This window comes from Musca autumnalis, unplaced genomic scaffold (assembly GCF_047663935.1).
Source record: "Musca autumnalis isolate F117 unplaced genomic scaffold, ASM4766393v1 scaffold_2, whole genome shotgun sequence".
In the NCBI taxonomy this organism is placed as follows: Eukaryota; Metazoa; Arthropoda; class Insecta; order Diptera; family Muscidae; genus Musca; species Musca autumnalis.
The window spans coordinates 181096385-181168473 of record NW_027411755.1 but is presented as its reverse complement, the minus strand read 5'-3'; the positions used below and the strand labels follow the sequence as shown (position 1 = coordinate 181168473).

At 37.4% G+C, this 72089-nt stretch overlaps 4 protein-coding genes across 6 annotated transcripts; all 4 read left to right on the top strand.

Annotated features, from left to right (window-relative positions):
• Positions 1-19822: 19822 nt before the first annotated feature.
• On the top strand, positions 19823-21574 carry LOC141393234 (chitinase-like protein Idgf1). Its single transcript, XM_073966202.1, has 3 exons — positions 19823-19982; positions 20046-20597; positions 20681-21574. Exons 1-3 carry the CDS (start codon positions 19856-19858, stop codon positions 21451-21453), a joined length of 1452 nt encoding a protein of 483 aa, XP_073822303.1. The 5' UTR covers positions 19823-19855; the 3' UTR covers positions 21454-21574.
• Positions 21575-25161: 3587 nt separating this feature from the next.
• LOC141394968 (chitinase-like protein Idgf1) lies at positions 25162-33920 on the top strand. 2 transcript variants are annotated; one of them, XM_073970203.1, is made up of 4 exons: positions 25162-25323; positions 25385-25878; positions 25942-26344; positions 33863-33920. In XM_073970203.1, exons 2-4 carry the CDS (start codon positions 25623-25625, stop codon positions 33912-33914), a joined length of 711 nt encoding a protein of 236 aa, XP_073826304.1. In that variant the 5' UTR covers positions 25162-25323; positions 25385-25622; the 3' UTR covers positions 33915-33920. The 2 variants fall into 2 exon arrangements, with proteins under 2 accessions (XP_073826304.1, XP_073826303.1); XM_073970202.1 differs by lacking the exon at positions 33863-33920 and having other exon boundaries at positions 25942-26770.
• Positions 33921-34067: 147 nt separating this feature from the next.
• LOC141394967 (chitinase-like protein Idgf1) lies at positions 34068-46206 on the top strand. 2 transcript variants are annotated; one of them, XM_073970201.1, is made up of 5 exons: positions 34068-34280; positions 34361-34912; positions 34996-35613; positions 44626-45177; positions 45269-46206. In XM_073970201.1, exons 1-5 carry the CDS (start codon positions 34166-34168, stop codon positions 45898-45900), a joined length of 2469 nt encoding a protein of 822 aa, XP_073826302.1. In that variant the 5' UTR covers positions 34068-34165; the 3' UTR covers positions 45901-46206. The 2 variants fall into 2 exon arrangements, with proteins under 2 accessions (XP_073826302.1, XP_073826301.1); XM_073970200.1 differs by lacking the exons at positions 44626-45177; positions 45269-46206 and having other exon boundaries at positions 34069-34280; positions 34378-34912; positions 34996-35777.
• A 193-nt stretch (positions 46207-46399) lies between these two features.
• Positions 46400-61371, top strand: LOC141394966 (chitinase-like protein Idgf1). Its single transcript, XM_073970199.1, has 4 exons — positions 46400-48417; positions 59208-59521; positions 59587-60138; positions 60410-61371. Exons 2-4 carry the CDS (start codon positions 59407-59409, stop codon positions 61066-61068), a joined length of 1326 nt encoding a protein of 441 aa, XP_073826300.1. The 5' UTR covers positions 46400-48417; positions 59208-59406; the 3' UTR covers positions 61069-61371.
• The last annotated feature ends 10718 nt before the right edge of the window (positions 61372-72089 follow it).

Here is a 72089-nt window from a genome sequence, read left to right as displayed (position 1 = left end):
CGTCTTCGCTGCTATTGGATACCAACAGATTTGAAAAATGTTCTTTCCATATCCTGAGTACACTATCTGTATCAGTTACCAAATTACCTTGCTGGTCTCTACAGGAGGATGTGCCTGTACCAAAGCCATCAGTTTGATGCTTGACTCTTTGGTAGAATTTTCTTACTTCATTCTGGCTCCTGCACATCTCGATTTTTTCACACTCCCGCTTTTCCATCTCTCTCTTTTTCCTGCGGAAAAGACGTTTCTCCTCTCTCCTCTCTCCTTTTCTCCCTGTATCTCTCTCGTGCGCTACGGATTGTAAAGTAGCCTTATATGCCGAATTTTTCTCTTCGGTGGCAGCACGACACTCCTCATCATACCACGGATTCCTTGGTGGAGGCCTCTGGTATCCAAGTATGGATTTTGCGGCTGTTTGCATGGAGTGGGCAATGCTTTGCCATTGCGCTGATATGTTATCGGGATGAGGAGTGCTTTGATTAAGCAATTGGGCTAGTTGAGTGGAATATGCTGTGGCTATCTGTTGTGATTGCAGCTTACCGATGTCTAACTTTCGTGTTGTGTCTGTTCGTACTTTGTTTGCTACGTTTAAGCAGGTGCGTACCTTTTCTGCAACAAGGTAGTGGTCCGAATTAATGTTTGCGCCTCGAAACGATCGTACATCCAACACGCTCGATGAATGTCTTCCATCTATCACAACATGATCAATTTGATTTCTTGTTTTCTGATCTGGAGACAGCCAGGTGCCCTTATGAATATCGAGATGATTAAATCTGGTTCTGCTAACTACCATGTTTTTTGCAGCTGCAAAGTCTATCAGCCTCATACCATTGTCAGATGTTTCACTGTGGAGACTGAATTTCCCGACTGTTGGGCCAAAGATATTCTCCTTTCCAATTTTGGCATTAAAATCGCCTAGAATGATTTTAATGTCATGGGCAGGGCAACGGTCATATGTTTCTTCTAAGCGCTCGTAAAATATATCTTTGGTCTGTTCGTCCTTTTCTTCAGTGGGAGCATGAGCGCAAATAAAGCTGATGTTGAAGAATTTAGCTTTTATTCGAATTGCAGCAAGTCTTTCATTCACTGGGGTGAAGCTGAATACCAGATGTTTTAGTCTCCGACTAACTACAAATCCACAACCAAACTCATGCTTTACGTCATGGCAGCTATAATACAGTGCGTCACCTTTAGGTGTTGTTGTGACGCCTTTCCCAATCCATCGTATTTCCTGTATGGCAGTAATATCGGTCTTGTACTTTTCAAGTACGTCTGCCAATGCGAAGTCTGCACCTTCTCTATAAAGAGTGCGAACATTCCAGGTGCAGATTCGCAGATCATGGTCCTTAAAACGTTTGCGGGGTTCGTCAACTTTAGAGGGGTTTGTTTTTCTTTTCTTTCGTTTTTTCATAGTAGGGGAGGGTTACTAACCCGACGCCCAAACCCAAGTTTTTAACGTTCTTATGGGTGAACGCGCGGCACATGTTAGCTCACTACCTTTAACGGGTGTTAAAGGCAGTTCCCCAGGTGACACCACGGGGAGGTCAGTGTCCACTTGAGATGAAAGAGGGACCAAGATAAATCCTGGGCTTTGCCATGTTAAAACCGGTCAGGACCGTTGCTTGGTATCTTCCATCCCCTACGTCACCCAGGGGATGGATGGGTCGTATTTGGTCTCTTTATTATTATAGGAATTCTGTGCCCTTAACAAAATCCCTTAACTGTTTAACATCATTTACCGTTAACTGATTAAGTCCTGGTATAGTGTCGGTCCCTAAAGACTGGGACCTGATATTTGCGAAAGCTGGGCATTGTCAAAAAAAGTGTTCCAACGTTTCGTCGTCCTCTCCGCATGCCCTGCATAAGCTGTTATCTGCGCATTTAATTTTATGCAGATGTGCTTGTAGGCCCAAGTTACCAGTAAGGATACCTGTTAGCCTACTAATGTCTCCCTTACCTAATAATAGTAAGTTTTTAGTTTTATCCTCGTTTGGGTCCCCCCCAGAGAATCTTAGTGGTTTTCCCTATCTCCTCTCTATTCCATAGGGATGTATAGGCCTGTTTTGCCCAATTTGCGCTGTCTTAGTTTATTGTTGCTAATTTCCTGCCATTTTTTGCCAGAGAATTTGCTCTTTCATTACCTTCAATCCCCGCATGGCCTGGTACCCATATAATGCGCACTGTTCCTTACTGGGAATAATTGTTTATCGTATTTATGCAGTCCAGTACAGTTTTCGATTTTACTGTCTTGGATGTTATTGAATTGATTGCCATTTTACTGTCCGTAAGGACGTTAACGGTAGTTGGTCTCGAGTTAGCACTAAGCCAGTTCAGACATTCTTTAAACGCCCTGACCTCCGCTTGAAGGACCGTATTGTGATCCGACAACCGAAGAGAGATTTCGATCTCCGGTACGTCAATTAAAAGTCCCAGTCCCGTTTTCCCCCCTTACGTCGAGCCGTCTGTATAACAGCAGTTTCCAGGAGGCTTTCCAGCTAGGGTCCCGCCGATCCACGAGTCTCTGTGAGGTATTAATGTTTCACACGAGGCAACTACAATTGTTTCAGGTATACGGTCCGAATTAACGTTATCCATTGACTTCCCCGTTGTTACCTGTAGAATTTGTTGATGGTATGTTACGTGGTCCTTTTCGATCCACTTGTCTGTCGCCTTCAGCCTTATGGCTGCGACTGCAGCTTCATACCTTATCTGAATTTCTATTGGGTGTACGTATAGAATAGTTGCTAGTGCCCTCGTTGGTGTTGTCCTCATAGCACCACTTACTCCTAGGCAGCACATTCTTTGGACTTTTTGTAAAATTTTTATATTACATTTTTTATCCCTCGCTGACCACCAGACTACTGACGCGTATGTTAGGATGGGTCTAACTACGCTTTTGTATAGCCAGTGTGTCATCTTTGGATTGATACCCCATTTAGAGATGGCCCTTCTACAGGTTGACCAAAATCTGTATGCTTTGTTGGCTCGTTCTCTTGTTTCCTATCCAGGATTACTCCCAGATATTCAACCTAATTGGAAATCTTAATAGTCTTGTTGAGGAAAACAGGTTCCTCGATGTGACCCAGTTTTATTTTCCTAGTGAAAAGACATATTTCTGTTTTTTCCGGGTTTACGTTTAGACCTCTTGGTCTAGCCCAGTTATATGCAAGTTTTAGAGCCGATTCAGCCCTTCTGCATAACAAATTAGGGTTCTTTCCCCTCCCCTTCTTTCAAATCCCTCTTTGGTTAAAGTCCTCAGTAGGCTATTTATGGTAGTAACCCACAGGAGAGGTGACAAAATCCCCCCTTGTGGCGTTCCCTGACAACTTTATCCCGTTTCGTTACGTCGTGTAGCCCGCAACTTATCCATCTATTCCTTAGCATATTGCTTACCCAGTTCCTAAGGGCCCGGTCCACATAAAAATTATCTAAGGATTGGATAAGGGTTTCAGTGCTGACGTTATTGAAAGCACCCTCGATGTCAATGCATACTACCAGTGTAGACATCTTCTTGTCGAAGGTGTTTTCGATGTGGTGTACTACCTTATGTAAAGCGGTTTCCACTGATCTGCCTTTAACGTATGCATGTTGTTTATATTTAAGCATATCGTTTGGGATTTTGCTCTTAATCATGGTATCGACTATACGTTCCATGGTTTTGCACGGCGCTCTTGAAACAATTTTAAATGGAAGGTGCTTACACCTCGGAAGTTTTTGCGGATTCTGAAACTACAATGTTTATAGATGAGAAAAATCAAAAAACAAAAAAATCGCCGGAGCGCTTTTTAAATAAATCGCGATTTAAGTTAACATTTTTAGGGGTTGTTTAGGTTTTCACGACTTTGCTTAGAAACCGCAAGTTCTATCAAAAGGGGACTGAAGAAAATGTTGTAGCTATTAAAATTCTCTACAAGATTGACCTTTATGGTATTCTCGGCGGTTTTACCGTTTTTGAGATATAGAAGTTCAAATTGGGACAATTCAAATTCAATTCAATTCTGTATCGTCCCCTTATAAAACAATGTCATGACTGCAAATTCACAACTTAAACTTATATATATAAAAACATGTTACAACTTAGGATAAGTTACTTAAGCCAGTCTTGTAGAGAACTTTCACAGCTTTAAGATTTTCTCAGGTCCTATATCGATAAGACTTACCGTATTCAAGCAAAATCGCGAAACCCTAACAAAAAACCTAAAAATGTAAACTGAGCTTCATTATCTCAAAAATGGTAAAGGCTGGGAACAAATGATAAACGTCAATCTAATAGAGAATTTTCACAGCTACAACATTTTCTTTAGCTCCATTTCGATTGGACTTGCGGTTTCCAAGCAAAATCGTGAAAACCAAAAAACCACCTAAAAATGTGAGTTTTGACCGCGATTTATTCAAAAATCCCTATAGCGATTTTTTCTTGTTTTTGGATTTTTCTCATCTATGAACACTGCTTTTTTAGAATTTGCAAAAACTTTCCCTGTATAAGCGGTTTTCATCAAAAGTTAGTTAAGGCGCACCCTTCATGACATTGTTTTGTAAGGGGGCGATACAGTCAGTGTATTGTCCCAATTTGAACTTCTATAACTCAAAAATTGTAAAAACTACGAAAATACCATAAAGGTCGTTCTTGTAGAGAATTTTCATAGCTACAACATTTTCTTTAGTCTCATTTTGATAGGACTTGCGGTTTGTAAACAAAATCGTGAAAACCTAAACAACCCTTAAAAATGTTAACTTAAATCACGATTTATTTAAAAAGCGCTCCGGCGATTTTTTTTGTTTTTGGATTTTTCTCATCTATGAACATTGTAGTTTCAGAATGCGCAAAAACTTCCAAGGTGTAAGCACCTTCCATTTAAAATTGTTTCAAAAGCACCGTGTTTGAGTAAGAAAGAAGTTAGACTTATCGGGCGATAAGACTTAGGAATTGCGTAGCTAGCCTTTCCAGGTTTGGGGATAAACACTACCCTCGCCTCCTGCCAGGCTTTAGGGGTATACGCAAATTTTAAGCATGTTTTGAAGATACTAGCTAATTTGGACGAAATATGTATAGTCCACCTCCTTTTTGAGTAAGCCCGGAAAGACCTGGTCTGGTCCCGCTGCTTTAAAAGGTTTGAAACTGTTGATGGCATCTTTAACCATTGTTTCATCAATGTTTGGTGCTTCATCCGTAGCATTTTCCCCATCTGCCGATATCCCTACATTTGCCGTAGTGCTCGGCGGGAAATACGTATTCATCAAAAGCCCCAACGTGTCCTCAATTGTTTCCATCTTATTTCCCATATCATTCACCATAATCTCGGTTTGTGTATGGGTTTTCGATAGAAACTTTTTAATTTAGGTACATCATTTAGCTGTTCACAAAAGAGTTTCTTAAAGTTTTGTGTGATAGTTATCCCAGAATACAGCTAATTTTTTACGTCGAGCTCTGTTGTAAAGCCTTCGGACCTATTTGCCTTTGCTACGAATTTCTCCTGTCATCCAGGGTTTTTCGTAGGCAGATTTCCTCTCTCGAAGGGGACAACTTTCTTCGAATGACTTTACTAAGACCTCCGCTATAATTTTGACATTTCTGTCTATATCTTCCGTTCTTGAGCATTCATAGCTATCGTGCCCTAGCCTTTAGTTTTCCAAATTTTATCCAGTGGTTTTGAATTTATTTCGGAAACTTATAGGTTTCTGCGGTGGCCGAGTTAGTTCAAATCTTATATACCGATGATATGAGAAGGGGTGCTCTTTCCAGACCCTCCAATTCTGCACATCGTTTATAAGATTTTCGGAACATATTGTTATATCTAATACCTCTTCCCTAATCTTGTTAACAAAGGTGGGTGTGTTCCCTGTGTTAAGTGTTATTAGATCGTTAGTATTCAAGTAATCTAAAAGGGCTTGGCCCCTTTTGTTAGTATTAGTACTTCCCCACGTGACGTGGTGTGAGTTAGCGTCGCTACCTACTAGTACTTCGTTACCTGTTTGTTTTGCTTACCTCACCAGCCGCTGCAGCTCCGACGTAGGTGGTATTGTCGGTGAATCATACGGCAGATATACTGACGCCAGGTATATGTTGCCATTCCCCTGCTTCAGTACAGTTGCGTACGATTTTGACAGTTCTGGGGAGAAAAGAAAACTTAAGTTTTTGTGGATATTATACAGGTTCTCGGGTGAGACCCTGTATTAGCATAAAAAAGTTGGTAATTTATATGGTTTAGTCCAGAGACCTTGTTCTGAATAGTCCATGGTTCCTGGATCAAACCGATGTGTACTTTACCTGTGTTAATTTGCTCCATCAGTGCCATGGTTGCCGTCTCGCTCCGATGGAGGTTTATCTGGATGACTCCGATCATTGGTCCTCCAGTAAACGGGATTCTTGGGAAGCGCTGATTTCAATGTCGGCTCCCTGTAAGTTGTTGCTTGGAGGTGAAGCCTCCTCGCTGCTATTTTTGGCTTCCTCATTTACGCCGATGCTCGCCTTTCCCGTTTTGAAGCGGACAGCGTTTGAAACGTAATAGGCCATACCCTTAGTCTTTGTCAGACTGGACATGGAGAGTTGGTCAATTCCGACCACAAGGAGAGTTCATGCTACTCCCTGTGGAAGACCTCCCATCTCTTCACATCCAATGTCCTGTTCTGACGACCAAAGACCTCGAGCATGCGTTCCGTCTCGAACATGCTGCCCCATCCTCAGACAAAAACGGATGCCTTAGTAAGTTGAAGAATTTGGTCTTTCCTCACCAGCTTGAGTTTGCCGCTTTCCCATGGAGGTCTTATACTACTGTCAATATCCTTGAGGGCGGCAACGTTTGCATGCTGGGCAAATTGGTAAACAATCATGTCCCTTTTGACCCCGCTGCTGACAATTGGAATTGGATTTTTTTAAATCGGTTAACAAATGGCTATGTTATAGCGGTTTAAGTCTGAAAACCCCCACAAAAAACTATAATTGAATTTCTCAAAATTTTCTAAAATATTTAAAATTTGTGTTTTGTTCAATATTTATTTTGAAAATTGTGAGACATTCAGTTATAGTTTTTTATGGGTTTTTTAAGATTTAAATCTCAATGGTTTGGCCGTTATACGCCAAAATGTCAAAAAACGTGGGTAAAAAACTTAAAGTCAAAATGGGGAGGCTTTCACCGTAGACCTAGGGTCTAGTGGACTTTTTTCTCAGTTCTATTTTAGTAATCAGAAACGCGAAAGACCAAATAAGGCTTTTTTCCTTCCATACAAATCGCCCCGGCCTACATATTGTGCAATCTTATAATTCTTCACTCATACGAGGGCTGCACGATAACTATCTGACCTAACAATGAAAACGCGAATATTTGCAATCAAAAATAGTTTTATTGTTTTCTTCAGTAGTCTCCAGTACGATTTATATACTTTTTCCTGCGCTCAAAACAATTGTTGAATCACTTTTTCCCATCCGATTGAGATACCTAAAAAACATGGGTTTTGAAAGTTTTTACAGTAATTATTGGCGACGAAAATCATTGACCACGCCTTGTTTTCTTGATTCAGTCAGTACTGTACGGCGGATAACCCATCAATTCCACGTTTTGCCCGGTCAAACAAGCGCTGGTTTGTATCGAAGCGTGAGAACTCGTCTTATCTTGTTCGTTTTTCGAATTTCTCAGGAGACTTCCGGCACACAAATTGTAGTGTTCTACGCAGAATTAACCTTCTTACATTTCCCAAACCGTATAGTCGTCACACGGTAGGTTTTGCCTAAGAAACAGACGCCCATTTGCTTCGAAGTGCTTCTTTCATGAACAACTTTCGTTGGATTTGGCTCACCTTCGAAGACATAAACGGTCGATTCCTGTTTTGTTTCGGACTCCTAAGCATAGATCCAAGATTCATCGTCTGTGACGATCTTATAAACGTCGTTTGAAGCAACGCGATCCATCACAATTTCTTTGAACAACTACACAAGTGCCTTTTTTGAGCGATTATCCAATTTTGCTGGAGCTAACGAGAAAAATCCATTTTTACGGCCAGGTGTTCATGTAATAGCAAATGTTAGTTGGTTAAAGGAATGTCCAAGGATGTCTCTATCTCACGATATATAACATGACGATCTTGTGTTATCCGTTCACGAACTGGTTATTTTTTTACTGGCACAACGGTCGATTTTTGACGACTCTCACGACCTTCGGTATTTGGCGAGTTTTGGCCACGATTGAATTCATTAAACCGATTTTTCATAGTGCTATAGGATGACACTTTATCGACATAATTTAACATAATTTTATTTGATCGATGCGCCCTTGCCGTGATTATCCACGTCGAAAGATGTGTAACCGAATTGACTGTTTTTGATTTATCGGAAACCTGATTGTGTTATCTGTCGAACAAACTTATGAAAATATCTCTATCCGTTCAATAGTTATAGAGATTTGGCCAGGAGAAAAACGATTTTGAACCACTGTGCGACGTAACCTTTCTTTTACGACAGCAATCAAAACGATAGTCGGGCTATCGATAGTATGCAACTCTAAATACTTTGTCATTGTTGTATTTGGATTCTATGGACATAATATAACTTTACGAGAGTCCTACCATTTATAATATTCATTCTGTCTGTCTCGTATCATATTTTTCTTCCATAAGTGGATTATTAATAATTTTTTAGCACCCATTAGGGAACCTCTGGCACACTATTGAATATAAACAAAAAATGTCATAAATTGTTAATATCTTATATTTGTTTTATCCGTATATTGGATTTTGCATGCGGTTTACAAAGGCCTTCATAATTATTATTTGCAAATGTGAACTCTTTCTTGTTGTTTCGGTCATTAATAATAATAAGTACTTTACATTTGTGATACACTGATTTTGTTTGCTTTTATTTAATAACTAGCGGACCCGGCGAACTTCGTCTCGCTATTAAGGAATAAAATTTCATACAAAAACTCAATTTTCGATTTTTCAAATTTTCCGACTTTTCCAGAGGGATTTTTCAAAATGTTCTTCCGTAAAGACCTTCTCCTCGAAAATGCGAATAACTGACAAAAATTTTTACAGAAATCGGCCTAGCCGTTCTCATTTTATGAATTACTATACATTTTTTACACCATTTTTATATATATAAGATGAGTTTCAGTGAAATGTAAAATAAATATGCGTATGTGTGTACGAGTATATATAAGAGCATGTCAAACGACAATCGAATTACATCTTATTATATAAGTGCGACATAATCCCGATTAATCAAAAAGTTTATATTTTCCGAAGTATGTAGATATGATTCATTGGTTTGAGATATAAATTGCTTATTTGTTACTTCCAAACCTCTAATTTCCAAAACCTTTTTGGTCGCAGAATTTGCAAAAACCAAAGATCAACTCGAACAAGTAACAAGTAAAAAGTCGTTAAGTTCGGCCGGGCCGAACTTTTTATACCCTCCACCATAAAATAGTCTTAATTAAAATGGAATAATAAGGGTCCTTTCACAATTTTAGGTGGAACAACTTTTCGACCATGGATAGACTCCTACTGCCTCCCACTATTGTATAAATTACACTGTGAGCACAAATGTTTTGGGGCAGAGATATTTCCTTTTGAAGATGAAAGCCCTTGGTGTGTGTATATTAAAAACCCCGAAGGACAGATGCGACGTGAGTCGAACTTCCGCGTTATTTAGACCCACACAAATGTTCAAAAATTGTCGCAAAACTTGTGCGCACGATAACTCTTGTAGGGAATAACCGATTTGGTCCATACTTTGCACATCGTGTAATTTCTACCAAACTTAGATGAGGTTCCAATATGGACTTAATCGGTCCACTCCGTCGGGTACCTCCCACACAAAATTTCGGAAAAGTTCAGTTTAGGACCTGGTCTCGAATCGCTTTGATTTTTGTTTACCCAAGTTGTATTTGCTGTCCTCTATACGACGCTGTAAGTTTCATTAGGGGCAAGTCCATACTTCCTGAGAAAATAGCCTGAATGTTACAAAAAAACCCTATAACACCGTATGTAGAGGTTGGAGCGCAAGATAACTCTCGAACGGATCTGCCGATTCGGTCCAAAATTTGGCTTTCGTAATATTTTGTCCAAACTTAGTTCAAGTTCAAAGATGGATTATATCGGCCCACTCCTTCCGGTACCTCCCCCACAAAAGTTCGAAAATGTTCGGAAAATTTGTGAGTACGATAACTCTTGAATGGAGTGACCGATTTGGTCCATACTTTGCACATTATGAAATTTCTACCAGACTTAGATGAGGTTCCAATATGTACTCAATCGGTAAACTCCTTCGAGTACCTCCCACACAAAATTTCGGAAAAGTTCAGTTTAGGACCTGCTCTCGAATCGCCTTGGTTTTTGTTGTAACATATTGTATTCACTGTCCCCTATACGAAGGTACAAGTTTCCTCAAGAGCAAGTCCATACTTCCTGAAAAGATAGCCTGAAAGTTGAAAAACAAACCCTATGACACCATGTTTATGGGTGGAAGCGCAAGATAATTCTCGAACGGAAATGCCGATTCCGGCCAAAATTTGGCCTTCGTAATATTGTTTCCAAACTTACTTTAAGTTCGTAGATAAGCCATATCGGTCCACTCCTTCAGGTACCTAACCCACAAAAGTTAAAAAATATTCGGAAAAATTGTGCGCACGATAACTCTTGATGGGAGTGACCGATTTGCTCCATACTTTACACATTCTCATAATATCTACCAGATATAGATCAGGTTCGAATATGGACTATATTTGGCCACTCCATCCCGTACCTCCCACACAAAATTTTGGATAAGTTCACTTTAAGACCTGGTATAGAATCACTTTGATTTTTGTTGAAGCAACTTACATTCGCTGCCTCAATTACGATGGTAAAAGTTGTTTCAGGGACAAGTCCATAATTCTTGAGAAAACAGCCCGAAGGGTGTAAAAACCCCCTATGGGCTTTGTTAGACCCCATGGACTTTGTCGGTCCATTCCTTTAAGTACGTTTTCCTCAAAAATTTTGAACTTTAATCCTAATCAACATTTTTGTCGGTTCATACGACAAAATTTTTGTCCCCCCCCAAATACATACGTTTTTTTGTGAAAAAAGTGTTTAAATTTGCACAGGCTGAGGGTATATCTCTGTCGGCAAAGCCGACTGATACTTTTTTACTTGTTGTAGATCACTTAAGCAACAGTGAACAAAGATATAACGCTAATTCCTGATGGCCCCAGGGTCTCTAACAAAAATTTCATCACGCCATAACGCGGAAGTTCGACCCACAGCGGATCTGTCCTTCGGGGTTCATTATATACTCACCAAGGCCTTTCTTCCCCAAGAGGAATTTTCCGTGCCCCAGACTTTCACCTCCATTTTGTTGCACAGTGTTATCTAATCTAATCTAAAAAATGTGATCAGTTAGGTGAAAGATACCACTAACGGGGCTATATCAAAGAGTCAACCGATCTTTAAATTTTGTTGGCGGAAAAGTTTTATAGCTGCAGGGAACTTCAAGAGTCAAATTGAGGGTAGTTTCATCAAAACAATGTAGACCCTCAAAAATAGACCTATGTTGACGAATTTTAGTGAAGAAATTTCATGACCTCTGAAAATTCCCGAAAATCGGGAGGTACAGTTATATGGGGGGATATAACAAAACATGGACCTATATTGACGATTATTTTTGAATAGACAAAATTGTAGCTAAAATTCTCAAAATAACGATAATTCCAGCTAGTTCGGTTAAAAATTGCAGCTAAAATTCTCAAAATACCGAAAATACCGTTATATGGGGGCTATACCAAAAAATGGACCTGTGTTGACGATGTTTCGTTGGAGATGTTTTATAACCACTGAGAACTTTAAATGTCAAATTACAGCTATTTCGGTAAAAAACTTTAGCTAAAATTCTCAAAACACCGAAAATCGGGAGGTACCGTTATATGGGGGCTATACCAACACATGGACCTATGTTGATGATGTTTAGTGGAGATGTTTCATGACCACTGAGAACCTAAAATGTCATATTGCAGATAGTTCGGTTACAAATTGTGGCTAAAATTCTCAAAATACCGAAAATCGGGAGGTATGGTTATAAGGGGGCCATACCGAAACTTGGACCTATGTTGACGATGTTTGGTGGATATGTTTCATGACCACTGAGAACATCAAATGTCATATTGCAGATAGTTCGGTTACAAATTGTGGCTAAAATTCTCAAAATACCGAAAATCGGGAGGTACCGATATATGGGGGCTATACCAAAACATGGACCTATGTTGACGATGTTTCGTGGAGATGTTTCATGACCACTGAGAACCTCAAATGTCCAATTGCAGATAGTTCGGTTAAAAATTGTGGCTAAAATTCTCAAAATACCGAAAATCGGGAGGTACCGTTATATGGGGAATATACCAAAACATGGACCTATGCCCATATCCTTATGGATATAAGTTTGTTGATCACTAGGAACCCTAAGTGCCAAATTGATGTTTAGTGGAGATGTTTCATGACCACTGAGAACCTAAAATGTCATATTGCAGATAGTTCGGTTACAAATTGTGGCTAAAATTCTCAACATACCGAAAATCGGGAGGTATGGTTATAAGGGGGCCATACCGAAACTTGGACCTATGTTGACGATGTTTGGTGGATATGTTTCATGACCACTGAGAACATCAAATGTCATATTGCAGATAGTTCGGTTACAAATTGTGGCTAAAATTCTCAAAATACCGAAAATCGGGAGGTACCGATATATGGGGGCTATACCAAAACATGGACCTATGTTGACGATGTTTCGTGGAGATGTTTCATGACCACTGAGAACCTCAAATGTCCAATTGCAGATAGTTCGGTTAAAAATTGTGGCTAAAATTCTCAAAATACCGAAAATCGGGAGGTACCGTTATATGGGGAATATACCAAAACATGGACCTATGCCCATATCCTTATGGATATAAGTTTGTTGATCACTAGGAACCCTAAGTGCCAAATTATAGCTAATTCGGTCTGCAAATGTGGCGAAAAACGTCAAAATACCTCAAATCCGGAGGTACCGTTATATGGGGGCTATTCCAAATAGTGGACCGATATAGCCCATCTTCGAACTTGCCTATGGAAAAAATACCCTCGGGTGCAAAATTTCAGCACTCTATCTCAATTATTGCGGACGCTAGAGTGATTACAACAGACGGACAGGCGGACGGACAAGGCTAGATCGTCTTAGAATTTTATCCTGATCAAGAATATATATACTTTATAGGGTCGCAAATGATTGCTTCGATGTGTTACAAACGGAATGACAAACTTAATATACCCTCGATACTATGGTGGAGGGTATAAAAAAGTATCAGTCAGCTTTGCCGACAGAGATAAACCCTCTGCTTGTGTGAATTGAAACGTCCATCTATTGACAATATCGATTCTTTTTGAAATTTGCCAAAAAAAAATATATGTTTTGAAGCTCAAATGTGTTGCGGAGGATGTACTTGAAGGAATGGACCGACATAGTCAATTTTGCAAGTGGATCTTATTTTAGGATTCATTTCTTTTGATAGATTTTGTGCCCACCAGTCGTTTCAGTTGGACACCGTATAACTTAGAGGCTTTGGGCCACAATGTCAGGAAGCATGGGCTTGCCCACGAAAAACATAAAATCGCTTAAACAGAACCACAAAGAATAATATCGGTATAATTTTCCAAAATGTTGAACTTTTGTGTGGGAAGGACCCTAAGCAGAAGGCCGATTTCTGAAGTAAAACTATAAAAATGGACAAAATGTTAGGAGATCCAAGGTTTGGTCGCTTGCTCCGTTCAGCAGATATAGCGCGTACTATTTTGGTGTGGGTAAGGAAATTGTTTGAAGGTGTGCACCGACAGAGTCAATCTTCAAACTTTAATTTAGTTTGGACTAAATATTACAAAGCCCAAACTTTGGACGGAATCGGCTGATCCGTTCGAGAGTTATCGTACACATAGTAACATAGGGGTTTTTACAGCTTTCGTACCATTTTTTCAGGAAGAGTCCATACTTCCCCTGAAAGAAATTTGCACCGTCGTCATGGGGGCAGCGAATACAAGTTGTTACAACAAAGATAAAAGCGATTCGAGAGCAGGCCTTCAACTAAATTTTTCGAAATTTTGTGTGAGAGGTAACTAAAGGAGTTGACATTTATAGTCCATATTCAAGCCCGATCGATGTCTTGTAGAAATATTACGATGTGCAAAGTATAGACTAAATATTACGAAGGCCAAATTTTAGACCGAATCGGCTGATCCGTTCGAGAGTTATCGTACGCATAGGTCCATTGGGATTTTTTACAGCTTTCTGGCTATTTTCTAAGGAAGCATGGACTTGCCCCTGATAAAACGTGTACCTTCGTAATGGGGGCAGCGAATACAAGTGGCCGCAACAAAAATCAAAACAATCCGAGAGCAGGTCCTAAACTGAACTTGGACCGTTAAAGTCCATATTGGAACCTCATCTATGCCTAGTAGAAAACTCACGATGTGCAAAGTATGGACCAAATAGGTTAATCCCTTCAAGAATTATCGTGCGCACAAATTTTGCAACATTTTCGAACTTTTGTGGGGAGGTACCTGAAGGAGTGGACCGATATGGCCCAAAACAAAGTTTGGAAAAATATTACGAAAGCCAAATGTTGGACCACATCGGCTCATCCGTTCGAGATTTATCGTGCGCACCAGCCAGCCTGACAGACAGACAGACGGACGGACATTGCTAAATCGACTCCACATTGTCTGAAACGGATTTCGTCCAAACATACCTGTGGTCTAAAATCATTATTTCGATGAGGCACATTTTGCCCGTATGTAAGTGTATAAAAGGAGTGGAAAAAGTTGTATTCTAGAGGAAAGAAATTGTAAGATGAAGTTTACTTTTACTATAAAGTGTAGAACGTGTAGAAAATAACCAAAACAACTCTCTCGAACGCTACGCGTTTTCTTTTTTTCTTCGGTAGCATTACGCCAGTCCTAACCATACCATGGGTTTCTTGATGGAGGTCTCTGGAATCCAAGCATGTATTTTGCGGCTGTTTGCATGGAGTGTGCAATACTTTGCGATTGCGCTGATATGTTATCGAGACGAGGAGTGCTTTGATTAAGCAATTGAGCCAGTTGAGTGGGATATGCTGTGGATATCTGTTCTGATTGCATCTAACCGATATCCAACTTCAGTGTTGTGTCTACTCGTACTTTATTTGCTGCATTTAATCGGGTACATACTGTTGCTGCAACAAGGTGGTGGCCCGAGTATACATATGCTCCTCGGAACTATCGCACATCCAACACGTTCAATGAATGCCTTCTATCTATCACAACGTGATCAATTTAATTTCGTGTTTTTTGGTCTGCCCTTATAAATGTCGAGATCCTTAAATGTGCTACTGCCAACTACCATATTTTTTGCCGCTGCGATGTATATCAGCTTCCTTCCATTGTCAGATGTTTCGCTATGTTCAAATTTCTCTGCTATTGGACCAAAGAAATTCACCTTTCCAATTTTGGCATTAAAATCGCCAAGAATGGGTTTAATGCCATGGGCAGGACTACAGTCTTTGGTCTGTTCGTCTACTACAAATTCGCAGTCAAACTCATGTTTTCTGTTATGACAGCTGTCACCTTTAGGTGTTGTCGTAACGGATTTTTCAATCCATCGTATTCCTTGTATTGCAGTAATATCGCCTTGTATTTTTAAAGTACATCTGCCAATGCGTAAACTGCACCTTTTATATAAAGAGATTGCAGATTTGCAGATCGTGTTCCTTAAAATGTTTGCGGAGTTCGTCAACTGTCCACTAGAGATGTAAGAGGGATCAGGATGAGTGCTGGACTTTGTCATGTTAACGCCAATCAGGGCCGTTGCATGGTATCTTTCATCGCCTACGTTACCCAACCCAAATACCTTTATACCGGACCTATATCAAAGTGTGTACCTATCTTGACAATTTTAACTCTAACTGAAAGGAACCACAAATGTCAAATTACGGGTAGTTCCGTCAAACAATGTACCGAAAATCGGGTGGTACCGTTATATGGGGTATACAAAAACATAAACCTACATATGTTGACGATTTTTAGTAAAGATGTTTCGTGACCACTGAAAACCTTAAATGTCAAATTACAGCTAGTTCCGTTAAAATTTTAGTTTAATTCCTCAAAATACAAAAAATCGGGAGGTACCGTTATATGGAGGTTATAACAAATCGTGGACCTACATATGTCGAAAATTTTGAGTGGAGAAGTGTAGGAGCCACAAAGAACATTAAATGTCAAAATACAGCTAGTTTGGTTCAACATTGTAGCTAAAATCCTCAAAATATCAAAAATCGGGATGTACCGTTATATGGGAGGTATACCAAAACATGGACCTAAGTTGACGACTTTTTGTGGAGAACTTTCCTGGCCACTGAGAACCTCAAATGTTAAATTTCAGCTAAAAAATGTTGCTATAATCCTCAAAGTACCAAAAAATCGGGAGGTGCCGTTATATGGGGCTATAGCAAAACAAGGACCTATGTTGACAATTTTTGGAGGAAAAGTGCAGGAGCCACAGAGAACCTCAAATTTCATATCATTTCATTTCGGTTGTTAAAAAAAACCCTTAAAATACCAGAAATCGGGAGGTACCGTTATTTGGGGGCTATACCAAAACATGGACCTATGTTGGTGATTTTTAGTGAAAAAGTTTCGTGACCACTGAGAACCTCAAATTTCGTATTACATTTATATGGGGCCTATACCAAAACATGGACCTATGTCGACAATTTTTAATGGGGAAATGTGGGAGCCACTATGAACCTTAAGTGTCAAGTTACAGCTATTTCGGATTAAAATTGTTGCTAAAATCCTCAAAGTACCAAAAATCGGGAGGTACTGTTATATTGGGGCTATACCAAAAAATGGACCTATGTCGACAATTTTTGGTGGAGAACTTTCGTGACCACTGAGAACCACAAATGTCAAATTACAGCTATTTCGGTCTAAAATTTTTGCTTTTATTTATCGTATAGATTCCTTAAACAATACAGAGCTAATTTTGATTTTATGTATCTCCAGGTTCAATGTTCAATTGTCTGTTGAAAGGGGCTGTACTTCCACAATATTTCCTGGAAAAGGTAGCACCGAGCAGTTATAAATTATGTGGTCGATCGACCAGGTTTGGGCACCGCACACATAGTCGGCGAGACCCCATCTATGTAGGTTTTCCATTGTGCGACCTGTAGAAGAGGGGAGGCGGTTTAAATTACACCCTGTTTTGCGTGGTAGATCAAATTCAGTTGTTCTGTTTTGTGGTTTGAAAAAGGACCGCTGCACCCCGAGGAGTTCCACTGCGATTGCCAAGCGGTCTGGGTATTGCAATTTTCGGTTTGCAGCTGTTCAGCTAGTAAGTAACAAAGGCGGTTTTCTGGATTTCAGCCTGGATTTATATGCTATTGATAGATCTATTTCCGGCGATTTTGTTATATTCCTGGAGAAGAGCATTTTTTTCTTTAGTTTAGAAGTGGAATTATTTGTCGGTGTTGATTTTAGTGTCCCTGTTATCAGCCTCATGGTGGAGTTTAGGTGGGTGTCAATTCGTTTTACGTGGTGACTGTTGAGCCACACAGGTGCTCCGTATACGACTGTTGAGTATACAAGAGACAAGGCAAATGTTCGAAGGCAATTGGCCGAGGCACCCCTGTGGTTCCTAGATTTGATTTTTTGGGCTGTTTTATCTAGGCGTTGTTTGAACGAAAGGGTTATACCCAGGTATTTTGGATTGAAGTTGTGGTAGAGAACAGACCCATTGAGGCGAACTGTTAGTTTTTTGCCTTTATCAGTATGCTTGAGGTGGAAGCAACACACACTGGGTTATAGTCTCCATGAGATTATTGACAGATCGTTCTCTAAAACCCTTTCCTAGTACGGGAACCACTATGCTTAATGAACTGTGGGTAAATGCAATCCACCCCTGCCGCTGTTCCATTTTTCATTTTTGACAATGCTTGGTCAATTACCGTTACGGAGAATGGGCGGGAGAAAGAGTTTTTTTGGGGTGGTGTGACTACGTAGGACCTTTAATTCCGAGTTGATTCTTCGAGGGAACGGTTTGTCAGCATCGGCCTTGGATAAATTTACTATATGGACAATTTTAGGACTTGTGGAAGATGGGAGTGTTTGCAGCCCCAATCTTGCGAAGAAGTTGCCACGCTTTGCGACTGGAGTGTTTGAAGCTCATAGTGGACATGGATTTTGCCCACTCAGATTTTCTCGCATCGTCTAGGCTTTTTATGAGCTCACCTGCTACCTCTAGGATTTGGCTTGTACGAAATTCTTCGAGAAGTCTTTCACTGTCCTCATTCCAGCATGGGATATAGTCTTTTCGGAAACTTCTTACGATGCATTATTGGTTGTGGCAATTATAAGTCCAGAGAATCGTTCGAAGTTGTTGGACTTACCTATAACGGGGCTATACCAAAACATGAACCTTGTGTATAATTATTGAATATAAGTTTTTTGGTTGAAATACCTGAAATCGAGCGATATGGTTGTATGTGGGCTATGGCAAAACGCGGATCAATGTAGCCCATCGTCGAACTTTTCTTGTCTGCAAACAAATAACTCATCTTCCCAAAATTTTAGCGAACTATGTCCATTTTTGTGGATGCTAGAGTTATTACAACAGAGGGACTGACATGCATAGACCGACACAGGATTTTAACCTGATCAAGAATACACACTCCCGCTCATCTGAATAGGTTTAAACATTTTTCTTTTTATACGTTAAGTTCTCTTCGGCTGTGTTAGGAATACAGGTCCATACTATATAGTTTTTGACGGCCCTATATTATGCCAACACTCTCAAGAAAAATTGCAACGATGTTGCCATATTTTCGGAAAATGTCCCTGTTATAATAAAAATGTACCAAAAAAGTGCTAAATTTGGTGGCTCATCTGAATAGGTTTGAATCAAATAAAATTAAAAAAGGTACTACCCATGCAAATTTTGCTCAGTTTTTGGCTTTAATTTAGTAAAATGGAACATTCTGGTAATTCCTACAAAAAGTTTGCCCCCTTTTTAGATACTTGGGCTCAAATCTCAACCTATTTTTGCTCAAGTTTCCTTATTTAACTATTCTGGCAGAATAAATTTGAGCATTATAATAATATTCCGAAATATGAACAACATCGGCTAATATTTTGGTATAGCCCCCATATAACGGTACCTCCTGATATTCGGTATTTTGAGGATTTAAACCACCCTTTCCTTCCAAATTAGTTGTAATTTGGTACTTAGGGTTTCTAGTGATCCCTAAAGCCTTCCACTAAAAATTGTGGACACAGGTCCACGATTAGGTTTAGGCCCCTTTTAAGGCATAGGAGGTTCTCGTTGGTTATACATCTTCTCCACCAAAAATTGTGAACATAGGTCTACATTTTGATATAGCCCCCATATAACTGTACCGACAGATTTAGGTTATTTGGGGGATTTTCAAGAGAGAGTATAAAAATGTACCTAGGATCTCAATCGAAACTTGTCGATGAAAGTATGAGGCTGACAAAATTATTACTTTTGTCACGAAAGCCTCAAATCTTTGGGCCAGACAAACGCCTTAATTTTTGGGGTCTATGGAAACTTCTTGAGAAGTCAATACTGCGTTCGGCTTCAAGAAAGTTTGCCATCATAGCCACAAAAGTATGTTAGCAATAATCTTAGTAAGAAATTATTTTTATTGCGTATACAGAATGATATCATCATATTATCTAAAAAAAGTCAGTTGATTGAGGTTCTGTGGTCAATGAAAGCGAAAGTCGTTCATATGAATTCAGCCTTTACATACAGCAAACGAAAGCCGTTTAGTTTTCATTTAATTCTTCGACGATAAACAACAACGAAATGGTGGAACTAAAACAACATATTTTATTCGCGCTACTTCTTTATTTACTCCAACTGACAAGGGGCCAAGAATCTAGTGTTAAAAATTTGGTTTGTTATTATGACATGGAAAGTTCACAACGTTATGGTAAGTAGGAGATCAACAAAATTATTTCAATCGCTTTAAAAACCCATTTACCATCTATAACAGGATATGCCAGTTTTACTTCTAAATATTTGAATCAGTCTGTGAAATACTGTAGTCATGTGGTTTATGCCTCGGCTCATATGGATGCAAAAACCTATGACATCTATTTACCTGTAAAAAATCAAATTGCTGATAGTTATAAACCCAGGAATTTGAAAAAGTTAAAACCCCAATTGAAGGTGTACCTAAGCATTGGTGGAGATAGAGATGACAAAGATAGCTATGGTCCCTTGAAATATTTGCATTTTTTGGAAAGTAGTGACTATTATCATCGAAGATTTATTACAAAAACAATGGAAATTTTGCACATGTATCAGTTTGATGGTTTGGATTTGGCTCTGCCATTGCCACGTAATACGCCACAAGATGAATCAAATCTGGGAGCATTTCTCAAGGACATCAATCCGATGGGCGGAGGAGAAGGACGCAAGGCGGAAACAGCAAATGTACAATATCGTCATGTTTATAGCAAATTTGTCACAGAACTCAAGAAGGAGTGTGACAAAAATAAGTTTGATCTAACCATGACTGTGCTACCCAATGTCAATTCAAGCGGTGAGTTAAAATGCAATGATTCATATCAACTAACCACTCTATTGCTAAGCATGTAATAATTTTTGTTGCTTCGATACTTGTAGATTATTACGATGTTGCAGAAATCCACAAACATTTCAAATTCATAAATCTCTTTGCCTTCGATTTTAATACACCCGAACGGAGTCCCTCAAAGGCAGATTATTCGGCACCGCTTTATTTTAACCCACACCAAAATCGCTTACCCTACGCCAATGCTGATTTTCAAATAAAATATTGGCTTCAACAAGGATGCCCAGCAAAGAAACTGAATTTGGGTATTGCCACTTATGGACGAGCATGGAAATTAACTACCAGATCGGGTTTATCTGGCAAACCTATAGTTGAAGATACCGACGGCCCAGGAGGTTATGGGAATAACAGTTTACTTAGTTGGCCATCAATTTGCCGACAATTATCCCATCAGCGTCGTAATGAACGTCCCTTAACGGAGAGAACCGATACCAGTTATGGTAATTATGCTTTTCGCCCGGCCAATGCTAGAAACGCTGGTGGCATTTGGATTAGTTATGATGGTCCGAAATTTGCTGCCACCAAGGTCAGCTATGCCAAGCAAAAGGACTTGGGCGGTGTGGTTATTTATGATTTGAGTAGAGATGATTTTAGAGGTTTGTGTCATAATATTGAATTTCCAATTTTAAAATCAATCCGAGAAAAATTAATTGAGTCACAACCAAAGCAAACAGCAGTCATCCGAAGTAGACCGAAAAGTGCGAAAACTCTTATAAGGCCGGCTGCTAGACAATCGAGAAATAACGATATATTGAAAGGCATAGTAAATACTGCTAACATTCTTAGCATATGGACACCACAATAAAATATGGAATATGCAAACAAATAGCATCAGTCCAGTATAGCAATATTAAAAACTAAATAACTTAAGAAGAATGTTTCTACCAAAATGCTTTCAATAAAATGAAAGTTTGTTTTCTCTTCAATCCACAGTGGTGGCACTTACAAGGGAAGGTGTGACAAAAATACTTCTAGATAACATATCGAACTGAAATTTTTATCAATGGGTCCTCATGGCCAAAAAACACTGCAAAAATATTGCAGTCCTACGTCCAAGATTTCGCGTGGTTTTCATGTAACGAATCATCTTGAATTTAAGTATTTTACTGTTACCAAGACATTGTTCAATCAAATTTGCTGTAATCCGGTACCAGGAGTTATTATTGCATAGTAAGGATCCCCACGAAAAATTTTCAGTATTGGTCCATGATTCAGTTTACTCCCCATATGATTTATATCGATTTATTTGGGCATATGTCAACCAAATATTCTAACCGAATAGGTTTTAATAATGAACTCAGATTTCAGAATACCATCTTATAAAGAAATTTTATATCGGTCCACTTTTGACTACAGCCTCCATATAGGGTTGCCATACTTTTTCGGTACTTTATAAATAATGTATTTTTAGTCCTTAGTGCAGGGAAAATCTCCACGTTTTGGCGTGGCCCAACATTAGGGTGTCACAAAAAAGAAAAATTATTTTGTTGAAGCGAACACGCCCAAAACTTTGTGTTTTTCTTTCACGAGTTTGCAATGCGGCTCTAAACTACCATGACAATAGAAATCTCTAACAGTACAAAAACATTATATTGAACATAAATATAAGAAAGGATAATAAAAATAATTTAAAAAATGCAAAAAATATAAACTCAGCAACTAAAACAGGGAGTTAAACTTTTGGCCATAACTGCCAAAACCGCAAATTTCCGCAAAAAGTCTATACAGTTTTTAAATCAACAGGCGCTAGGCTACAATTTGGCACAAGTGGCCATTTGTTCGAATTTGTTGAAAGTGACTAAAAGTTTAAGGAAATCCATACATCTGTATTAAATAATTTCATTTTTACCAATATTATAACCAAAATATTTGGCAACCCTTGCGAGTTAGAGGAATTTTCATAACTAGAAAAATGAAGCTTAGGCAATTTACTAAATGAGCCATCTTTAGTTAAATCGTTAAAAATAGTCCTTTGTTTCATAAATTCGCTTAGAATATAAGTATTTTTTTTTCTTATTTTTAAATACATATTTTTCTTCAAAATTAGTCATGTTCATGAAGCGTTTTCTCCTTAAGAACCGCGAAAAATGGAAAAAATAAGTTGAGTTTCGAAAAATTTGGAATGTTTTGAAGCTATTTGCATTTTTAAATTTTTGAAACGGCGACATGAATTTTTTGATTTTTGTCGTTGGGCGCATCCACTGTGCAATCGGGAGTCTAAAGAACACATGCGATTCACAACGGGACTTTTGGGCTATTAGTTTATGTTCGATGATGGGTTTCATCGGTCCACTCCTTCCGGTAGCTCCCACAAAAAAGTTCGAAAATGTTCGGAAAATTTATGTGCACCATAACTCTTGATGGGAGCAACCGATTTGGTCCATGCTTTGCACATCGTCAAATTTCTACCAGATTTAGATGAGGTTCTAATATGGACTCATTCGGTCTACTCCTTCGGGTACCTCCCACACAAATTTTTGAAGAAGTTCAGTTTAGGACCTGCTCTCGAATCGCTTTGATTTTTGTTGTAGCAACTTGTAATTACTGTCCCATATACGACGGTATAAATTTCATCAGGGGCAAGTCCATACTTCCTAAGAAAATGACCTGAAAGTTGCAAAAAAACCCTATGAAACCGTCTGTACGAGGGCAGTTCGGAAACTTCTTAGCCTAGCACAAAAAGCGCGGTATAAACAGAAAAAAGTTAAGTGTTTTGGAAACTTCCATCTCTGTTATAAACACATGTTAAATTTTGTTTCGATTTGGCAACTCCTTCATATAGAAACAGGTGTTCATAAAAGACACATCCGCAATTTTTTTACAATGGAAAAATTAGAAATGCGTGCTGTCATTAAATATTTACATAAAAAAGGTTTATCGGAACAAGAAATTCATAAGGATATGGTGAATGTTTTAGGTGAAAGTGCTCCTTCATATGCAACAGTAAAAAATTGGGTTGCTGAATTTAAACGTGGTCGTACAAGCATTGTAGATGAACCACGTAGTGGACGTCCAAAAACAGCAACAACAACAGAAATTTTAGCCAAAGTGCATGATATGGTATTAAATGATCGACGAATAAAAGTGCGTGAAATTGCTAATATCATGGGCATCTCAAATGATCGAGTCCATTTAATTTTGCATGAAGAACTTGAAATGAAAAAGCTTTCTGCAAGATGGGTGCCGCATTTGTTAACAGTCGATCAAAAACGCATAAGAATGAACATTTCTCAAGCTTGTTTGGATCGTTTTAAGCGAAAGAAATGGATTTTAAGCGTCGTTTCATAACTGTTGATGAGACATGGATCCACCACTATACTCCAGAGACAAAAGAACAATCCAAACAATGGACTGAAGCTGGAGGAAGTGCCCCAAAGAAGGCAAAAACAATTCAATCGGCTGGTAAGGTTATGGCAACGGTGTTTTGGGACTTCAAAGGTATTTTATTGATTGACTATCTGCAAAAGGGTAAAACAATAAATTCAGAGTACTATTGCAACCTTTTGGATCAATTAAATGTACAAATTCGAGAAAAACGTCCTGGCTTACAACACAAAAAAATAATTTTTCATCAAGACAACGCACCAGCGCACAAGAGTGTTTTAACAATGGCTAAAATCAACGAATTAAAGTACGAGTTGCTTGACCACCCACCTTATTCTCCTGATTTAGGTCCCAGTGACTTTTACTTGTTCCCAAATCTAAAAAAATTCTTTGCTGGCAAGCGTTTTACCTCAAATGAAGATGCAATTACAGTTGTAAACCACTATTTTGAAGACCATGAGGAAAACTATTTTAATCAAGGGATAGAATTACTAGAAAAGCGTTGGACTAAGTGTATTGAAGTAGCAATAAGTTGATATAAAATAGGAATACAAAATGTTGATTAAGGCAGTAAAACAATTTTCTAACTGCTTTTCGAGATATACTCCACGGAAAACCCTTGATATGTCATACATATTGTCCAATAGACATTTCATTTTATGTACTTCTAATCCGCACAATACTGAATTTGTAAATGTTTTGAATACAAATTGAGTTTAAAGCCTCAAGACCTTTATATTCATTACAGAATTCCAAAACACCCAGTGCCCCCCCCCACCTGCGTACGTCCCTGCGCGTGTCTTCTTATTTTTGCTCTTCCGTCACGCTGCGGTGTCAAAATATGGTTAATAATTTTCGTGTTGCATAGTGTTATTATAAAATGAAATTATGCGTAAACCATCAGTAAAGAAAATATGGGAAGATATAAAAATGATTCATCTAACAGCCGTTAGAATGCATCAATAGAACATTCTCGAAAAGCTAATAATACTATATTTGCCTTGCTGCCATAGCTACCACTATTAGTTATATTCTTAGTAAGAAATTATTTTCATTGCTGAGATTCATTTATCATCATTTTATCTCAAAATAAAAATCGCCTGATTGTGTGATTCTGCAGCAGTCAATGAAAGCGAAAGTAGTTCATCTGAATTCTCTTATTACATATTGCAAACGAAAGCAATTCAATATTCATTTATTTCTTCGACGATAAAAAACAACGAAATGTTGGAACTGCAGCAATTTATCTTACTCGGAATATTTCTATATTTATTCCAAGTAACATGGGGCCAAGGATTTAATGGCAAAAATTTGGTTTGTTATTTAGACATTGAAATTTCAAAACGAACTAGTAAGTAGGAGAAGTTGAACTAAATGTTTTCAAACATATTTACAACTAAGTTTTATTACAGAATATTTCAATTTCACTTCCAATCATTTGATTAAGACTTTTGATTACTGCAGTCATTTGGTCTATGCATCAGCTCACATAGATGCAAAAACCTATGACATTAACTTACCTGCACAACATAAAATTGCTGGCTTTTTTAAACCAAAAAATGTGAAAAATTTAAAACCCCAATTAAATTGAAATATTTGCAATTTTTGGACAGCAGTCCCTATCACCAAAGTAAATTTATTACACAAGCAATGGAAATTTTGAATTTATATCAGTTTGATGGTTTGGATTTGGCTCTGCCTTTGTCACGCAATAAGACAGAGGAAGAAACAAATTTGGAAGCATTTTTAAATGATATCATTCCAATGGGAAAAGGAGGAAAAGAGGCAAAAACAAATGTGCAATATAGCCATCTTTTTACCAAATTAGTCACCAAACTCAAGGAAGAGTGTGCCAGGAATAAGTTTGATTTAACCATGACTGTGCTACCCAATGTAAATGTAAGCGGTAAGTTTAAATTGAATGATTCACATTAGCCAATACTCAATTACTTTGCATGCAAACTTCTAGATTATTACGATGTTGCAGAAATCCACAAATATTTTAAATTCATAAATCTCTTCGCCTTCGATTTTAATACACCCGAAAGGGATCCCTCAAGGGCAGATTATTCGGCACCGCTTTATTTTAACCCAGAAGAAAAACGCTTGCCCTATGCTAATGCAGATTTTCAAGTAAAATATTGGCTTCAACAAGGATGTCCATCAAAGAAATTGAATTTGGGTATTGCCACTTATGGACGAGCATGGAAATTAACAACCAGCTCGGGTTTATCTGGCAAACCTATAGTTGAAAATACCGACGGCCCAGGAGGTTTTGGCAATAACAGTTTACTTAGTTGGCCATCAATTTGTCAACAATTATCACGTAACTGTCGTAATGGAAGTCCCTTAACGAAGAGAACAAATGATAGGTATGGTAATTATGCATTTTGCCCGGCCAATGCCACCAATGGCATTTGGATTAGTTATGATGGGCCTAAATTTGCCGCCACCAATGTCAGCTATGTCATGCATAAAGAATTGGGTGGTGTGGCCATCTATGATCTGAGTAGAGATGACTTTAAAGGTTCGTGTAGTAATAATGAGTTTCCAATTTTAAAATCAATCCGAGAAAAATTAATTGAGTCCCAACCAAAGCAAGAAATAGTCATCCGAGTTGATCCGCGAAGCTCGAAAGGTCTTATTAAACCTGTGACATTTAATAATCTAATTAATACATGGAAAAAGATATTGAACAATTATTGAACAATATTGATTTCCACATATTTCTTTCTGCTAAATGCAGAAAATTCTTTAAATAAAAATAACATTTTGATTTGGGAAGTAAGGTTGTTTTCTGTGTTATCGGGAGTTTAGGGAATATATGTATGCTGAAAAATGTCAGTGCTATTGGAGACAAGGCCTGTATGGATGTTGGATCTGTATCGAAGTTATTTAACGGACAAATCAAACTCAATCTACAGGAAAACAAGTAAAAAAGTATCAGTCGGCTTGGCCGATAGAGATATACCCTCAGAATGTGTGGATTGAAATACTTTTTTTTTCAAAAAAAAAAACTTATGTATTTAAGGGAGTTTTCAAAATTTTGTGCGTTCATACGACAAAAGTATGGATAGGATTACAGTGCAAAAATTTGCGGGGATAACGATAGATAGGGCTTTTTTATCACACTAGCCTACGAAAAACATAATATCGCTGTAAACAGGGCCACTAGTAAAACCTTCGGTAAAAATGTCCAAAGGATCATCGAACAGACCCTCAACCACACAAAAATAGTGAACATTTGTGTGGGTGGTACCACAAGGATTTGACAATAACCTAAGTTTCAACAATATTTAGAGATCCAAAGTTTGGATCAAATCGGTTGCTACGTCTATGAGAAATCTCGCGGACCATTTTAGCTAATATTTTCGAACTTTTGTGGAGGAGGTGCCGGAAAGTGTGGATCTATAAGCACCACATTCGAATTTCATCTAATATTCGAAGAAATATTATAATATTCAAAGTGTGGACGAACGCAGTATTCGGTTCGAGCTCTCCACCCCTACATATTGTGTCATAGGGGTTTTTACAACTTTCTGGCTGTTTTCTCAAGAAGTATGGACTTGCTCCTGAAAAAAATTTTTCTGCTGTAATTGAGGCAGGGAATGCAAGTTTCTAAAACAAAAATTAAAGCGTTTCGAGAGCAGGTCGCAGGTCTGAACTTTTTCGAAATTTTGTGTGAGAGGTACCCGAAGCAGTGGACCGATTGAGTCCATATTGGCACCTCATCTAAGTCTGGTAGAAAATTCACGATGTGCAAAGTATGGACCAAATGGGTTACTTGCTTTAGGAGTTAGCGTGCGCACAAATTTTCCGAACATTTTTGAACTTTGGTGGGGGATGTACCGGAAGGAGTAGACCGATATAACCCATCTTCGAACTTAAACTACGTTTGGACATAATATTACGAAAGCGAAATTTTGGACCGAATCGGTTGATTTGTTCGAGAGTTATCGTGCGCTCCAGCCAGACAGACGGACAGACATGACTAAATCAACTCCAAATTGTCTGAAACACATTTCTTCCAAACATACTTGGGGTCTAAAACCATTATTTCGAAGAGGCACATTTTGCCCGTATGAAAGTGTATATACCCTGGTTAGCATAAATGCTGAGGGTATAAAAAATCCTAATGACCCAAAAAAACAAGATGATATATGTTGAATATTTTCGATGGAGAAGTATTGTGACCGCTGGGAACCCCAAATGCGAAATAACAGGTAGTTGGGTCAAAAAATGTAGCTAAAATCCTCAAAGTACCTAAAATCGGGAGGTACTGTAATATGGAGGCTATACCGAAACATGGGCAAATGTTGACAATTTCTGGTGTAGAAGTTTTGTGAATGCAGGGAATCTTAAATATAGTTAGTAGATAGTTTGGTTACAAATTGTTGCTAAAATCATCAAATACGAAAATTCGGATGTACCGTTATTTGGTACCTATACCAAAACATGGACCCATCTTACAATCTTCGGTGGATAAGTTTTGTGACCACTAACAACCTCAATTGTCAAATGAAATTGTTAAACATTTTAGCTAAAATCCTAAAAATACCCGAAATCGGGTTATTCTGTTATATGGGGCCTTTAACAAAACATTTACCTATACATGTTGACAATTTTTTGTGAAGAAGGGTGGTGACCACTGGGAATATCAATTGTCACATTACAGCTTGGTTAGTAACAACTTGTAGCTAAAATCCTCAAAAGCCCTGAAATCTTGTGGTACCCTTATGTGGGGACTATTCCAAAACGTGGACCTATGTCCACAACAGACGATCATTACTAGATCGAATTTTACCCTGATCACTAGTGCGATTCTCTAACTACTTTTTTGAGTTACCGACAAAAATCGGTAACATTTAAACGCAAAATTATGAATGAAAATTTCAAATAAAAGTTGACAACACTGTTGCTATCGGTGGAACTTAACGACTACTATTGGTCGCTAACTTACCGAATTACCGAATTTACAAGCATTTTGATTTTACCGATATTTGTCGGTAACTCTAAAAATGGTCGCAAATGATTATTTCAATGGGTTACAAACGGAAAAACAAACTTAAGACACCCTCCATACTATGGTAGAGGGTATAAAAATTAATGTGTATATGTTCCGTATAGTATCAGAAACGGATAAACCTATTATGAAATCTTCAGAAAATGTACAGGGGTGGCCCAGCTGAAACTAGGCTACATATTTCATTAAGTTTCGAAGGAGGAGTGACTGATATAACCTATCTTCGAACTAAAACTAAGTTTGGACAAAATATAACGATCTGTTCGAGAGTTATCGTGCGCTTCAGCCAGCCAGACAGACTGACGGACATTGCTAAATCAATTCCAAATTGTCTGAAACGGATTTCGTCCACAAACACACTTGGATGAGGAAAGTATATACATATATACACGAAGGTATATATCCCCTCGTTCGCATAAATGCTGAGGGAGTGAAAACAAAATGATGCCTCATAAAAATGTACGTTACAAAATTTATGTAAAATAACTAAAATTCATCAGTTACCTTCGCAACAATATGATGATAAAATTAATGAGAAATTAAATGTTACGTCATTTTGTTATACAGTGTGACTCTAAAGCTTTTTTTTCGGTTATATATCTGCTTACAGTGACTCCAAAAATTGTCAACAATACCCATAAATAAAGTTTTTTAAATGATTGTTGTATCTTAGGTATCCCAGCAAACCCATCGTAACGAAATCGGAACCAAATTCGGAAGCTACGTCCGTTGTCTGTTCCGAAATCGTAACGATATCTTAACGAAAGTTGTATGAAGTGGTTGGCATAATTTAGGAACGAAATGTCGGAGCGAAATCGGATCGATTTCGTTCAGAATTCGGAACGAAATCTTTGGAAATTCAGAATACGAATTTTTTCCTCCGAAATTTTGTACAGATTTCTGAACGAGTTCGGTATCGAAGGCAAAAATGTTTCTCTGACGTCTCCTTTTTAAATGGTTTTATTTAGCTCACCCCGTTTGTTTTATTTATTATTTATTTTTGGGTCAAATGTAGTAATTCAAATTTCACCCTCTTCCTGTCAACCGATTAATCTGAAATTTTGTATACACTTTGGATTTTGGTGACAATACAATTATGTTTATTCATTATCATTATAAATTCAAGATGGCCGCCGCTACAAAATGGCGGATAACGTAGGTTTTATCAATCCCATCAATATGGGTATCAAATGAAAGGGCTCAACAAGCAGAATACAATATACTATAAAAACTTGAAATCCAAGATGGCGGCCGCGTAGGTTTTATCAATCCCATCAATATGGGTACCATATGAAAGTGCTCAAGCAGTAGAATACAATGTACTATATAAAATTAAAATCCAAGATGGCGGCCTCTACAAAATGGCGGATAACTTAGGTTTTATCAATCCCATCAACATGGGTATCAAATGAAAGGTCTCTACAAGTAGAATACAATTTACTATGCAAAATTGAAATCTAATATGGCCGCCGCTACCAAATGGCTGATAACAATTTTTATCAATCCCACCAATATGGGTATCAAATAAAAGGGCTTGACAAGAAAAATACAGTGCACTATGCAACCTCAATTAAGATTTAAATTTAGAAATTGAATCTGTAATTTAGGTATCTGATTAATCCAGCCTGAATCCACCACCCAAGTCAAGATTTTTTATCGTGTTGAGGACTTTGTGGCGTTAGGGTGGCTAAAAATGATACGTCGTTAGCCGTACAGCACCCAAGTTAAGGTGAAAGGTTAAAACGCGCCGAGAACTGTATGGTATTAGGGTGGATAAAAATGATATGTCGTTACCGTTTTTCCCTCAAGACTCAGGCGCTTCTTGTTGTACATAGCCTTGCCCCTTTATTGGACCTCTGGGGGGTCGACCGTTTAAATGTCCATTACTCGTGGGAACAAAATGGTAAAAAATATATAAACAAGTAAAAAAGTATCAGTCGGCTTTGCCGACAGAGATATACCCTCAGCCTGTGTACATTGAAACAATTTTTTTTTTCCAAAAAACGCATGTATTTAGGGAGTTTTAAAAATTTTGTGCGTTTGAACTGACAAAAATGTTGATTAGGATTTAATATCAAAAGTTTTGCGGAGGAGATACTAAAAAGAATGGATCTCCATCCACTACATATGGTACCATAGGGGTTTTTTAGACCTTCAGGGATGTTTGCTCAAGAAGTATGAACTTGCCCCTGAAACAACTTTTACCATCGCAATTGAGGCAGCAATGCAAGTTGCTTCAACAAAAATCAAAGTGATTCGAAAGCAGGTCTTAAAGTGAACATGTATCCGAAATTTTGAGTGGGAGGTACCGGATGGAGTGGACAAATATAGTCCATATTTGAACCTGATCTATATCTGGTAGACATATTAGGATGTGTAAAGTATGGACCAATTCGGCCACTCTCTTCAAGGGTTATCGTACGCACAATTTTTCCGAACATTTTTGAACTTTTGTGGGGGAGGTACCTGAAGGAGTGGACAGATATGGCTTATCTTCGAACTTAAACTATGTTTGGACAAAATATTACTAAGGCCAAACTTTGGACCGAATCGGCAGACCTGTTCGAGAGTTATTTTGCCCTCCAACCTCCTCACACGGTGTCATAGGCGTTTTTTGCAACTTTCAGGCTATTTTCTCAGGAAGTATGGACTTGCCCCTGATGAAACTTATACCGTCGTATGGAGGGCAGTGAATACAAGTTGCTAAAGCAAAAATCAAAGCGATTCGAGAGATGTTCCTAAATTGAACTTTTCCAAAATTTTGTGTGGGAGGTACCCGACGGAGTGGACCGATTGAGTCCATATTAAAACCTGATCTAAGTCTGGTACACGCTCCACGATGGGCAAAGTATGGACCAAATCGGTTACACCCTTCAAGAGTTATCGTGCGTACAAATTTTCCGAACATTTTCGAACTTTTGTGGGGGAGGTACCGGAAGGAGTGGACCGATATAGCTCATCTTCGAACTTAAACTAAGTTTGGGCAAAATATTACGAAAGCCAAAATTTGAACCGAATCGGTTCATCCCTTCGAGAGTTATCGTGCGCTCCAGCCAGCCAGACAGACAGACAGACAGACGGACGGACATTGCTCAATCGACTCCAAATTGTCTGAAACACATTTCGTCCAAACATACTTGGGGTCTAAAACCATTATTTCGATGAGGCACATTTTGCCCGTATGAAAGTGTATATACCCTTCATAGCCTAAAGGCTGAGGGTATAAATATACAAACACAAATAAAACAGAAACTGCAACACATCGTAAACGAAGGCTTCAAAAAGCGAAAGAAAAAGTATAAAGCAAAACGAGCTAAAGAAAGTGAAGGTGATAGAAATAGTCGATTACAGAAACGACGGGAACAATTAGCGTCAAAAACATCTGAGCAATATGAGGCCAGGTTAAAAAAGCAACGTCAGCGATATACACAAATGACGGCGTCAGAAACGCCTGAAGAATATGAAGCCAGGTTAACAAAGCAACGTGAGCGGTACACACAGATGATAGCGTCAGAAACGCCTGAAGAATATGAAGCCAGATTAACAAAACAACGGGAGCGATACACACAGATGTGTGTTGCCTTTAATACTATCATGGGCTTCTACAATACATAAAATGCAGGCCAGCACTGTGGATCACGCAGTCGTATACTTAGGTGCGAAACTGTTTGAAGAACCTTGCAATAATGAAGCACTAAATGAATTAAACAGAATCCGAAATAAAAACTAAAAACTAGAAAATAAAAATAGGTAAAAAAACTTTTTAAGTTAAACGGTTTTATGTTAAACATGCATTGCAATGTTTAAGATAAATGTACTAAAAACCAGAAAATACTAAAATAGATACAGTCGTGGGAATTATAAACATATGCATAGACTAAAATAAAACCGTGGGGCACGTCAATTGTCTACAATCGTTGATTAAAATGTTTGTTTTGTAATGTTAGAGCATAATTAGGCAGTTGTTCAACCGACAACGATGGACGTGTGATAAGTAGGGCTAGAATGTGGAAACAAGGTAGCAAGCTCGATTATAAGCGAGTTTTAGGGGTTTGGAATTGGTGAGCGAGTAGTACTTTGTCGATTAAAGACAAACTACGAGCAGTGAAACGATTCCTCGCCAGCAGGCAGTGTGAATGTCCAACGATAAACCAGTTGAAACATCTCTTTTATTTACATGGAGTGTATAACTATTGGAATTTCCATGAGCAAGAAAATAGTAAGTAATTTCCTCACCGTCTGCGGGCCAACTGCCTAACGACGAATTAAACGATTCTTCTATCGCACATTAAGTCGATAATTTGTAGACAATTGACTTGCCCCACGGTTTTATTTTAGTCTAGTCTATGCATATGTTTATAATTCCCACGACTGTATCTATTTTATTATTTTTTGGTTTTTAGTACATTTATCTTAAACATTGCAATGCATGTTTAACATAAAACCGTTTAACTTAAAAAGTTTTTTTTTACCTATTTTTATTTATTGATCAATTTTTTTGTTATGTTTTTATTGGAAGATTGTAATTTCAAACGTATGTAATGATTTTCACTATTGTTATCATTTTCTAGTCATAGTCGAACCATGTAAACGTTGTGTACGAAGATGTTGAGTCTATCAGCACTAGCTACAATTATTATATGTTACATTTATATTTAAAATATTTAAACATTGTATATGCGAATTTTATAACCAAACATTTTGTTTTTGACAACAAATTGAAATGTTGCTTGTTAGATATATACAAAAGGTGGTTGTTGTGCGAAAGGACATTTGTTTCCGACATATCGATCCGAATTCGTACCGAAATCGGAAGAAAAACATTAGCATATTCGAAGGAAAATTTACATCCGTCATTCTCTCCTAGGAATAAGCCATGGCGTAGAGGAAGAGCTAAGTACTTTCAGAAACGAAAATAAAATAAGTATCTCACTCCACTTCAATACAACTCCTGGTGGAGGGTATAAAAAGTTCGGTCCGGCTAAACTTAATGTCTTTCTTGTAAGTTATTGATTACGAAAGCAAGTGATAAGCCAGAATATAGATTTAACCACCAGCCGAGGTGTTATTTTCGACTAGATTGTGTAAATCTCAGATCAGTTAAAGTCAGTCACTATAAATAAACACATCACCATTACAAAACGGGAGCAACCTAGGAAGAATTATAGAAATGCAAATGTTTTTAACAGTTTTGACATTTCTCGCCTTAAGCCACGGCACATGGAGTGAGGCTTCTGAAAAAAGGATTCTTTGTTATTACAATGCACAAAGTTCGCAAAGGAGAGGTAAGGAAAACAAAAAACACATTTCTAAATACGATCATCATTTTTTTTTAATTTTTTTTGTGTTGTTTGTGTTTCCCCAGGTTATGCCACACTTGAGATCGAGACGCTGAAATTTGCCTTAAGAGACTGCAGTCATTTGATGTATGGTTTTGTTGGTCTAACGCGTCGTTCCTACGATATAACCAGTCTAAATGTAGATTTGGATATGGAGCATTTTCGTGAAATAACTAATATGAAAAAACGACATCCCTATTTAAAAGTCTTGCTTAGTTTGGGTGGTGATTATGATAACGATCAAGTTGATCCCCAGAAATATGTTCATTTCCTTGAAGGTGGCAGGCCGTTGTATGACAGTTTCATACAAAGTTCAATAGCAATGGTGAAAAATAACGGTTTTGATGGTCTGGATTTGGCATTTCAATTTCCACGCAATAAACCGCGTAAAGTCCATGGTATCTTGGGGACATATTGGAAGAAATTTAAGAAACTTTTCACTGGTGATTTTGTCGTTGATCCTAAAGCGGCAGTACACAAAGAACAATTTACCGAATTGGCCCAGAGCCTAAGCAGGGAATACAGCAATGCAAATTTATCATTGGGTTTGACAGTGTTGCCGAATGTTAATTCATCATGTAAGTAAAGTGGGAGCTATGCAATTTGCGGGATTTCAGGGCAATTGAATTATATGTCTTTTTTCTTTTCATCTTTCTTCCAGGGTACTTTGACATTCCGAAAATTCACAAGCACTTCGATTATATAAATCTATTTGCTTTCGACTTTCTTACACCTGAACGCAATCCGGATGAAGCTGATTATACAGCACCAATATATTTTAAAGATGGACAAAATCGTTTGCCACACTATAATGTCGATTTTCAAGTGAATTATTGGCTTGAAAATGGTTGCCCAGCCAACAAACTCAACTTGGGTGTTGCCACTTATGGTCGTGCATGGAAAATTGAAAGGGATTCAGGGTTGTCAGGAATGCCAGTTGTGGCATCAACACGGCGACCTGCTGATGCCGGTACTATGTCTCGTCAAGCAGGTCTATTGAGTTGGCCTGAAATATGTAAACAATGGAAAGAGACCAGTGATGATCCCCTTCAAAATGTTGAGGATGATGAACGTAAATATGGCAATTATGCATTCCGACCAGCCGATGAAAACAACGAATATGGTATTTGGATTAGCTATGATGGTCCAGATTTTGCTGAATATAAGGCCGATTATGCCCGACAAAAAGCTTTGGGTGGCATGGCTGTGTATGATTTGAGCTATGATGATTTTCGTGGTTTTTGTGTTGGTTACTTTCCAATATTGCGTTCTGTGTTAAGTATTTATCAATAAATAAGTGCGGTGTAATTGTTGTATTAGGAAGTAGACGACAGAATAGAGATTAACGAAGACATTGTGTTGACGCATTTAGTGTAAATTGAAAATGTATGTATGTATGTATGTAAATAAAATATTATTCATTATTATTTTTGTTGATAATTGTAATGAATGTCAATATCATTGTCTACGTTGATTAGTCCCAATTTACATTGGGCGAGTTTACTTGCAGCAATAGTCATTTTGTAGGAGAGAGAGGTGAGGCATATGGTAACCCTTTGCCTCTCAGCACCCTCTCTCACCTACAAACTGACAATTGCCGCAAGTAAACTCGCCTAATGTAAATTGGGACTTACATTTGAATGAGTTGATATTTAACGTCGTTTCCTTTATTAAATCGGTTATGTAATATATTCGTAGTTTCTTATAGCCCGTTTCCTCGGTACGTCGCACAGTGTTGCCGCTTCCATACAAAAGTGGACAAAAATAAAAGGAGTTGACCTACGTTGATGATTTTTTGCACAAGTACTTATAAGGGCATAGGAATGAAAATTTTCAACTCTGGTCCGTATCGGTTCAAATTTAGATATAGCCCCCATATATATCTCTCCCTGATTTTGCTATAAATCGGTCAATTTTAATTGAATAGCCTTCAAATTTTATTTGTGATATTTTTTTAGGCCCCTGAGTAGTTTCACCGATTTTCATAAAAATCGGTACAGTTTTCTCCGATTTTGCTATAAATCGGTCAATTTTTGGAAAATAGCCTTTAAATTTAACATGGGATGTTTTCTTAAGCCCTTTTTAAGTTTTAAGAAAGAAAAGTTTTAAAAATCGGGTTAGATTTGGATATAGCTCTCGTATACACTCTATTTCATGTAAATAGCACATTTCAAATTGCTTTTTGTTACTTCAGTATAGTCGGTATCCGTGGAATAACCTCGGGAAAGTTTATATATCTTGGCGGTATCTTTCAACAGAAAGTTTGGCTTCGATAAGGTACCGTTATAATTTTATGAAGTATCTTTCAACAGAAAGTTTGGCTTCGATAACGTACCGTTATAATTTTTTTTTAATTTTCTTTCAAAAATCCCAAAAGTTGTACGGTTTAAATTGTTTCATCGGAATCTCACATTTTTTAATAACTTCAGTAAAAATGTTAATTTTGAATGCTACTGTCACAATTCTTTAAAATTGGAATAAATAATAGCTTTTTCAAGTTTAAAACGGTAAAAATGGTTGAACTCCGACTTTAATACCGGGGAAATAAGACCTTATGAAAGCTGTGGACTTTAATTGTCTATAATACGTTAAAAATTTGGCATACATTTACAGTTTCTTCATAGTTTTATAAAAAAAAAAACTAAAGAAACACGAAGGTATGAAGAGAGATGGTGCAAAGTAAACTTGAAATTCAACTGAAAATTGGGTATTTTTGATCGAGAAACTTCAAACTCCTACGATTCCTATTACATAATACGAGGCAATGTTGGCACTAAGATAAGTTAATCATTAAAATATCATTTGATTGTTATTGCTCTGAGCCAACATACTATAAAGAAACAAGTGAGCAAAGGCTATAGTCGGGACGTGGCCGACCATGTGATGCCCTACACCACTGCCCCTGTGCATAAGCTTTTCACTGGTAAACATTTCTTTTAGGGAATATAATCCGACTACAACCAAAAATAATATGCCTCTTTCTCTCTGGGACCCCCATAAGCAACCAAAATTTCGTTACCATCCGATCAAAATAACGACCTGTAGCTTGATTGCAAAAAATGGAAGCATTGGATGCATTACCGACTATTGTGGTATCTCCCTTGTTTGACCACCTTCGCCAACCTGCTTTACACCAATGTAAAGGTAATATTTTCTTCTTCCATTGACAGGCTTTGCCGTTGGAATACAACTACTAGAAGCCAATATATTCACAAAGTATAAAACTTTGAATTTGTGTCCAAATGAGTTTTCCCCATTCCGACCCCTAAATATTATCCGGCTATCACCAAAGTCAATAGGCTTTTTCCTCTGTGGGGCCCCCATCTACCCCCAAAATTTCGTCACTATCCGATCAAAATTCCAACTTGTAGCGTTATTACAAAAAAATTTAAAAATTGGGTATATTACTGAATTTTGCAATATCTCGGTTTGCTCACTTACGCCAACATACTATGCATCAATATAAACGAGATCTTTTCTTCTTCCATTGAGGGGTATTCCTTTTAGAATACTCCAACCGGAAGCGGAGATATCCGCATAAGGAAAAAACCTTGACTTTTCTCCACATAAGCTTTTTGCTTATTCCGACTCCTGAATATTATCCGACCATCACCAAACTAAATAGGCTTCTTCCTATTTGGGACACGCATCAACTCCCAAATTCGTGACGATTCGATCAAAATAGCGACCTGTAGCGTGATTACAAACAAATTGGAAAATGGGATGCATTACCGACTACTGCGATATCTCTGTTGTTTGAGCAGCTACGACAACCTAATTTACATCGTTGTAATGGTGATATTTTCTACTTTCCTTGCAAGGTTTTACTTTAGATATACCTCCTAATGAAACAGAGATATTGACTTTGAAATAAAACGTTGACCTTTCTCCAAATAAGTGTTTGCCCATTCCGACCCCTGAATATTATCCGACCATCATAAAAATCAATAGGCTTGTTTTTCTTTGGGACCCCCATTAACCCCCAAAAATTTTTGACGATCCGATCAAAATTGCGACCTGTAGCGTGATTACAAAAAAATCGGAAAATGGGATGCATTATGGACTATTGCCATATCTCTGCTATGTGCCCATTCCGACCCCTGAAAATTATCAGACCATCATCAAAATCAATAGGCTTCTTTTTCTATGGGACCCCCATCAACTCCCAATAAATTCGTGACGATTCGATCAAAATAGCGACCTGTAGCGTGATTACAAACAAATCGGAAAATGGGATGCATTACCGACTATTGCGATATCTCTGTTGTTTGAGCAGCTACGACAGCCTACTTTACATCGTTGTAAAGGTGATATTTTCTACTTTCCTTGCTAGGTTTTGCTTTTGATATACCTTCTAAAGAAACAGAGATATTGGCTTTGAAATAAAATACTGACTTTTCTCCAAATAAGTGTTTGCCCTTTCCGACCCCTAAATATTATCCGACCATGACCAAAATTAATAGGCTTCTTCATCTGCGAGACCCCCATCAACCCTCAAATTTTCGTGACGATCTGATCAAATTTGCGACCTGTAGCGTGATTTCCAAAAAAATAGAAAAATGGGATGTATAACCGACTATTGCGATATCTCCGTTATTTGGTTACCTACGCCGACCTAGTTTGCATCATTGTAAAGATGGGATCTTCTATTTTCATAGCCAGGCTTTGCTTTTGGAAAGTTTTCAACCAAAGTTGTGATATTCGTCAATATAATTAAAATCGCAAAAATGAAAATTGGGGTCTTATTGCTAGTATTGTGATATCTTCGTTGTTTGATCACCCACGAGCACCTAATTTACATCATTAGAAAGGTGATATTTTCTACTTTCATTGTCAGGTTTTGCTTTTGGTATACCCCATAAAGAAGTTGAGATATTCGCTTTGAAAAACGTTGTCTTTTTATCCATTTTTTGCCCATTCCGATCCCTAAATATTGTCCCACCATCCCCAAAATCAATAGGCTTCTTCCCCTCCGGGACCCCCATCAACATCCAAAATTTCGTGACGATCCGATCAAAATTGCGACCTGTAGCGTGATTACAAGGTTTAGATGGACAGACGGACAGACACCACATAGTGGTGTAGGGTATAAAAACGAGATCCTTATCTTAATGCCAACATTGACCCGTATTATGTAATAGGAGTCGTAGGAATTTGAAGTTTCTCGATCAAAAATACCCAATTTTCAGTTGAATTTTAAGTTTATTTTCATTCCTTCGTGTTTCTGCAATAGGTCGATGTTTTAGTATAGACCCCATAAAATGGTACCACCCGATTTTCGGTTTTTTTGGGAATTTAATCTATATTTTGGACCGAACTAGCTATTATTTGCCATTTAAAGTTCTTAGTAGTCTCAACACTTCTCCACCGAAGATTGTCAACATAGGTCCCACTTTGATGTAGGGCTCATATAAAGGCGCCGCCCGATTGAAGACATTTTTATACCCTACACCACTATGTGGGGAGGGTATTATAAGTTGGTTTTGGCCAAAAAGTTTGTAACGCATCGAAATAATGGTCGTAGACCCATACCTATATATACCAAAATGAATGTCTCGACGAGCTGAGTCGATCTGGCTATGTGTGTCCGTCCGTCAGTCCGTCCGTCCGTCCGTCTGTCCGTCTGTCCATCTAAACCTTGTAATCACGCTACAGGTCGCAATTTTGATCGGATCGTCACGAAATTTTGGATATTGATGGGGGTCCCGGAGGGGAAGAAGCCTATTGATTTTGGTGGTGGTCGGATAATATTTAGGGGTCGGAAAGGGCAAAAAACTTAGGTGGATAAAAAGACAACGTTTTTTTCCAAAGCCAATATCTCAGCTTCTACATGGGGTATACCAAAAGCAAAACCTGACGATGAAAGCAGAAAATATCACCTTTCTAATGATGTAAAATAGGTGCTCGTACGTGATCAAACAACGAAGATATCGCAATAGTAGCAAATAAAACCCCAATTTTCATTTTTGCGATTTTAACTATACTGACAAATATCACAGCTTTGGTTGAAAATTTTCCAAAAGCAAAGCCTAACTATAAAAGTAGAAGATCCCGTCTTTACAATGAAGCAAACTAGGTCGCCGTGGTAACCAAATAACGGAGATATCGCAATAGTCGGTAATACATCCCATTTTTCTATTTTTTTGGAAATCACGCTACAGGTCGCAATTTTGATCGGATCGTCACGAAAATTTGAGGGTTAATGAGGGTCTCACAGATGAAGAAGCATATTGATTTTGGTGATGGTCGGATAATATTTAGGGGTTGGAATGGGCAAACACTTATTTGGAGAAAAGTCAACATTTTATTTCAAAGCCAATATCTCTGTTTCTTTAAGAGGTATATCAAAAGCAAAACCTGGAAAGGAAAGTAGAAAATATCACCTTTACAACGATGTAAAGTAGGTTGTCAAATAGCAATGTTATGGCAATAGTCGGTAATGCATCCCATTTTCCGATTTTTTTTTGTAATCACGCTACAGGTCGCAATTTTGATCGGATGGTCACGACATTTTGGGGTAAATGGGGGTCCCAAAAAGAAAGAAGCCTATTGATTTTGATGATGGTCGGATAATATTCAGGGGTCGGAATGGGCAAACACTTATTTGGAGAAAAGTCAACATTTTATTTCAAAGCCAATATCTCTGTTTCTTTAAGAGGTATATCAAATATAAATTAGGTTGTCATAGGTGGTCAAATAGCAGAGATATGGCAATAGTCGGTAATGCATCCCATTTCCCGATTTGTTTGTAATCACGCTACAGGTCGCAATTTTGATCTGATAGTGACGAATTTTTTGGGAGTTGATGCGGGTCCCACATAGGAAGAAGCCTATTGATTTTGGTGATAGTCGGATAATATTTAGGGGCCGGAATGGGGAAAACTCATTTGGAGACAAATTCAAAGTTTTATTCTTTGTGAATATATTGGCTTCTAGTAGGGGTATTCCAACGGCAAAGCCTGTCAATGGAAGAAGAAAATATTAACTACCTTTACGTTGGTGTAAAGCAGGTTGGCGAAGGTGGTCAAACAAGGGAGATACCACAATAGTCGGTAATGCATCCAATTCTTCCATTTTGTGCAATCAAGCTACAGGTCGTAATTTTGATTGGATGGTCACGAAATTTTGGTTGCTTATAGGGGTCCCAGAGACAAAGAGGCATATTATTTTTGGTGGTAGTCGGTTTATAGTCCATAAAAGAAATGTTTACCAGTGAAAAGCTTATGCACATGGGGTAGTGGTGTAGGGTATCACATGGTCGGCCCCGCCCCGACTATAGCCTTTGCTCACTTGTTATACCCTACACCACTATGTGGGGAGGGTATTATAAGTTGGTTTTGGCCAAAAAGTTTGTAACGCATCGAAATAATGGTCGTAGACCCATACTTATATATATCAAAATGAATGTCTCGACGAGCTGAGTCGATCTGGCTATGTGTGTCCGTCCGTCCGTCCGTCTGTCCGTCTGTCCATCTAAACCTTGTAATCACGCTACAGGTCGCAATTTTGATCGGATCGTCACGAAATTTTGGGTGTTGATGGGGGTCCCAGAGGGGAAGAAGCCTATTGATTTTGGTGATGGTCGGATAATATTTAGGGGTCGGAATGGGCAAAAAACTTATGTGGATAAAAAGACAACGTTTTTTTCCAAAGCGAGTATCTCAGCTTCTATATTGGGTATACCAAAAGCAAAACCTGACAATGAAAGTAAAAAAGATCAACTTTCTAATGATGTAAAGTAGGTTCTTGTAGGTGATCAAACAACGAAGATATCACAATAGTCGCAAATAAACCCCAAATTGTCATGTTTGCGATTTTAATTATAATGACCAATATCACAGCTTTGGCTGGGGACTTTCCAAAAGCAAAGCCTGACTATGAAAGTAGAAGATCCCATCTTTACAATGATGCATACTAGGTCGGCGTAGGTAACCAAATAACGGAGATATCGCAATAGTCGGTAATACGTCCCATTTTTCTATTTTTTGGAAATGACGCTACAGGTCGCAATATTGATCGGATCGTCACGAACATTTCAGGGTTAATGGGGGACTCACAGATGAATAAGCATATTGATTTTGGTGATGGTCGGATAATATTTAGGGGTCGGAATGGGCAAACACTTATTTGGAGAAAAGTCAACATTTTATTTCAAAGCCAATATCTCTGTTTCTTTAAGAGGTACATCAAAAGCAAAACCTGAAAAGGAAAGTAGAAAATATCACCTTTACAACGACGTAAATTAAGTTGTCATAGGTGGTCAAATAGCAGAGATATGGCAATAGTCGATAATGCATCTTATTTCCGATTTTTTTGTAATCACGCCACAGGTCGCAATTTTGATCGGATCGTCATGAAAGTTTAGGGGTTAATGGGGGTCCCACAGAGGAAGAAGCCTACTGATTTTAATGATGGTCGGATAATATTGAAGGGTCGGCATGGGCAAAAACTTATTTGGAGAAAAGGTCTACGTTTTATTTAAAAGCCAATATCTCTGTTTCTTTAAAAGGTGTATCAAAAGCAAGGCAAGGAAAGTAGAAAATATCACGTTTACAACGATGTAAAGTAGGTTGTCGTAGCTGCTCAAACAACAGAGATATCGCAATAGTCGGTAATGCATCCCATTTTCCGATTTGTTTGTAATCACGCCACAGGTCGCAATTTTGATTGGATCGTCATGAAAGTTTAGGGGTTAATGGGGGTCCCACATAGGAAGAAGCCTATTGATTTTGGTGATAGCCGGATAATATTTAGGGATCGGAATGGGGAAAAACTCATTTGGAGACAAATTCAAAGTTTTATTCTTTGTGAATATATTGGTTTCTAGTAGGGATATTCCAACGACAATGCCTGTCAATGGAAGAAGAATATATTACCTTTACATTGTTGTAAAGCAGTTTGGCGAAGGTGGTCAAACAAGGGAGATACCACAATAGTCGGTAATGCATCCAATTCTTAAATTTTTTTGCAATCAAGCTACAGGTCATAATTTTGATCGGATGGTAACGAAATTTTGGTTGCTTATGGGGGTCCCAGAGAGAAAGAGGCATATTATTTTTGGTTGTAGTCGGATTATATTCACTAAAAGAAATGTTTACCAGTGAAAAGCTTATGCACAGGGGTAGTGGTGTAGGGTATCACATGGTCGGCCACGTCCCGACTATAGCCTTTGCTCACTTGTTAAGTATATTTTTTGACCTAATTTACGCATTTTGGGTATCCGTGGTCATAATATATCTCCATCTAAAATCATGGACAAGAAAGAAAACTATGTATCCTATTTTAGTTCAGAATATTTTATGGTGGAGGGTATAAAAAGTCGGTCCGGTTGAACTAAAGGATTTTTTACTTGTTAGAACCCGATTAATGTTTTGCTGCTGATTTTATAATATGCTGAGTATCTGCTATACCGTATACTAAATTCCTAAGTTATCGTATACTTTACGTTGTGCTTGCAGGGTTTTTTGCGAATCAATTTGAAACTTTATGTGAGAGGTACCCGAAGCGGTGGGCCGATACAGGTCATATTCCAATCTGATCTATGTAAGGAAGAAAATTTTCGTTATGCAAGGTTCGAACTATATCAGGTTCTCCCTTTGAGGGCTACCGCGTACCATCTTAGCGGAAAATTTTAACTTTTGAGGAAGAAGTGAACCGAACTGACTCATATCTCAACATGAACAAAGTTTATGTAAAATATTACGAGGCAAAATATTGCCAAATCGGTTGATTGGTTCGAGAGTTATCGTGCGCACAAGCCAGACAGTTGGACAGATTTCGTCTAAACATACATGTGTATCAAGGTGTATGTACCCTCGTTAGTCTGAAGGCTGCGAGAATCCAAAGGGATTTTGCAGGAGTAGTGATGTAGGGGTATCATATGGCCGCCCCCTTCCCAACATCTTATCTTGCTTAATTGTTTTTTATATTTTTTATTTATTGATTGTAAAATACAATGATAAGCCAGAAAATAGAATCAATCACCATTCAAGGTATTATTTACGTTTAGATTGTGTAAATCTCAGATCAGTTAATGTCAGTCACTTTGATTAAACGCATCACCATTACACATCAAAAGCAATCTGGGAAGAATTATAGAAATGCAAATGTTTTTAACAGTTTTAACATTTCTCGCCTTAAGTCATGGCGCTTGGGGTGAGACATCTGAAAAAAGGATTCTTTGTTATTACAATGCACAAAGTTCGCTAAGGCCAGGTAAGGAAGGCAAAATAAATATTTTCTACAACATGATCGATTTTTTTTATTTTTTACGTTGCTTGTGTATCCCCAGGTTATGCCAGACTCGCCATTGAGAAGATTGAATTTGCCTTAAGATACTGCACCCATTTAATGTATGGTTATGTTGGTCTAACGCGTCAATCCTATGAAATAACTAGCCTAAATGTCGATTTGGATAGGGAGCATTTTCGCCAAATAACTGAAATGAAAAACCGCTACACCTATTTAAAAGTCTTCCTTAGTTTGGGTGGGGATTACGATACAGATCAAGTTGATCCCCAGAAATATGTTCATTTCCTAGAAGGTGGCAAGCCGTTGTATGATAGTTTTATACAAAGTTCAATAGCAATGGTGAAAAATAACGGTTTTGATGGTCTGGATTTGGCTTTTCAATTTCCCCGTAACAAACCACGTAAAGTCCATGGTATCTTGGGGACATATTGGAAGAAATTTAAGAAACTTTTCACTGGTGATTTTGTGGTTGATCCTGAAGCGGCAGTACATAAGGAACAATTTACCGAATTTGCCCAGATACTAAATAGGGAATATAAAAATGCAAACTTATCAGTGGGTTTGACAGTGTTGCCGAATGTAAATTCATCATGTAAGTAAAGTGGTGGAGCTAGGCAATTTGGGGTAGGGGTTTCAAGGATATTGAATTATATGTGGAGTTTTTCATTTCATCTTTCTTCCAGGGTACTTTGACATTCCCAAAATTCAACAACAATTCGAATATATCAACCTATTTGCTTTCGACTTTCTTACACCTGAACGCAATCCGGATGAAGCTGATTATACAGCACCAATATATTTTAAAGATGGACAAAATCGTTTGCCACACTATACTGTTGATTTTCAAGTGAATTATTGGCTTGAAAATGGTTGCCCAGCCAACAAACTCAACTTGGGTGTTGCCACTTATGGTCGTGCATGGAAAATGGATAGCGATTCAGGGCTGACAGGAATGCCAGTTGTGCAAGCAACACGGGGACCAGCTGATGCCGGTACTATGTCTCGTCAAGCAGGTCTATTAAGTTGGCCGGAAATATGTAATCTATGGAAAGAAACCGAAAAAGATCCTTTTCAAAATGTTGATGATGTTGAACGTAAATATGGCAATTATGCTTTTAGACCAGCCGGTGACAACAATGAATATGGTACATGGATTAGTTATGATGGTACACATTTTGCGTATTATAAAGCCGATTATGCCCGACAAAAAGGTTTGGGTGGCATGGCTGTGTATGATTTGAGCTATGATGATTTTCGTGGTTTTTGTGTTGGTTTCTTTCCAATATTGCGTTCTGTGTTAAGAATTCATCAATAAATAACTCTTGTGTAATTTTTGTATTAGGAAGGAGGAAACAGAACAGCGATTAACGGAGAAATTGTGTTGACGCATTTAGTGTAAATTGAAAATGTATGTAAATAAAATATTATTCATTATTTTTGTTGATAATTAATTGTCTACGTTGATTACAATTGAATGATTTTATATTTCACGTCATTTCAGTGATTAAATCGATTATGTAGCGTATATTTCCATAGTGTCTAATTTTTGAGTTTTTGTACAAAAACATTTTTTAATAAAAGTAATGAGTAATTTTCCCATTGTTGTCATCCATATGAAAAATTCGGGGTTTTAGTAAATTACTGTAACTTATCACGGTGCGCCTTAACTAATTTTAAATGGAAGATGCTTACACCTGGGAAGTTTTTGCAGATACTGAAACTACAATGCTCATAGATGAGAAATATCAAGAAACAAAAAAATCGCCGGAGGGATTTTCAAATAAATCGCGATTTAAGTTCACATTTTTAGGGGTTCTTCAGGTTTTCACGATTTTGCTTGGAAACCGCGAGTCCTATGTAAATGTACCTAAAGAAAATGTTGTAGCTGTGATAATTCTCCACAAAATAGACTTTATGATACTTTGGTAGGTTTCACTGCTTTTGAGTTATAGAAGTTCAAATTGAGACAATGCACTGAGTGTATCCCCTCCTTATAAAACAATGTCATTACTGCAATTTCCCAAATAAAAATTTTTTTTCACAGCTTCAACATTTTCTTTAGTCCCATTTTGATATGACTTGCGGTTTCCAAGCAAAATCTTGAAGACTTAATATAAAAACCTAACAATTTGAACTGAACCTCTATATCTCAAAAATTGTAAAACCTACGAAATAACCTAAAGGTCAGTCTTGTAGAGAATTTTCACAGGTACAACATTTTCTTTAGACCCATTTCGATACGACTTGCGGTTTCCAAGCAAAATCGTGAAAACCTAAAAAAAACCCTAAAACCATTGTAGTTTCAGAATCTGCAAAAACTTCCCAGGTGTAAGCACCTTCCATTTAAATTTGGTTAAGCCACACCGTGTTATTTAATTGCTATACCCTCAACATTTATGCTAACGAGTATATGGGCAAAACTTTTTAAAATTGAGTTTCCATTTAAAAAAATAAAAAAAAATTGTTCATTCTACATTAATGATTTTTGGTACATTTCCAAATATGTTTTTGTAACTAACCTGGATCGTTTCGCGATATGATCGTTTTAATTTGAATGTTAAGAAAAACTTCTAAAAAAAATCGCGGCTTGATATTGTTACGAAAATAACTGATAGATTTAAGAAATTTAGATGAATATCTGTTAAGTTAAGAATTTGAATTGTAACGTAAATTTTTAGTAAGCATTTTGTTCATTTAAATCAAGTTTACAACAACAATTACGCTATAGAATTCCAATCACTATCGTTTACGTTTTCAGTTCTCCCTCTCTTATTTATATCTGCAACAACATCTATTATTCCAATTATGAAGTTATCACTGAGTCCTCATTTACACTTTTACTTGCCTAAATTGTTTTTGTAATCTCACTCTCTTTTTCTGTTTATTTGTTTTACGTCATTACATTCTGACGTCACACATATGCCCTACTGCTCTCGCGTGTTTATTGCCGCTGCCCTACTGTTTACATTAAATTTGTCTGGTTGTATACGGGTATGTGTGTATGTGCATCCGGATCTCGATGGAACATAGTGGAACATCCCAGCAAACCAATCGTACCGACATCGTAACGAAATCGGAACAAAATTCGGACGATACATCCGAAATCTGATCCGAAATCGTAAAGACATCTTAACGAAAGTTGTATGAAGTGGTTGACATAATTTCGGAACGAAATGTCGGAGCGACATCGTATCGATTTCGATCCGATTTCGTAACGAAATCTGAAGAAAATCCTTGGGAAAATTCGGAAAGGAAATTTCTTTCCTACATTCGTTCCGAAATCGGAATGAAATCGGTACAAAATCTGAACTATTTCCGCTCCGAAAAATCGTTTAGAAATCGGAACGAAATCTGAACGACGTTGCTTCCGAAATTGTTCAGACTTGTCGGACATCAGACATTTGGTTTGCTGGGATTCTACATGAGGGATGCTAGAAACTTCTATGTATCGGCGAGCGGATATAAATACGCGAGTGCAGTTGCCGGCCTAGTTAGTTATGATCTGAACGCGATATTTAAACCGTAAGTGTAAGTAAAGAAGTAAAGTGGAAACCAACTAAAGTGAAGTCTTGTGTGAATAGCTGAAGTGAATAAAGTCAATAAAGTATTGTAGAATCGTAATCTAAAACGAACCCTGTTTTATTTGGTACAAATCGTATCGGGGAATAAAACAACGTCTACACGGGATTAAGTTCAAACCCTAATTCCGTAACAATAAAATAAGCTGTTATATGTCATTAACGTTAACTGAATTTGTACTCTTTGCGATGATGCAAAAATAATCCGGCAATGTCTACATGGATTCGCGAAAAATCACATTTATGGCAAAATTGTACGTATTTGCAACCATATTTTGTGAAATAGTAGCGCATATGCTTACAAAATATATATAAAAAAATTACGACAGCATCCAGAGACTGTGAGAAATAAAATTAAGCCTATGTTGTGAAGGTCGGAGCTATAATATTCATGTTATTTTTAAAAATACAAAGCAATTCTGATTTTGTTTTTTTTTTATTTTATAGGAAAAAGTTGATGAAACAAGTAAAAATTATCAGTCGGCTTTTCCGACAGAGATATACCCTCAGTAGGGTGGGGCGATTTGTGTGGAAGCAAAAAAACCTTAATGAGCCCTTCGCGTTTCTGATTCCTGGGATTGAACTGAGCAAAAAAGTCCACTGGACCATATATCTACCGCGAAAATCGAGCCTCCCGATTTTGACTTTAAGTTTTTTATTGACGTTTTTTGGATATTTTGGCATATAACAGCCAAACCATTGGGATTTTCGATCCAACACAAAGACAAACATTGTAGCCAAGACAGTAATTAAAAACTCTCTAATACATCGCAAAAGCATTGGAACGCTCCTTCAGGCAGTTTTGGCCTTAAGAATGTGCAAACTTTTCGGAAAATGTCGATAAATGACATTGTGCTACAAAATTTGACCCGAAAAATATTCAAGTGTTCTGATGCAAAATTATATCGTGTTGGGATCCATGGACAACGACAATGCCTTTATTTGGTTTGGGTCACTTCGTTTTATTTTTTTATAACGGTAAAAGTAGTGAAAATCTGGGTTTCTTACATTTTCAAATGTAAACGGGCATATCTTATTTTTTCCACAACGGATTTCTTTTGATCCTTCTTCCTTCTGTCTTTTGAAAAAGCTATTATTGTTTTAAATCGGTTAACAAATGGCTAAGTTATAGTGGTTTATGTCTGAAAAACCCCACAAAAAACCTATAAAGGAATTTCTCAGAATTTTCAAAAATATAATGTTTTTTGTTTTGTTCAATATTTATTTTGAAAATTATGAGAAATTCCTTTATAGTTTTTTTGTGGGGTTTTTCAGACATAAACCACTATAACTTAGCCGTTTGTTAACCGATTTAAAACAATAATAGCTTATTCAAAATACATTATTCACACCTTTAAAAGGAAGAAGGATTAAAAGAAATCCGTTGTGGAAAAAATAAGATATGCCCGTTTAAATTTGAAAATGTAAGAAACCCAGATTTTCACTACTTTTACCGTTATAAAAAAATAAAACGAAGTGACCCAAACGAAATAAAGGCATTGTCGTTGTCCATGGATCCCAACACGATATAATTTTGCATCAGAACACTTGTATATTTTTCGGATCAAATTTTGTAGCACAATGTCATTTATCGACATTTTCCGAAAAGTTTGCACATTCTTAAGGCCAAAACTGCCTGAAGGAGCGTTCCAATGCTTTTGCGATGTATTAGAGAGTTTTTAATTACTGTCTTGGCTACAATGTTTGTCTTTGTATTGGATCGAAAATCCCAATGGTTTGGCTGTTATATGCCAAAATATCCAAAAAACGTCAATAAAAAACTTAAAGTCAAAATCGGGAGGCTCGATTTTCATCGTAGACATATGGTACAGTAGACTTTTTTGCTCAGTTCAACCCCAGGAATCAGAAACGCGAAGGGCCCATTAAGGTTTTCAAATCGCCCCACCCTAACCCTCAGCCTGTGTGGATTGAAATACTTTTTCTCCCAAAAAAACTAATGTATTTAGGGGGGTTTTCAAAATTTTGGGCGTATGCACCGACAAAAGTATGGATAGGATTAAAGCTCAATAATTTGCCGGGATATCTATAGATAGGGCCTTTTTATCACACTAGCCTACGAAAAACATAATATCGATGTAAACAGGGCCACTAGGAAATCCTTCGGTAAAAAATGTTCAATGGATCCTCGAACCACAGAAAAATTGTGAACATTTGGGTGAGTGGTACCACAAGGATTGGACAGATATGGCCAAAATTTAAACATAAACTAAGTTTCGACAATATTTAGACCAAATCGAAGTAAACGGGGCCACTAGGAAACCCTTCGGTAAAAAATGTCCAATGGATCCTCGAACCACAAAAAAATTGTGAACATTTGTGTGAGTGGTACCACAAGGATTGGACAGATATGGCCCAAATTTGAACATAAACTAAGTTTCGACAATATTTAGAGATCCAAAATTTGGACCAAATCGGACCAAATACGTCTATGAGAAATCGCGCGTACCATTTTAGCGAATATTTTCGAACCTTTTTTTGACGAAATATTACAAAATCCAAAGTGTGGACGAACGCAGTATTCGGCTAGAGCCTTCCAGCTACAACATATGGTGCCATAAGGATTTTTTACAACTTTAGGGCTGTTTTCTCAACAAGTATGAATTTCCCCCTGAAAAAACTTTTACTGCCGTAATTGGGGCAGCGAATTCAAGTTGTTTCAACAAAAATCAAAGTGATTCGAGAGCAGGTCTTAAAGTGAATTTATGCAAAATTTTGTCTGGGAGGTACCCGAAGGAGTGGAAAAATATAGTCAATATTCGAACTTAATCTATATCTGGTAGATATTTTAGGATGTGTAAAGTATGGACCAAATCGGTCACTCCCATCAAGAGTTATCGTGCGCACAAATTTTCCGAACATTTTTGAATTTTTGTGGGGGAGGTACCTGAAGGAGTGAACCGAACTTCCGTTCTTCGAACTTAAACTAAGTTTGGACAAAATATTATGAAGGGCAAATCGCCAGATTCGTTCGAGAGTTATCTTGCGCTCCAACCACGACAAACGGTGTCATAGGGCTTTTTATGGGGGAAAGTGAATACAAGTTGCCACAATAAAAGTCAAAGCGATTTGTGAACAGGTCATAATCTGAACTTCTCGGAAATTTTGTGTGGGAGGTACCAGAAGGAGTGGACCGATTGAGTCCATATTAGAACCTCATCTAAGAAATTTCACGATGTGCAAAGTATGGACCAAATTGGTTACTTCCTTCAAGAGTTATCGTGCGCACAAATTTTCGGAACATTTCCGAACTTTTGTGGGGGAGGTACCGGAAGGAGTGGACCGATATAACCCATCTTCGAACTTAAACTAAGTTTGGATAAAATATTACGAAAGCCAAATTTTGGCTTTGGCCGATTCGGTCCAAAATTTGGCTTTCGTAATATTTTGCAAAAACTTAGTTTAAGTTCGAACATGGGTTATATCGGTCCACTTCTTCCGGCACCTCCCCTACAAAAGTTCGAAAATGTTCGGAAAATTTGTGGGTACGATAACCCTTGAAGGGAGTAACCTTTTTTTTCCAAACTTTGAACATCGTCAAATGTCTACTAGACTTAGATGAGGTTCTTATATGGAACCAATCGTTCCATTACTGCGGGTATCTCCCACACAAAATTTTGGAAAATGTTCATTTTGGGGCCTGCTCTCGAATCGCTTTGATTTTTATTGTAACAACTTGTATTCACTGCCCCTTTATGACGGTAGAAGGGGCAAGTCCATATTTCCTGAGAAAATAACCTGAAAAATGCAAAAAAAAACCCTATGACACCATGTGTATTAGTTGGAGCGCAAGATAACTCTCGAACGGATCTGCCGATTCGGTCCAATACTTGGCGTTCGTAATATTTTGTCCAAACTTAGTTTAAGTTCGAAAATAAGCCATATCGGTCCACTCCTTCAGGTACCTCGCCCACAAAAGTTCAAAAATGTTAGGAAAAATTGTGCGCCCGATAACGCTTGAAGATAGTGACCGATTCGGTCCATACTTTACACATCTTAATATATCTACCAGATATAGCTCAGGTTCGAATATATTTGTCCACATCTTTGGGTACTACCCACATAATTTTCGGATAAGTTAACTTTAAAACCAGCTCTCGAATCACTTTGATTTTTTGTTGAACAACTTGCATTCGCTGCCTCAATAACCACGCGAAAAGTTTTTTCAGGGGCAAGTCCATACTTCTTGAGAAAACAGCCCGAAAGGTGTAGAAACCCTCTATGTCAACATATGCAGCGACTGGAGAGCACAAAAACTCTCGAACTGATTAACCGATTTGGTCCAAAAAATGCTTAGAAAGTCTAAAAAATATCATTTTCATATAAAATCTTAAGTTTTCTCCAAAAAAAAATAAAAACCCGGCGTTAAGTGGGTTAATCCAACTTGGCTTTGAAATTGCGGAATCATTTTAAGAGTTATGTATGTTGGTATTTATGGACGGCCCCGCAAGTAATAATAAAAATCTTGGTTGCTGCTTATATCGTGAGATGAATCATACAAAACTAAGAATAATTTGCAAAGTATAACTGCAGTTGTCTCACATTGTGTGAGGCATTCCTAATTAAAAATGTTTGATGTCAAATCTGCAGATATGATTCACTTGATTTATTTTTAAACACAGAGTATAGTGAAATAAATTAGCAAAATAATGTTGATCTACAAGAAGAACATTTAAAATCGTAATGTTTAGATTTTCATTCATATACCAGAAGCAGAGGCCAAGAATTAACGATCATTGTAATTAAAAAAACGACGATTATAACATTGTACCTAGGTTGTACTATTTTTGAGATATATAAGTTTAAGTTGAGTAATTAATATGCTAGGGCACCATGTAATTTGCAATACTGCAAAAACTGGGAATAGGAAAATGTGGTTCTCACCAAACCCCATTATATATTAGGCAGTAGGCCCGTTATCTAGCAGACACGTTATTGAAATTTGCATCAGGGGGAAAGGTCAGTAGTTCTTTTTCCATATAGACTACTTTGCCGGTATAAAATATTTGTTTATTTTCCAAAAGTAATGGTCAATTTCCCCGCTAAATAATATGAGATCATCATCAAAAATTGTATGCATCTTCTTCTATCTAAACTCTTACCTCGTGCAAAATTTCGTGATTATTGAGCTATAATTGCGACCTCTAGCGTGTTTGTGATTATACTACAAACAAATAACTGGGTATACGACATCAATAGAAAGGTCAAGCGTTCCTCTTCCAAGATAGCTTACTTGACCGGAATGTCTCTTCCAGAAATAAAGATATAAACTGTATATTAACAATTTCCATAATTTTCACAAAAGTTGTGGTTGTGGTTCTTCCATGCCATATAATCTTACCTTATTAAAAATTTCGCGTTGATCCGACTATTATTTGCTCCATTTCTCCCGCTAAATATTTCACAATCATCACGAATAAAAATAGGGATCAATTCTGGTCTGAACCCGACCTCCATACATAATATCGTGATGATCGGTCTATAATTGCGGCCTAGAGTTTGATTACAGACGGACGGACACACATCTCAAAATCGCTCTATCCCGTCGAGATATGAAGATTGGTATACCACATTGGGGGTCTCCGACGAATATTTCGCGGTGTTACATGAATTTTTACTAAAACAAACTTATAATACCATTTCCACATAGTGGTGTAGGGTATAAAAATGCAATTCTGTATTTTTTTGGTAAAATAACAAATGTTTCACACTGGTATAAAGGAACAATGATATTGACAATTTTTAAAGAATTTAGAAAAGATAGTAATCATTCCATTCCAACTACCGAATAGGATTAAAAATTTTTGTAATTGATCATAGTTTTATACAAAAAATTTTAAAAAATCGAAGGGGTCAATCATTATTTTAAAATTGATTTTAAATATTAAAAGGCGAAAATTGCATCCAAGCCCACTGTGCAATTTTTTTTCTATTTTTTATCAAATAGCTGATAAAAAAAATAGAAAATACTAAAACATTTTTTTTTATTTGGACCAATATTAAAGAAGTTATGAGTATTTATTTACATTTAGTTTTTAAAGAAATCGACTTTTTCAAGGTGCTATATAACTGAAACAAAAGAAAAATTGAAAATATACTTAACTGGTTTTCTGACGAGCGGGTGACGTAGGGGATGAAAGATACCAAGGAACAGTCCTGACCGGCTTTAACATGGCAAATCCCAGGATTTCAATTAGCCCCTCTTTCATCTCAAGTGGACACTGACCTACCCATGGTGTCACCTGGGGAACTGCATTTAGCACCTGTTAAAGGTAGTGTAGTTTGGTAGTTTGGCGTCGGGCTAGTAATCCTCCCCTAAAAAAAGCAGCCTACTATAAAAAAACGAAAGAAAATAAAAACAAACCCCTCCACAATAAAAGCAAAATTCGGATAAAAGCAACATTCTTCAACATTAGCTTTCTCTGCGCTCATGCTCCAACCGAAGACAAGGACGAACAGACTAAAGATATATTCTACGAGCGCTTAGAAGAAACATATGACCGTTGTCCTGCCCATGACAATAAAATTATTCTAGGCGATTTTAATGCCAAAATTGGAAAGGAGATTATCTTTAGTGAAACGTCGAACAATGGAATGAGGCTGATAGACTTCGCAGCGGCAAAAAACGTGGTTGTTGGCAGTACCAGATTAAAGCATATCGATATTCATAAGGGCACCTCATAAGGGCACTTGTCTCCAGATCTAAGAACAAGAAATCAAATTGATCACGTTTTGATAGATGGAAGACATTCATCGAGCGTGTTGGATGTGCGATCGTTCCGAGAAGCCAACATAGACTCGGACCACCACCTTGTTGCAACAAATGTGCGTACCACATTAAACGTAGCAAATAAGGTACGAACAGACACAACTAAGAAATTGGACATCGTTAAGCTGCAATCACAACAGATAGCAACAGCATATTCCACTAAACTGGCCCAATTGCTTAATAAAAGCACTCCTCGTCCCGATAACATATCAGCACAATGGCAAATTATTGCCCGCGAAATATCAAACTGAAGGCTTTGGCACTGGCACATCTTCCCGTAGAGACCAGCAAGGTAATTTGACAACTGATACAGATAGTGTGCTAAGGTTTGTACCAATAGTACCGAAGACGACGAAGATAACACAGATCCAATCCCAGAAGATGGTATTGAATGTATACCACCCGGCCAAGATGAGGTAAAGACAGCAATAAACCGGCTGAAGAATAATAAGGCAGCAGGAGCCGATGGCTTACCAGCCACGCTGTTCAAAACCGAAGGCGACACTCTGATAAGGTGTATGCATCATCTAGTTTGCACCATTTGGTAGGAACCACGAGCTGTATCTACTATACGGCGACATCAGTGTAGATAAACGTATCGAGATGCAACGATTGCGTTGGGTAGGCCAGCTCATAAGAATGAGCGATGATGAACCCGCTAAAAAGGCGAATAAATACGGACCACATGGCTGTACACGCAGAACTGGCAGGCCAAGGAATCGATAGAGCAACAAAGTGGAAGAAGGCATGAAATGGCGCGGTACTCCAGAGAGCGAAGCAACAAATAAAGAGAATTGGAGGTCTTTTCTTAGTTCGGCGTATAGAACAAATGTTCTGTAATGGGCCACATAAGTAAGTTTTGCTGACGAGCAACATCGCCATAGCAAAAAAGGAAATAAAAAATCTAATTTTGAAAAAGTGTCCGATTTCACTCAGAAATTCCACATATATACTTTGTACGGTCGCAAGTGATCATTTCAATGCGTTACGAACGGAAAAACAAGCTTAACATTTCGGTGGGGTATTGGCGTCACAATCTTCAGTAGTACGAAAATCGGGAGGTACCGTTCTAAACGAGCTATATCGAAACGTGGACCTATACCGACGAATTTTAGTCGGAAATGGGGCAATATGAAAGTGTGGACCTGTACAGACAAATTTCTGGCAAACAGTTCTATATCACATTGAAGACTAAATACCAAATTTTTATCCATTTTGGTGGAATATTGAAGAAACAACCTTCAAAATACGAAAAATCGAGAGGTACCTTTCCATGGGGGCTATATGAAGGCGTGGACCTATACCGACAAATTTAAAGGGGAAGTTTGGGTACCCCCAACGAAGTCTAAATACTAAATTTCAGCCATTTCGGTGAAATATTGAGGCCACAACGTTCAAAATACCGAAAATCAGGAGGTACCGTTCTATGGGGGCTATATGAAGGCATGGACCGATACCGACAAAGTTCTAAGGGAAAGTTTTATACCACCAACGTCGACTAAGTACCAAATTTCAGCCATTTCGGTGTGATAATGAAGCTAAAACCTTTAAAATACCCAAAATCGGCAGGTACCGTTCTATGGGGACTATATGAAAGCATGGAACGATACCGACAAAATTCGGGGGGAAAGTTTTATACCCCTAAAGAAGACTACGTACCAAATTTCAGCCATTTTGGTAGGATAATGAAGCTGAAACCTTAAAAATACCGAACATCGGGAGTTACCGTTCTATGGGGGCTATATCAAAATGTGAACCGATATATCCCATTTTCAATACCAACCATCCTGCAAGTAATAAAAACTTCTATACCAAATACTGACTCACTATCTTTAAAATTACAAGCTGTATCTTGATTTCAACAGACAGACGGACGGACGGACAGACGGACATGGTTAAATCGACATAGAATTTTATGCTGATCAGTAATATAAATACTTTATAGGATCTCCGACGAATATTTCGATGTGTTACAGACGAAATGAAAAATTTACCCCTCCATATGGTGGAGGGTATAACAAGAAAAAATCGCTGTAGGGACTTTTAAATAAATCGCATTCAAAATTCATATTTTTATACCCTACACCATATAGAGGGTATAATTAAATTTGTCATTCCTTTTGTAATACATCGAAATATTCGTCGGAGACCCTATAAAGTATATATATTATTGATCAGCATAAAATTCTATGTCGATTTGACCATGTCCGTCCGTCTGTCTGTTGAAATCAAGATACAGCTCGCAATTTTAAGGATAGAGTATCAATATTTGGTATTTTTATTATTTTTATTACTTGCAGGATGGTTGGTATTGAAAATGGGATATATCGTTCCACGTTTTGATATAGCCCCCATAGAAAGGTACCTCCCGATTTTCGGTATTTTTAAGGTTTAACTTCATCATCCTACCAAAATGGCTGAAATTTGGTACGTAGTCTTCTTTAGGGCTATAAAACTTTCCCCCAGAATTTTGTCGGTATCGGTCCACACCTTCATATAGCCCCCATAGAACGGTACCTCCCGATTTTCGGTATTTTTAAAGTTTTAGCTTCATTAAAGTTTTAGCTTGGTACGTAGTCTTCTTTAGGGGTATAAAGCTTTCCCCCAGAATTTTGTCGGTATCGGTCCACATCTTCATATAGCCCCCATAGAACGGTACCTCCCGATTTTCGGTATTTTGAAGGTTTTAGCTTCATTATCATACTGAAATGGCTGAAATTTGGTACTTAGTCTACGTTGGTGATATAAAACTTTTCCCCAGAACTTTGTCGGTATCGGTCCATACCTTCATATAGCCCCCATAGAACGGTACCTCCCGATTTTCGGTATTTTCAAATTTTTAGCTTCATTATCCCACCGAAATGGCTGAAATTTGGTATTTAGTCTTCGTTGGGGCTACAAAACATTCCCCTAGAATTTCTGTATAGGTACACACCTTTATAAAGCCCCCATAGAACGGTACCTCAATATTCCCCCGGAATTTGTGAAATTTGTTAATTAGTCTTCGTTTGTGGTATACAATTTTTCCCCAGAATTTTGTATGTATAGGTCCACGCCTTCATATAGCCCCCATAGAGCGGTGCCTACGAATTTCCGGTACTTTGAAAGTTAGACCCATAGTTTTACTCTTCTTCATAAACGAAAGGAAACTAATTGTTCCACTTTACTTCCATACAACTCGTGATGGAGGGTATAACAAGTTCGGCCTGGCCGAACTTAACGACTTTTCACTTGTTAGGTGTTTTTTAGGTTTTCACGATTTTGCTTGGAAACCGCAAGTCCTATCGAAATGGAGCTAAAGAAAATGTTGTTGCTGAGAAAATTCTCTATAGGATTTAAGTTTATGATTTGTTCCCAGGCCGTATCATTTTTGAGATCAAGAAGCTCAGTGTTCATCTATAGGTTTTTTGTTAGGGTTTCGCGATTTTGCTTGAATACGGCAAGTCTTATCGATATGGGACCTGAGAAAATCTTAAAGCTGTGAAAATTGTCTAAAAGACTGGCTTAAGTAACTTATCCTAGGTTGTACCATTTTTTAGATATATAAGTTTAAGGTGGGAATTTGCAGTCATGACATTGTTTTATAAGGGGGATACAGAATTGAATTGAATTTGAATTGTCCTAATTAGAACTTCCATATCTCAAAAATAGCAGAAACTACGAGAGTAAAACACAGGTCAATCTTGTACAGAATTTTCATAGCTACAATATTGTCGTTAGTCTCACTTTAATAGGACTTGAGGTTTCTAAGCAAAATCGTGAAAACCTAAAAAACCCTTAAAACTGTCAACTTAAATCGCGATTTATTTAAAAAGCGTTCAGAATTCGCAAAAAATTTCCCAGGTGCAATCACCTTCCATTTAAATTTGCTTCAAAAGCACCGTGACCTTTCAAAACTCTAATGGATTCCATAAAATGTTCTTTATATTCGTTTAGTGCGTTTTAGATTTTTAGCTGCGATTGTTACTAAAAATATGTGCACTTTAAATCCACAATCATAGCCCTGATAATCGTCTGGAATAAATTTTGAAAATGAATATTTAATTGTACTCAAAACGATTTACTGTATTTTATACACAACCTATCCAACCAAACCCCTTTTTCCGATAATTTGCTGTTTAAGCATTCATGTGTTTTGAAATGACGTTTTCAAATATTCCGCTAATCAAAGCTTAAGCAAAAACACTTGAGTACCCGTTTGCTGTGTTGCGAAGAAATTACTCAAAAACTGATTATTTTTTTAATTTTGTTTTCCAGTTTTTTGTTTTGTTCAGTTATTGAGAAGCAAGTGATAAGCCATAAAATTGAGTCGACCAGCAAGGTTTTATTTACATTCACTGGTCGTCTTAATCTGGTGAGAGGCGTCAAAAGCGTTTCAGTCTAAACCAGTCACTGTGAAGAAACACATCACCATAACAAGCCAAGCCAAAGTTGTTGTCTAGAAAGTACTATAGAAATGAAATTGTTGTTGACAATTTTATCATTTCTGGCCATAAGCCATGGCGCATGGGGCCAGAAATCTCAAAAAAGGATTGTTTGCTATTACAATGCACAAAGTTCATTGAGATCAGGTAAGCAAATGAATAATAATAAAAAAATATTTTCATAAATATCATTGGTATTCTTTGCTTCCTAGGCCTTGCCAAATTCCCCACTGCCAGCCTGGAATATGCCTTGCAATTCTGTACCCACTTAATGTATGGCTATGCTGGCCTAACTCGTGAATCATTTGAAATTGCCAGCCTAAATGTCGATTTGGATATGTTCCATTTCCGTCAAATAACCCAAATGAAAAGAGTGTTTCCCGATTTGAAAATCTTTCTCAGTTTGGGTGGTGATTACGACATCGATGAGGTGGATCCCCAGAAATATGTACATTTTCTAGAAGGCGGCAAACCATTGTATGATAATTTCATACACAGTTCAGTGACAATGTTGAAAAATAACGGTTTTGATGGTTTGGATTTGGCATTTCAATTTCCTCGCAATAAACCGCGTAAAGTTCATGGCACTTTGGGAACATATTGGAAGAAATTTAAGAAACTTTTCACTGGCAACTTCATTGTTGATCCTGAGGCAGAGACACATAAAGCACAATTTACCGAGTTTGCACAGAGTCTAAAGTCGGCATACAGCCATGAAAATTTGTCACTGGCCTTGACAGTGTTGCCGAATGTTAATTCATCATGTAAGTAAACAATTTTTTGTAGGACAATATTTATAGTTGTAGACCGACCATCAGAGCTAATTTACTTGGTGTTTTAAAAATATTTTTTGAAGGATTTTATAATTAGGAGAACGAACTAAAAAATCTCCGATAGTCGAAAATATTAATAAAACTCCAAGTTAAGTGCTAAAAAGGATTTTGATCAAAGTTTTCGACTATGAGACGACTACCAGATCCTTACATTTTGTGAGAATCTAATTTAAAATTATTTCATTTTATTATTCCCTTACAGGGTACTTTGACATTCCCACGATCCACAATCAATTCGAATATATCAACCTGTTTGCCTTCGACTTCCTTACACCTGAACGCAATCCAGAAGAAGCCGACTTCACTGCGCCAATATTTTTAAAAGATGAACAGAATCGTTTACCCCACTACAATATTGATTTTCAAGTGAAATATTGGCTAGATAATGGTTGCCCAGCCAACAAGCTGAACTTGGGTGTAGCCACTTATGGACGAACATGGAAAATGACCACTGATTCTCAGTTATCTGGAATGCCAGTTGTACCCGAAACATTTGGACCAGCTGATGCTGGTGTTATGTCCAATAAAGCTGGTCTCTTAAGTTGGCCAGAAATATGTGGCCTATTGAATAAAGCCAGCACTGCTAATGGTTTTCGCGGCCCCAATGCTGCGCTTCAAAAAGTCGTCGATATTGAACGTAAATATGGCAATTATGCTTTTCGTCCAGCCGATGAAAACAATGAACATGGTATTTGGATTAGTTTTGATGATCCAGATTTTGCTGGGCATAAAGCAGATTATGCCCGTCAAAAAGGTCTGGGTGGCATTGCCCTGTATGATCTAAGCTATGATGATTTCCGTGGTTTGTGTACTGGTGCCAAATTCCCCATATTACGTTCTGTACAAAATGTTATTGATTAGATTAGCTATGATTAATATATTAATATGTATGTATTTAGCGGGAATGAAATTCATTTAGAGATTACAAATAAAAACTGTATCACAACGTGGTGTAAATTAAAAATGTAAATAGTATAGTATATATTAATATTTTTAATATTATTAATAATAATCAATGATATTGAACGTCTGTTAATTGTACTTCAGTGAGTTGATGATATTCAGGGTCATTTTCAAGATTAAATCGGTTACGTAGTGAAAAATCGGTAGTATATAATATAAGATTTATGTATGTATATTTGTAAATAAAATGTAAAAACATAATTCGATTGTTTTCATTTCACAACCGAGATAGAAAAGACGAAATGTATGCTTTGAAATTGTTTTATATACAGCATTGAACAGAGCCATGTAATTAATATTAAACATTTTTTTAACAAGAAGGTAAGAGTGAGTTTATATACAAGTGTTTATTGTAATGTTAATGTTGTATTTTGCTTTCTTTGACATGCTCCGTTGGGTGCCACCGTGGTGCAATGGTATGCACACCCGCCTTGCACGCTAAAGGTCGTGGGTTCGATTCCCCGGCCAGTCAACATCAAAACACTTTTCAACGGTGGCAAAATACCCCTTAGTAATGTTGGCGACATTTTCTGAGTATTTCAGCCCTGTACAACTTCTCTACACGAGGTGTCTTAGACACGCCGTTCGGACTCGGCGATAAACAGTAGGTCCCATATCATTGAGCTAATATGAATCGGGGTGCACTCATTGATATGAGAGAAGTCTCCCCTGTCCCGCCTGGGATGTTTGTGGAACAACTATAGACATGCTCCGTCGTAGAAGGAGTAGAATATTTTAACTGATTAACCACTCCAACCACTATACACGGTGTCATAGGGTTTTTTGTATCTTTCAGGCTATTTTCTCAGGAAGTATGGACTTGCCCTTAACGAAACTTACAGCGTCGTATAGAGGACAGCGAATACAACTTGCGTAAACAAAAATCAAAGCGATTCGAGACCAGGTCCTAAACTGAACTTTTCCGAAATTTTGTGTGGGAGGTACCCGAAGGAGTGGACCGATTGAGTTTATATTGGAACCTCATTTAAGATTGGTAGAAATTACACGATGTGCAAAGTATCGACCAAAACGGTTATTCCCTACAAGAGTTATCGTGCGCACAAGTTTTGCGACAATTTTTGAACATTTGTGGGGGAGGTACCTGAAGGAGTGGACCTATATGGCCCATCTTCGAACTTAAATCGAATCTGGACAAAATATTTCGATAACCAAAATTTGAACCGAATCGATTAATCCGTTCGAGAGTTATCGTGCCCACCAGCCTGCCAGACAGACAGACGGACGGACATTGCTAGATCTACTCAAAATTGTCTGAAACGGATATCGTACAAACATACTTGGGTTCTAAAACCATTATTTCGATGAGGCACATTTTTGGTCGTATCAAAGTGTAAATACCCTCTTTAGCCTAAAGGCTGAGGGTATAACAAGTAAATCGAAAATTTTAAAATCAAATTGGGCCCAAATGCAATCCAGTGTTTAACAGAAAAAATAAATTGGGGTGAATTTTCGAAAGTTTTTATGAAGAAAACTAACAAAAATTACGGTGTAATTTCATAAATTTTATTAAGAACAAACAAAAAAAACGTTGCCCGGACATAACTCCCAAAATTCGTTGGGATTAAAGGTAGAATTAGACGTGACATAACCATAAAGCCATAAGGCCATATCAATCAGCTGATTCAACCAAACCTATGGAAACCAATACAATCGATTAGTAGTAATATAGCATAATGCCATAGCCATAACCATAAGAAAGCAATTGGGTTTTGGTTTTCTATGGTTATGGCGTTATGGTTATGTCACATCTAATTCTACCTTTATGTCCGTGAAGCAAAGCAGACATTCATAACTACAAAACAAAAAAAACAAAGAAAACACGTTCGGAGAAATTTTACTAGACGACGCACAATGGTTCAGGAATCGATTTTCCTGGCCAAAAATCTAAATTTTGTTTTGTCAAAGATATTTAATTTGTATATGGGATGCGATAGTAAACTTATTGAAACTAAGGAAACTAAAAAATTAGGCACAAATATTGGAAGGTGTGGGCAATGCCCACAATGAAAACTCGTTAGATTTTCAATTTGAATGTTTCCATATGTTTCCATTCCACTAAATGCATAATTTCTCGCAGAAAGTAGAATTCTCGCAAACATGTTTGGGGTCGCTGGTAATTCATTGAGAAAAGAGAAGCTGTTTCAATCGTTTGCCTTTTGAAAACAGAAAATCACATGTTTATTGGGGCTTTATTCTTTTCAAGTTTAACAAAATACCACACATACATATTAACAAATATTCTACCGCCTCTATAAGCGGTGTTTTAGTGAGCGGCATGTCGTTCGGACGTGGAGGAGGTTACATGTCAATGCAAAATAGTTTTTTTTCTGATGAACATTACAACCCAGTTCAGTCAACTGGGTATTGCTCTTACTTTTCTTGTTCTACCATGATTTTATATACATATATTTTTTATTATATGGACACTATGCATATGATTTTTATTACTTTACCCGCAAATTCTTTGCGTGTGTAATCCAATTTATTGTTCAATTATTTCAGTTATTTTAAAAATTAAAATATTAATAAAAATATGCTGTTATTTTCAAAAAATGTACGGACGCTCCTCAATAAAAAAGACAGGATTGCAGAATTAAGGTTAAGTGAAAAATATGGTGGTAACATACATTTTTTGAAGTTTATGACGTTTACTACTTTTTATACGTTTTCTACGGGTAAATGACGTTTTCGACGTTTACAACTTTCTTACCGTCAAAAACGTAAAAAATCGTCATACAGACCATCTCTGGTGGGCATGGCGTGCCCCTAAAGACGAGCATTTTCCCTATTTTTGGGAAATACGTCATTTTTGCAAATTTATGGAGAAAGACGAAGCTATTTCTCTGAAACTATAACAGTTATTGTGTTCATTGTTTTTTTGTAAGGTAGATAGGATTGTGACCTTTAAAAATCGTTTTAGTGAATTACCGTAGCGTTTACACAACATGATCTATTTTATTTTTCCTCGTGTACTAAATTTTATAAAATTACAAATTTAGTGGACTAGAACTTTTGTGGAACAACATGGAACAAAGTTCCGTTTTCACAGAAAGATGCCTGAAAGTCTCCTCTTCCAGCCCATATATACTTTTGTACCCGTCCCGTTCCGTCCGTTTAACAGTTTTTTCAATTTATTGAAATTACATATGAATTACAGTTTTTTGACACAAATTACAACTTTTTTGAGTATATGAGTTTTTATACGAGTTATATAAGTTTTATTAAAACCCAAGGAGATTTTTTTTTAATTTTTGAAAAAATTTAAATTTTTGTTGTAAATTTTTTTTTTACAAATTTTTAAAAAAAATTTTTTGAAATTTTTTCGAATTTTTTTTTTAGTTTTTTGGTAATTATTTTGTTTATTTGTTGGTGTTTGACCATCTTTAATACATAGGAAGATATAACAACCACAAAAACACTCATATTTTGATGAAAAATAGTTGGAAAACTCAAAAGTTTAACTTTGACCTTGAATTTCTCTGCATCTACCAGACTGAATTTTACCGTTTATAATTCGTCTGAAAGCTGATTGTGTTATCTGTCTAACAAAAAATTATGAATATATCTCTATCCGTTCAAAAGTTACAGAATTTTGACCAGGAAAAAACGATTCTAAACCACTGTGCGACGGATGGTATTTCGTACATAGGGTATTTAAATTAATTAATTTGAAGAAAATTAAATCGGGAAATTTTTATGTGTTTGCATTTTTACAAAAACTCTGTATTTTTTTAAATAGCAAAAATATTTTTGTAGAAAATCGAGCGATTTTTTTTCCAAAATATTTTCGCCTGTGGCGCTTTTCGGTTTTACAAAAATAATTTGCAATTTTTTAGATAAACTTTGTATTTTATAAGATTGTGAAAATAATTTTTTAAAAAAATTCCACAATTTTGTCGAAAATAAAAGTTAGTTAAGGCGCACTGAGCATGATATTGTTTTATAAGGAGGCGATACAGCCAGTGCATTGTCTCAATTTGAACTTCTATATCTCAAAAACGGTAAAACCTACGAAAATATCATAAAGGTCAATCTTGTGGAGAATTTTCACAGCTACAACATTTTCTTTACGCCTGTTTACATAGGACTCGAGGAAAGATACAGCGTGTTTTATGTATTAAATACCACAAATCATATATTTCTGGACCTTATTCCGTCACACTTTTCAAATTTCACCAAAATTATAAAATATTGGGACTGGGCATATTTTTGGCTTCTGATTAAATTGCAATCGAAACATGTGACATTTGTAAAATTATGCAAAATGCATAAATTTGGCATATGCAAAAAACTAATATGTGCATATGCAAAATGTATGCCTTTTACATATTTTCTTATGCAACCAATATTTCAATAATAGGTACAAAAATGTTTGTGTGTACAATTTTTCTGTTCAAAATTATCTTAAGACAAGTCAATAATACAGCTACAACCTTCAAAATACCGAAAATTGGGAGGTCTTCATCATCGTTCTATGGGGGCTATATTAAGGCCTGAACCTAAACCGACAAATTTTAGGTGGAAAGTTTTTTTTGCCCCCAAGGAAGACTTAATACCAAATTTCAGCAATTTCGGAGGGATATTGAGGCCACAACCTTCAAAATACCGCAAATCGGGAGGTACCGTTCTATGGGGGCTATATGAAGACGTGGACATATACCGAGAAATTTCAGGTGGAAAGTTTTATACCTCCAAGGAAGACTTAATACCAAATGTCAACTATTTCGGAGGGATATTGAGGCCACAACCTTCAAAATACCGGAAAGCGGTAGGTACCGTTTTATGGGGGCTATATGCCAACGTGGTGCAATGGTATGCACACCCGCCTTGTACGCTGAAGGTCGTGGGTTCGATTCCCCGGCCAGGCAAACATCAAAATTTTCAACGTTGGCAAAATACCCCTCAGTAGTGTTGGCGACATTTTCTGAGTATTTCAGCCATGTTAAACTTCTCTACAAGTGGTGTCTTAGGACACGCCGTTCGGACTTGGCGATAAACTGTAGGTCCCATATCATTGAGCTAATATGAATCGGGGTGCACTCATTGATATGAGAGAAGTCTCCCTTGTCCCGTATGGGATGTTTGTGGAACAATTACTATTATATGAAGACATGGACCTATACCGAGAAATTTCAGGTTGAAGACTTAATACCAAATTTCAACCATTTCGGAGGAATATTGAGGCCACAACCTTCAAAATACCAGAAATCCGGAGTTACCGTTCTATGGGGTATATATGATGACGTGGACCTAAACCGACAAATTTCAGGTTTAAAGTTTTATACCACCAACGAACACTAAATACCAAATTTCAGTCATTTCGGTGCGATATTGAGGCCACAACCTTTAACCACAATACCGGAAATCGGGAGGTACCGTTCTATGGGGGCTATATGAAGGTGTGGACCTATGCGGAAAAATTTCAGATGTAAAGTTTCATACTCCTAACGAAGACTTAGTACGTAATTTCAGCTATTTCGGTGGGATATATAGACCACAAATACGTGTATATATTTTTGCATTTGCTCATTTTATGCAAATATGTCAAAATATGCACGATACGCAAAAATTTTTGGGGCTAATTCGTTTTACGTATTTTGTGATAAAACGAGTTTCTGTCTAATCAGATTTTCTCTACTACCTTCATCATTTGCATAGGATTCCGCTGTCTACAAATCAGAAATCGTGGACTGATTCTCGAAAAACATTATTTTGGTGTATACCAGGGTTTCGGAGTCGAGGTATTTTTGGCTCGACTCCAGGCGAGTATTTTTCACGACTCCGACTCCGGGTCGACTCCGAGAGTGAATTCCAATACCACTAAAAATTAATAATATGTGCACAATATTTTAACTTTTTCCTATATTTTGGCCTATATAGGCTAATGTTTCTCCGAATTTTACATCGAAAAATAGCAAAGTTAGAAAGTTTTTATCGGTTTTCCATTTTTTGCACGGGTATATTCTGGACGGAATTCTTCCGAGTGAGAAAATCTTTAAGCCTTCAAAATATGTGAAAATAATGGGCCAATACAAATCGTAAAGACTTCATGCAATAAAAACTATAAGCAATTCACGACCAAGTTTCAACATTTTAGTGTGCCCAGTTGTAAAGCTCAATAAAAGCCATTTTTCATGACTCTTTTCGAGAAAACTACGTAACTTTTTGGCAAAGTTTTTTCTTCATCTGAAACAGAAAAATATTACGAAGTTTTGAGGTCGTCTACGAAACCTTGTTTTTATTAAAGCATTTTGCGGTACTAACTCTATCTCGAAAACTAATAAACCGATTGTCATATATTTTTGTGACGGATTTCGAGAAAAACGCAGTTTATATGCTGGACACAAAACTAAATAAATTGTTCCCATCCAACGCTCATACTGAGGCAATATTGTTCCGATCGACTTTAAAATTTTACCACTTATTCTATGCTACTTATACTTTCTACTTTTTTCTGAAATTTATAAGTAGGGACCACTATTTCAAATATTTGAAATATGTTGTGAACACCACTCAGGACGTAGGCAGATGGATGTTTTCTGGAACTGACAAATTTGAAACGATGAGATTTCGTGCATGAAAATATTCTACAAAAATTTTGCTAGGAAAATTTTATGTAGGGTCGGTCCACTAGGACAAGAAATCGATATTGTCATGTTTTCATTGTCCTTTATCACTTTTACCAGATCCTTTCTCATGAAAACTCTATGATTATGTATTTCATTGAATTTCGTATATGCAATTGATGGTGTAGAAAACTCAGATACACATGAACTATATCTGTTCCTGGCGGACAGATCCGATTATTTGAATGTCTACATCTAAAGCCCTCATTGAGTATATAATGAATCCTAGAAAAATGATTGGCCGTTTATCAGACTTCTGAGTAACAGCGGGATGAAACTGTCGTTAACCAACAACGAATTTATGATGCCTAATTCAGACAAGACAAGAAGACAAGGATGACATATCATAAAAAACAAGATGAGAATACCAATAGACCTTTGTGGGAAGTCCAGTAAGACTTCTGACGAAAGAGGTTAAAGGTCCAATCATAATTCGATTGTCATAGAACTTTACTTTTTTGCAAAAATGTGACGAATCAATTGGATCAACAAAATGGGGATGAATATACAGCACTTTAGAGGATAGTAAATATCCGACTCCAGCAAAATTGCTTGACTCCGACTCCGAAACCCTGGTGTATACAAAACCACAAGAAGTACCTCCTTTAAACATTTCAAAAGGAAGTTCATACAACTCTTGAAATTAAAAACAAATGCAATGTTATGAGGGAGTTGCCCGAATGTGTTCTCTAATATAGATCTGCTTCAAACTTCATGCATGTTTGGAAGAAATTTTACGATATGCAACGAGCTCATTAGTCGAATTAATTAGTGTCGGTATGGCTTTTAGATCATTCGGGCCATTATATATGAATGTATATATTTGCCCCCGAAAATCATATATCTTTGTAAAATTGACTTGTCCTCTTCACCGCTTCTGAACAAGTGGATGGAGTATTGTTGATCTCTTCGGAATATTCCTCTGTTCTCTGACCACTGCACATAAAGAGGATGATCTCTCCACAGAACCTTCTGAAACTATAGAAGACTCCGAAGAGAATTCCCAGATCTTCCAGAACTGAAAGTTGGTGGTGCAGACAGGAGCGGGGCCGCCATCTTTTTATGTCAATGTAGGCAAAAAGCATTACAGGGACGAGCTGTGTTATGCTGTGACCGACACCAACAAAGATTCTGGAAGGCTGCACATAGACCACCAGGAAGCCATGGAGAATATAGTATACCACAAATTACTGGTCCATATTCTTCATGGCCGTGGACCAATAAAATAATCAACAGTAAGGTCAATGGACACCTCCTAATGTAACATTTGGAACTGAAAAGTGAAGCTTGCAGTTCTCGGGGAGATAGTCAACAGCATAAGAACTCCTTGGAAAGATGGATAAATGAAGGTGGTAAGAAAGGGCGAAATCACTCTCCTAATCAAATTTGCGGTATACGTCAAGGTGTATAGTTGCAAAGTTGAGACGAATCGCATGCTAGAGTTCGTATGAAAATAAGTGAAAAAGTGTCAGTCGGTTTTGCCGACAGAGTTGGCTTAGCCTGTGTGAGTTGAAACTTTCATCTATGAACGATATAGAATCGAATACCGGATACAAGGGGTTTGTACATATTTTGGCTCCTATTTGTCGTATGAACTTTCCAACAGAAATATTTCTGTGAATTAAAGCTCGCAAGTGATGCGGCGTAAGTACTTGATGGAATGAATTGACAAATTATTTCAGTTTTTTACCGTATAACTTAGGATGGTCTTGTCCACGAAAAACCTAATATCACTATAAACTGTAATTTTCAAAGGATCTTCGAACGGATTCTCAACTGCACTTAAGTGTTGAACTTTTGTGGGGGATGAGAACAAAATGTTAGGAAATCCAAGGTTTGGATCAAATCGATTGCTCCGTTCACCAGCAAAAAGTTTAGAACATTTGTAGAGGAAGTACCCGAAGTAGTAGACTGATATGGCTTATCTTCCAATTTATACTTAATTTGGTAAAAATATTACTAAGGCCATATTTTGAACCGAATCGGATGATCTGTTCGAGAGTTGCATCGTCGAGGTTTTTACACATTTCGGGCCCTTTTCTCAGGAAGAATGGACTTGTCCCTGAAAAAAGGTTGTACCGTTGTAATGGGAGCAGTCAGTACAAGTTGTTACAACAAACATCAACGGGATTCGAGAGCAGCTTTTAAACAGCACTTCCCCGAAATTTTGTGTGGGAGGAAGGAGTTGACATATATACTCTATTTTCGAACCTGATCTATGTCTCCTTAGAATATATAGATGTGCAAAGTAGGGAGCAAATCAGTTACTGCCTTCGAGAGTTATCGTACTCACCATATTGGCGAAAAGTATTGAACTTTAATGGAGAAGGTACCCGGTGGAGTGGACTGATATGACCCATCTTAAAACTTAAACTATTTTGGACCGAATCGGCTGATCTGTTCAATAACACTGTGCAACATTTTTAAGATGATCTTGTGCAAACAATTCGAACTGCGGATTTTTTGAAAGTACAGAACCAAACGACAAGAAGCCCTAGTTGGGTTTTGTTGTGTCAGATCCAGCTTGGATTTTATGGCCCCATCTAAACATGGTTAAATATTGAGTTTTTAAATAAATTCGGGGCTATATCTCTGAAACCAATGCAAATCTTCTTCTGATCGCTGAAGCAAATTTGTAGATAAGGACAAGAAAAAAATATTTAGAGACATAATGAACTCGAAAAACTATATTTATTGCCTCAAATTTCAGAATATATGCAAAAATTCCACAATTTTTATACATTTCGCACCGTATTTCCAAAACCGTTAATTTTTTCTGAATATTTTCTTTTGGAAAAATATTCCCTGGAATGTAGTACACAACTCTTCAGAACATGTCATTGTTGTAAAATACCTCTATGCCGTTGTTTTCATTGCATTTTTCAACGACGATTTAATAAAAATGTCAATAATGTAGTGAAATCCGAAATGCGAGAATAAACTGTTGGTGTGATCTGTGTTTGAAAAACGTGTTGTAAAAGATATGATGCAAAATACCGCTGAAACAAAATGATGTAAGCATTTTAGAGTTCCAGAATGTTTTAAAGAATTGTTGAGAACTTTATTTGGAAGATTTTTGCAAAAGATTACTTGGTTCAACTCCCAATAGTTTAGCTGGTACTGACCAGAATTTCAGCAATTATGTAAAATTTTCTATATTTTATAGTTTTTGATGCCCTAGATGGAGTTTTTCTTATGTGGTTTTTTAAAAAGATAAGTTCTACTAGTTTAGGGCTACAATATTGCTAAAGACAGCAAGGCCAAATTCCTATTCGATTCTGAGATAAAGGCCTGATAAATGCAAAAAAGTGTAGATTTAGCCCGGTTTAGATGAGGCCATAAAATCCGAACTGGATCTGACAGGACAAAACCCTACTAGGGTTTTTGTAGTCTAAATATGTACTTTCAAAAAATGCACACTAGAATTTGTTTGCATTTTCAGTGTTGTATAGTGTAATTATCGTGCACACATGGTGCCCTAGGAATTTTTACAGCTTTCTGGCCATTTTCCGAGGAAGTATGGACTTGCCCCTTAAAAAGCTTATAACGTCGTGAACTGGGCAGCGAATACAAGTTGTTACAACAAAAATCAAAGCAATTCGATAGCAGGCCTTAAACTTTACTTTTCCAAAACTGTGTTTGGGAGATACTCGAAGGATTGCATTAATATGACCCATCTTCGAACTTAAAGTAAGTTTGTAAACAATATTACGAAGGCCAAATTTTGGACCTAATCGGTTGATCCGTTCGAAAGCTCGTTCGCTCCAGCCACTAGGTATGATACAAGAAATATTTACATGCCTTGTATCGTCGTAATGGGGACATCGAATAGTTGTTGCAAAAAGAATCAATGTGATTCGAGAGCAGGTATTAAACTGCACTTTTCTGAAATTTTGGGTGAGAGGTACCCGAAAGAATGGACTGATGTAGTCCATATTGGAACATCATCTTTGTCTGGTATAACTTTTACCATGTGCAAAGTATGGACAATCTCGGTTACTGTCTTCGAGAGTTATCGCGGGCACTATTTTAGCGAAAAATGTTGAACATTTGTAGGGGAGGTAGCCGAAGGAGTGCACCGATATGACCTATTTTCGAACTTAAACTAAGTTGGGAAAAATTACTGCTAAAGCCAAATTTTGGATCGAATCGGTTAATCCCTTCGAGAGTTATCGTGCACTCCAGCCAGACAGGCAGACGGACGGACATAGCTAAATCACCTTCAAATTGTCGAAAACAGATTTCGTCCAAACATACTTGGGGTCTAAAACC

Coding starts and splice junctions, on each gene's coding strand:
- LOC141394967 (XM_073970201.1), top strand. CDS start 34,166: ATGCAAATGTTTTTAACAGTTTTGACATTTCTCGCCTTAAGCCACGGC. Junction 34,281..34,360: donor ACAAAGTTCGCAAAGGAGAG/GTAAGGAAAACA, acceptor GTGTTTCCCCAG/GTTATGCCACACTTGAGATC. Junction 35,614..44,625: donor AATATTGCGTTCTGTGTTAA/GTATTTATCAAT, acceptor GTGTATCCCCAG/GTTATGCCAGACTCGCCATT.
- LOC141394966 (XM_073970199.1), top strand. CDS start 59,407: ATGAAATTGTTGTTGACAATTTTATCATTTCTGGCCATAAGCCATGGC. Junction 59,522..59,586: donor ACAAAGTTCATTGAGATCAG/GTAAGCAAATGA, acceptor TTTGCTTCCTAG/GCCTTGCCAAATTCCCCACT. Junction 60,139..60,409: donor GCCGAATGTTAATTCATCAT/GTAAGTAAACAA, acceptor ATTCCCTTACAG/GGTACTTTGACATTCCCACG.
- LOC141394968 (XM_073970202.1), top strand. CDS start 25,623: ATGGAAATTTTGAATTTATATCAGTTTGATGGTTTGGATTTGGCTCTG. Junction 25,879..25,941: donor ACCCAATGTAAATGTAAGCG/GTAAGTTTAAAT, acceptor GCAAACTTCTAG/ATTATTACGATGTTGCAGAA.
- LOC141393234 (XM_073966202.1), top strand. CDS start 19,856: ATGGTGGAACTAAAACAACATATTTTATTCGCGCTACTTCTTTATTTA. Junction 19,983..20,045: donor GGAAAGTTCACAACGTTATG/GTAAGTAGGAGA, acceptor CATCTATAACAG/GATATGCCAGTTTTACTTCT. Junction 20,598..20,680: donor ACCCAATGTCAATTCAAGCG/GTGAGTTAAAAT, acceptor CGATACTTGTAG/ATTATTACGATGTTGCAGAA.